The 62,557-nt window shown below is 37.7% G+C and overlaps 1 protein-coding gene across 1 annotated transcript; it reads left to right on the top strand.

Annotated features, from left to right (window-relative positions):
* Positions 1 to 4,177: 4,177 nt before the first annotated feature.
* Positions 4,178 to 57,449, top strand: NOL10 (nucleolar protein 10). The gene is made up of 21 exons (XM_074820061.1): positions 4,178 to 4,313; positions 4,769 to 4,814; positions 5,568 to 5,666; positions 6,469 to 6,546; positions 8,386 to 8,423; positions 12,220 to 12,356; positions 13,072 to 13,137; positions 14,567 to 14,627; positions 15,147 to 15,232; positions 15,582 to 15,660; positions 16,881 to 17,030; positions 19,309 to 19,375; positions 25,572 to 25,624; positions 43,024 to 43,150; positions 44,783 to 44,862; positions 45,019 to 45,117; positions 45,755 to 45,841; positions 47,585 to 47,758; positions 48,139 to 48,386; positions 53,632 to 53,734; positions 57,004 to 57,449. The coding sequence occupies exons 1-21, from the start codon at positions 4,248 to 4,250 to the stop codon at positions 57,121 to 57,123; spliced, it is 2,064 nt and encodes a 687-aa protein (XP_074676162.1). The 5' UTR covers positions 4,178 to 4,247; the 3' UTR covers positions 57,124 to 57,449.
* The last annotated feature ends 5,108 nt before the right edge of the window (positions 57,450 to 62,557 follow it).

Raw genomic sequence — 62,557 nt, 5'->3', positions numbered from 1 at the left:
TCTTGGACTTGGACTGTTCCATCTAAATCATGCTTTAGGTAGGGAATGTGCAGGTCAAGGTCTTAGACTCTAATATAGACTCTTTAGATCAGCCAAGGTTTCATCTTCCTTTGCTTCTCTTTAACATTTTTAGTGATATATAAAAAAGCAATACATGTGTGGAGGAGGAGAGTCTCTTCTGAAAGCTATCCAGAAAAAGACAGAGAAGATTTGTAGCTGAAATAACCACTCTATGAGGCTTTTTTGCTCGCCTTTTTTTTTTTTGGTCTATTCTTTTTCCTTTCTGGGCTAATTAAACATTCAGTGCTCATAACTCTGAGTATTCTAGCTCTTTTCAATCATTGTGTCCCCTAGGGCACAACAAAGGACTTTCCAGAAGTTATGCCAAAAACCTAACATTGATGTGTGTGATGACATTCATAGAAATAATGGTTATTTTCTAATCTTGCAATTTTTGTTTCTTTAGATTATATGCTTTAATAATGAAAACAGGATTAGCTGATGCTCAAGTATGTACATCATATATTTCTACCCACAGACTAAAAGGTATAGTAACCCTCATCACCTAGATAAGGCAGTTCTTTCCCATCTCAAACCAAGTACAGTTTTCACTGGATCCTTGCTGCAGTCTCAAGCCATGGAAATGCTTACTATGATTAATTTTAGAAATGTTACATTCTCATAAGCTTCATGAATTTAGAATTCTGTCAGTTGATGAGAAATGTTAGTTGCTGCAGTGGCGCTAGCTGTTGGGGATGCTTCTGTATGCATGGATATTATAGTGAATAAGGTAAAATTCAAGCTGGAGGGTTGTCGGACTTCTAGATTCTACAATATATGCTGTTTCTTTCCTAAATGTTTTTACTGCAGCAATGTCACTTTTCTTATTTTTTCATATGGAACCATTTGCTTTGGTTGCTATTATTAAAGTGGAAAATATTATGCTACTTAATGTATTGTTTTACTAGAAAATTATCAAGGAAACATGATGTTAATGCCTAAGCAATGTCCTACTGAATGTTTTCTATTATCACATTTTCTGGTTTTACTCTGACTTTTTAATCTTTTTTCCCCAGTTATACTTTTTTTTTTAGGCTGGATGAAGCAGCAGTGAAGGTGGTGGAGGGAAGGAGCATGCAGCACCACATGCCATGGGATATGGAGAGTGGGCTGCACACTCTGGTGGTAACGCAGCTATGACAGCTCATGTCTCCCCTGTCATTTCCCTGGCTGGTGCTGCGTGTGGTGCCATCTGATCTCAAAGCTAATTCCCTCATGATCATCACGTGTCTTTCTGTTCCCTTTGATCCATCAAGGCAATGAACCTTTCCGTGACTTTGTCTCTCTCTCTGTTTATGAGTACTTCTTCAGATGTCCCACTAAGGAGCAAAACTCTGTCTCCAAACAGTCATTAAAAGTACTGAAATATCCTACTTGAAGTATCTCCCAAGGCAAATTTGTCTAGCAGATAACCAAAATTAATTACCTAGACAATTGACATTGATATTAGTGGGAAAGCTTATGTTTTAAGCTTGCAAAATAGCAGCCATAGAGCTGTAGTTCTCTATAAAACAGTTTATAAATCTATTACGCACATTATCTGTTTAGTCTTCTAGTAATGTGGGGGGGGTGTTTTCCCTCTGCTTAGAAAGAGTCTTTTAAATCCTATCCCCTAGTCCTGTGTGATTTATTATTATGGTAGCATTTTATTTAAAATTATAGTCTAAAATATTTCAGTGAAAGAACTCCTAAATAACTTGATAATGGATAATAAAATATTTAAATAAAAATATTTTTCTGTGTACTTTTAAGATTAGTGCACAAACTACATCTTGATCATAATTCCTTAGCTGTTTATCTATTTCTTAATTATGTTAAAGAATACTGGAATATTGGTTATTCACTCTCTCTGTACTGTGAAGTGCAGCAGAACCTTTCTGATGAATTGCTTTTATACACTGAATGTGAAATGCTGTTTCAGTGTGAATGTACCTGACAGCTCGTACTTAACACAATTATATGTATGTACGTACTGAAGGGGCACTGTCTAATTGTCCTTAAAATCAGTAAAGGTAACATATTTTTTCAGAACACTGCACCACCATGTCTGTCACCAGGTAATGCACACAGCAAATTCTGACACTAGAAAAAGAAAGAAAAAGCAAGCAAAATGATTTGCTCTTGGTTGAAAGCATCCTATATCACACCTATCTGCAGTGAGTACACCTACCTGCTCATCTAGATTTGTTGGAATGGAAAATCTAAAATATATCATTACTACATGCAACAAAGATTCGTTATATGCAGGAAGCAAGATGCTTTGTCAAAGCTTCTCCTGCATCATTCAGATCATGACTTTTTTTAACTCTATAGTAAGTGTAACAGGCAGATTTGTCTGCTCTTAAATTATTTGGATTGAAATTTTAATAGTCCACATTCTAGTTGATCTTTCCGCTTTTGATTTTCTAAGAAGTCTTAAAAGTATCACTGACCAGGCTTGGATTTATCAACTTTGCCTGAAAACTAAACGTGACTGAAAAGAACAAAAAATTGATCTCAAGCAGTTTGAAATACAACACTGTTTCCTGCTGTGCAGCTAGAACCTCTGAGTTCTACCCCTCTTCATTTGCACTGTAGCCAGTTAAATGCTTCTAGAGAATGGATGAGAGGGTCAGGAATCCTTGGGCAGTCTCACCTAAAGTAAGTCACATAATTCTCCAGTCTGTAAGACTCTCCAGTGTTTCACACCTCTAGGAATTCTTTGTAGGTTCCCTGCCTAATGTCTTTTGAGGTGCATTCTGGAGCATCCTGTTGGGCCTTCAGCTACTGTTCCATGATGACACTGGTCTTCTGCATATCTTACATCACACCAACCAACCCCATGCAGACGTCTGGGATTCCTCAGGGCATCCCGAATAGCACAAGACCTCTATGTGTGGACAAGTGAACTCAACTTTAAATGTCTATTAATAGCTAGTGGTTGTCTAAGTAATTAAACAGTGGAACCTAGAAATGATTGCTCTCTCTCCGAAGGCGGCACCTAGTGGCTACTGCGCTACATTGCTCCTCAGGCTTCGTGAACTGCATTTCCTAGGGATGAGATTCAGCTGCCCGAGTTTCTAGTGCCACTTGAGATGTCTTTGCACATCCCGCCTGGCCTCCAGCTCACGCTGCAGGTCTTGTGTCAGCCCCATCTAGGTGTCCTGGATTCTGTTCGGCATCTCAAATGCCACTAGACAACCTACATTTAAGCAAGTGAAGCCTTAGCTCTCTGAAATGAGAGCTTTGACATCCAGTACCCGCACAGGCACCTATATTCAGGTGTGTTGATCTCCCATGAATCTCAGCTATAATACCCGCTAATACAAACTAGAATACAGTCCTTTCTAGTCACGGTATTGGTATCATCACTGTCGAGATACATCATCCAGGGAATACCATACGTAAGACTTAATCTGCAACAGCTTCCGTTAGCATCTTTACCAGAGGTATGCATTGTTGCGGTAAGAATTTAATCGTGATTTTCATTGTTTCTTGAAGATGTATCTAGATTGGATATACATTATTTCAGTCCTTGTTGCTACTCTTGTAAGATAGAATAGGAATGGTCAGAATTTTGCATGTCTGTTGTTTCTTAAAGAGTGATGCTACAAAGCAATAAAAATGGGTCTTTTCACATTTGCTGGCAAGGTTCTGATCAACCAAATCCTGGACTCGTTGTTTTCCATAAATAACGGACATGGTTTGCTGGAGCGCGAGAAGATTAACCTCCTCCACCAAGCCTGCAAAGGCAAGTGCTGCCTTCGTGCTGTAACCTTAACGCCGCCCGGAGCACCACCGCAGCCTGCCCCGGGCCAGGCCCCGGCCCCCCGCGGGGTGCTGGGCCGGGGGTCCCGCCGGCCGAGCGGGGGCCCACGGGCAGTGCGCGCACACGGCCGCCCCTCGCTGCCGGCCCGGGATGTCGACGCCCGGCAGCGTCCCGCGCAGACACGAACGCCTGGGGACACCGGTGGCAGCTGAGGCGTGTCGCTATGAGCGGCGCGCTGCCACAGCTCGCTCTCCCATGGATTTGCCATGAGCGGAGGCCGCCAGAGCCGCCACCCCCCGCGCTGCCCCCGCGTTGAGCGCGGCCTGGCGGGCCAGGCCCGGCCCGGCCCGGCCCCGCCGCCGGGTGCAGGGCAGCGGCCCGGAAGCGGGCCGCCTTCCGCTTCCCCTCTGCCCGGGAAGAGGCGGGCAGGGCCGCGGCCATGCAGGTTTCCAGCCTCAACGAGGTGAAGATCTACAGCCTGAGCGCCGGCAGGAGCCTCCCGGAGGTGAGGGGGCGGCGCGGGGAGGGCCGCCGCGACGGGACGAGGGGCCGCGCCGCCGCCGGGCCCCGGCTCCTGCCGCAGGAGGAGCCAGACGCGTGTTGTGCGCCTCGGCCTGAGCCCCGGCCCGGGGCGGGGCGGCACCGGCGCTGCCCCTTCCCCGTGTGCGCGTGTGTGGAGCGTGGGGATCCTTAAGCACAACCAGCCCTGGGTCTTTGTTAAACTAAAACTGCAGTTTGAATGCGGGCGTCTCTGTAGCTGTGTTATTCTGCAGACCTTTAAAAACCACCACTCTGTAAGTTTTCTTGGTGTGGAATGGTTTAGCTTACCGGTGGAAATCCTAAAATAGGAAAAAATTAACGGCCTGAATGTCTTACACTTCCAGTTGGATAAACTTCAAGCGATTCTCTGGTTCCTTTATGAATAGTGAGCTCAAGACTGATTTATATATTTTCTTACAGTGGCTCTCAGACAGAAAGAAGAGAGCTTTACAGAAGAAAGATGTGGGTGAGTTTTCCCATTACGGGGTCCTCAGTAATACTCAGCTCCACATCTACAACATGCAAGTCCGGCGGGAGACACTTTACTGACTCATACAAGGAAGCTATGCGTAGCTCATATTTTAAAAACTACTAAATTAAAGCTATAAATAGTTTTTTCAACTTCCTGTGTAGCTTTATGTGAACAGAATATTACCAATATTGGTTTAAATTTAAGGCATTTAACATAGGAGTTGTAGATTGTACAGAAACATGATGGATGAATTCCATGTATAGCTTATGATTGATAAAGTCCAACTATAAACTCCTCGGTGGTATTATGCTAATCTTAGAGTTCAGGAACATCATCATTTTAGGCCAGACTTGTTACACAAAATAAAAATGGCTATTTGCATACCATAGGAAGTGTTGGATAAGAAACTCAACCAACAAGAAAATACATAGAGTTGACAGGGGAATGGAATACATTATACAACATCTTAGTTGTGTAAAATGTATGATCACTATTTGCTGCTACATTATATAATTGTTACATAGTTACCTCTGAAAAGACATTTATTTTGCATGGCAGTAGCTTGCTTCTCAAGAGTTAACAGACTGTGATAATCTGCATATAACATGTTAATTATACTTAAAAGATCTTTATATTTAAAAGATATTCCCTATATTCAATTAACTCAACATGCTTCCATAAGAAACCATTAGTTTTTTGGACTGATACAATTGTGCTACCTGTATAACTTTTTTTTTTTCTTCATAGATATCCGTAGAAGAATTGAACTTATTCAGGACTTTGAAATGCCCACAGTTTGCACAAAGATTAAGGTATCAAGAGATGGACAGTATATTATGGCAGTTGGTGAGTTAACAAAGTGTCTCTCTGTTGCAGAGGCCAAAAGTGCTAGAAAATCTTGATTGCAGAATGGTTTAGTAATTCAGGTAGAGCTGGGAAGAGTTCATTTTTAAATGTAGCTTTGAACAGAGGTTTGGAAGCTTACTCTTAAGATGTGATAGAGTGGCGGTTGTGGTAGTGATATTGTGAAACACCTCTTTTTAGAATACAGATCTTCTTAGAATCACAGAATCATAGAATGATTTGGGTAGGAAAGGGCCTTTGAAGATCATCTAGTCCAACCCCCCTGCCACTAGGGGTTTATAATACAATTAAAAACTAAACTGTTTATAATACAGTTAAAAATTAAGTTCTTAATTATTTTTATCATATGTATGTAAATTTGCTTTAAATTACTTCCGAACATCATTATTTGAGTATTGGTTTTAAAAGATGGAGGACAATGCTACATTTTGTAACTGTCAAAGCAGGATCCAAACATGAATACTTTAGTAGGCATTAATGGTATAAGGAGACTTGGTCTTTGAGACTTACTGGAAGGTATTGTTAAGTTCTGTATGATGTATCTGGTAATCAGAAGAACCTACACAGAAGGAGGGTGCTTTCAGTCACCAAAGGCAAAAAGCAGGCCATAAGGTTATGTTACTAAGAGACATGTTTTTCCAGTCACAGAGACTTTGGTAAGATCAGAATATTTATAGTTGAAATGCAGTAAAGCCGGTATATGTAAGACATTATATTTTTTAAAAAATGCTTTAATATTATCTTTTTGTTTAATTTTTTATTAAAGATCAAATTTTTCTTTCAGGAACTTACAAGCCAAGGATCCGATGTTTTGATACTTATCAGTTATCCCAGAAATTTGAAAGATGCTTAGATTCTGAAGGTTAGTATAAGGTATGGCTGTTAGTACAAGACATTTTTCATACATAATTCAAGTTGGACTTGAGTAGAAATTTCCCTTCCTGTGCTGGAGGGACAGAATGTACTTTGAAGGAACAGAAGAATCTAGAGTAAAATATCACCTAGTCTTTATCCCTGTATTTTTCACTTTTCCCTCTCCTTCAAAATTTTTTACTCTCTTGGAGTGGTGTGATGAGTGTAGTATTTACCTTGAGCCAGTAAGTGATGGGCTCAGAGAATGAATATGGCTGAAGTCCATGCTCTGTCTGGGGAATGCGATGTGGGTGCAATGGCTGGGTAGTGGCCAGATTTCCCTTCTTTACCTTTCTGTGAAGCAGTAAGGCAGGAGAGTGCACTGTGGTTGCACTACTGTTACTGAAATGAGTTCTTACTGTTTTCTCACTGAAGCCCGAGCTCAGCAGGTGAGTTACAGGGTAAAGTGAATTCCCTGAGAGTGGTTTGTTTGGTTTGATTTTTTGTTTGTTTTCTTGGAAACAAGGTGCTTAGGGATAGATGGTAGCACGGCCAAGACCCTAAGCACACCTTGTTTTCTACTAATTTGGAGGGAGAACAACTATGGTGAGGAAAGCAAGGAGCCATCTAGACAGTGGGAAAGGGAGAATCTGCTGACAGTTAGGCTAGGGGAGGAGATCAGAGCTGCTGTGGCAGAGTTTTAGGGCGCACAGATTTGGGCAATGGTGTTTGGATTTTTTGTTTGGTTTGGTTTGTTTTTTGTTAGAAGACTAGGGTGTCAGAAGACTGACTAGGGTACAGGGTTGATGAAAGCCATGAGGGAATGAGCATAGAGTGGTGGAAGCCCTAAATCATTATGGAAGAATGAAACTGGTCTAACTGTGATGTGTGTGAAAGTGATGTGAAAAAATTTGAGAACTACTGATTTAGGTGAGGAAAAGGAGAGTAGAGCATGGTGGTATTTCTTTACGCTGTGCCTCAGGACTACAAGGAGCCACGCAGGGTGAAGAAACAGTGCTACAACATAGTAAGAGGGGAGGTGGTAGGGGCAGGGGTTCGGAAGCTATGGCAAGAGTGAGACCCGCTTTAAAAGAGCAGGAGTCATAATAGTAAATGCTTGCTGGTAATTAAGAGCTTAAAGTAACTTTTTTTGAACTGGCATCTTACTAGACTGCAAAAGTAGGTTTAATTTGAAATGTAACAGAGTCACTTCAGGTAACTTTAAATGAGCTACCTCATTTAAATGGAACCAATTTAGCTGAGGCAGCTACTCCCTAATGTTCCCAACCCAGCTCATTTAAAACTAGGCAAAGTTCAATACGTTGCAGTGTTCAGCATGGATAGTAGCTTTCAAATTTGTGATTTTTTTTTTTTTTTTTTTGAGCCTTAAAACTTTTTCTGTGGAAGTGCTGACCCTTTAGAAGGATTGCATGTGCAGATTTGTGCACAGTATGTGTGAACTCATGTAATTTTTTATCATCTTTGACGGATTACCAAAGGTCCATGGACCACACACTCACTGAAAACCATTTGATTAGACCTTCCCCGAGCCAATAAATACATGGTTGAGCATCGTGTTGAGGAACGTGTCAAGTATACAAGAACGATAAAAAGATTACAAGATGCTTCATATGTTTCTAAAGTTTTAGAAAACTACTTACTATTTTGCAAATAAAGTTATATAATTAAAGATTTTATCACAATGCCTGCATTATGCATTGACACCTGTGGGGAATACTTATATGACTAAAGGTTAGCATGAGTGTAAATGTTTTCAGGATTTATGCCAATGCTTGCAAATAAGTTTGCTTTCTTAGTTGACTTAAAATTCTCTTGCTCTCTCCTCTAGTGGTTACGTTTGAGATTTTATCAGATGATTACTCAAAGGTATGTTTAATGTTTTCAATATATAAATGAAAAAATTGTTTAATATGTATATTAAAATGCATTTTCATATATAGTAAAGGCAATCAATCAACACAACTTTCGGAACAGAAAAGGTTTTTTAAAAAAGCAGACAGGATGAACATTTTTGTACCTTCAAAATGTTGTTTTCTTTGTCTCTTTGTATTATAATTTGCCTTACCGTTTTTGAAGTCTTTTGTCTGTAATAGAGGAAAACTTCAAATAACGATCTATCCTACAAACAAAATAATGTAGAAAATTGAATTGGTTATTTTTTCTAGGATAACATTTAGTCACAATCCCTTGTGACAAGGGATACACAGATGCACCATTTTTGAGAGGTGGGATAGATATAGGTAAGTTAATAGCCTGAATTGTCAGCATGGCTGTAGCCATAATGATTATAAGCATATAAATAAGGCAAAGATTGTGGAGAGAAGTAATGTCTTTTTTTTTTTTTTTTGATGAAGCTGTACCTGGAGGAAATAATTGAGCTCTTAGGACCATCAGCCCTTTTTTCAGGCCCAATACAGTTACTGCTTCTAATTCTGTTTAACACCTGGCTGTTTTCTTCAGCTGCAGCAGTTGGTGTAATAAAAGATGTTACCTCTTCCTGCAAACTTTGCTTTGCTGAATCATTAAGGTGTTACATTCCAAATTAAATATGAAATTTAAGCATAAAATTTTGCTGATTTCAGTAGGACAATCCCTTTTTTTTAAGTGAAGTGTTTATTTTAATACTTTTTTTCTGAGAAGAGACCTTAGCATTTTCAGTACAGATTTGTTTTAATAAATATTTCTGTTTGATCAGGGACATTATTATCTAGCCTTCTAGCTTTAGTCTTTTCAAAATTTTTCCCCTGTGAGATTTCCAAGAATGTGCATGAATTCAAGTAGCAGAAGAAGGCGACTGATACAGTACAGTAGCCTCCCACTTGTCTGTCTGTGGGAGAATGTTTCTAGTTGTACAAATCAGTTATTTGGGAGACTAAGGAACACGTTGTGTTTGCAAGTGTGTTTCTGACTGGTTATGAACAGTAAGGCTTCTGTGTGTTTTCAGCTGAAGCAGGTACTATATTTCAGACTGAAGCCCTACTTTCACAACTTAATACAACATTATTTTGGATTTTATTTTCCTAAAACTTACCAAATCATTAGAAAGAAAACTAATTTCAGGAAGCTGTCATGTTTTGAACATGTTAGAAAGAGGGAACAATATTTGAGAAATTACACTTGAAAAGCTTAGAATCATAAAAATGTTGATTGGAAGGGGACCATCAGACATCATTTAATGCTCGAACAGGACTGTCAAAAACTGCAAGCATGGCAGTTCCACAAATTCACTGAAGAAATCGTTGCAAGGCTGCACTACCTCATCGTAAAGAATTTTTCCTTCCTGTCCAACCTGCCCAGGAAAATCTCAAATTTTCACTGTTGCTACTGCAGAGAGTTTGACTCTTGTCACTTTGGTAACTGCACTTCAGTTGCAAGCTGCTGTCAGGTTGTCCAGTGGGGTGCTCTTTGCCTGGCTAAACAAGATTCTTCCAACCTTTCTTTGTGCATTTTGTGTTCTGCCCCTTGTCTGTCTTGGTAGCCCTCTTGATGCTCTCAACATCCCTCTTGAACTGGGGGGCCCAACACTAGACACACTGCCTCATACTTAAGTAGCGCAGGGAAAATAGCTTCTCACCAGTCTGCTTCTGCTGTCCTCCTAAGGTCGCCTTTTGAGGCTTATTTGCATTTTCACAGTGAGAGCACACTGTTGGCTTTCATTCATATTGGTATCCATAAAACCAGTTACACTTCTTTGCTCTCCTAAGTTTTAGACTTAAAAGTTCTAGACTTGGACTAAGTATCAGATTTAAGAGTGAGTGATACCTTTTTTTTTCTACAGCCTTTTACAAAAAGACGTGTATTTCTGCTTAGTAGTTTTGCCACACACCGGTGGCTATGCTTTTGCTACCCTGAGGTTGTAGTTTTCTGATAGTGACCAAATTTAATTTTGTATGAGGGAAAGACAAACATGATTTACACCGAGTTGTATCCACTGCTAATAAAAGAGGACACAAATACCTTCAAGTTCAATACTGTAGAAATTTATCCTAATATAGCAAACTTTTTGGCAATCATTAGCAGAATATTGGCTGCTTTTGGCATCTATAAAACTTTCTTAAATCTTTTTGGAAGTAGAGTGGGTGAGAAGAAAATTCACTTTTCTCATAGAAAGCAAACTTCATCGTCTCTCTTCCTGGTAAAAGGTTTTTGATGGCTAACTGGTAGTGAATTAAGAGAGTGTGATATTGATATTTTAAAATTAAATACAGTTTAATTTTCTGTTCTTCTCATAGTTTATTTAGCTTCTGTACTGCATGAAGATGCAGACATTTCTTCTTTTGCAATGATGATAGAGAAAAGACTTGATCTGGGCATTGTTTCAAACAGATAAGTAAAGAGCTTTGCTTGTTGTAAACCTCCAGTTAAAAGCATGAAGGCATTAGGCACACAAAGGATTGATTGGGATGTATATGAAAAACATCATTGTATAACATCAACTGTGCAGCTGCATCTGTAATCTTGTATGAAATTGTAGTTACGCTTCTGAAAGATGATACTCTGCTTGGTCTTGGACCAAGACAAGCGAATCCATGAATAAAACCTGAAATGTTAGGGTTTCTGATATCAGAAAAAGTGTAAGTAAGGGGGGGACTTAATGGTAAATAGGCAGGAAGTACTAGCCCAAGTCAGTACTTTCTCCGTCTCATAAGGAAGAATGTACAGACGCATAAATACAGACGACAGATTCAAAATAACTTGTACCTCGTCATTCCTAAGCCTCTCATCCTTATTTGCAATGCTAACAATGTAGTCCAGCAGCAGGAAATTTAAAATCTTCATTATCACTACTTTTAGAAGATCATGGACTATACGTATTCTAAACTAAACTACCACTTTTCTAATCTAAGCTAAATAGGGATGAGGCTCAGAGTCGAGAGTTAGCCTGTGATTATCCATACAATATAATTGTTTGCATGCATTGTTGCATGAGTTTGGGCCAGGCCAACTCTTCCTCCATCACACAGTGCCTGGGCATGTTTTGAGGTACAGCATGAGTGTAACGAATGGTGTGGATGATGCTGTCTCTGTTTGGAGTGGGAAGAATTCCTTCATATGGTTATGAGCTGTGCCATGTTAACTTGCCATCAGGACTAGAGGGGCAGGTTCTGGCCTATATTATTTACTAGTATAGATCTAGCCTTCTAGTAATGCCTCCCTGTGGGCTCTTCCAGGTCTGAGATGTTTGTCTAAGTTTCAGAAAAAAAGCAATATGCTTATTAAATTGGCAAACAATAAAAAAATGCACAAAGGTCGTTGGTGTCATTTATTGGAATGCTGCCATGCATCAGGATGTACAGCTCATGTGCTTGGTACCTATGAGCGTACTGGTGTTTGCGTGGCATTGTACCTGGAAGAAATTATTAACTCTGGCGTCTGAAAGAAGTACAGATGTTAAATTTTGGTGCAGCACAACGATGATTATACTGCTTCTAGTTGCAGAGTCACTTTCAGGATGTGAATATTTAATGTTTATTTATAAAGCTCTTTGGCTAGTGAGAGTGATGAAGCACTAGTTGATTCTATAATTTTCATAGAAATGGTTTAAATGAGTTGTGATAAACCTGTGAGCTTGAAAAAAGTCACTGAAGTTTGTGCTGTAAGACAAGTTGAGGACACTGTAGTCTGCTTCTGTCTATTTCAGTGCTTTCTATTTTATTTTCAGATTGTCTTCTTGCAGTGTGGCAGGTTTGTGGAGTTTCATTCACAACACGGCCATTACTACAGGACAAGAATCCCAAAATTTGGTAGAGATTTCTCTTATCACTATCCATCGTGTGACCTGTATTTTGTAGGAGCAAGGTATTAATTAAGCAGATTATTTTGTTTCACTTTTGTTAGCAATGTTTTCCAAGAATAAAATGAACTTTAAAATACCAGAAAAGTTAAAAATTGGAAGAAGTGGCAATTCCTTCCAAATTAATAATGTTTGTGAAGAATGGAAAATGTGGGAAGACTGATACTAATTCAGTTTCCTGTACTGTACCAGGTACATCATGTATTTGCAAATTTGTTATAAAAATTGTAATTCAGTGTCCTGTTTTAAAAAGTGATTAGCATCTAAGTAAGGAAAATTAAGTAACTTTCTATCCTGGGTGCTGTTTTGTTCCTGTCAAAGTGTGAGTGAAATCATAAAATAATTAATTGAGTTTGTGAGAAGACATAGTAAAAATAAAATCTTTAGGGTTTCAAACAAAATAAGTAGCAATTCAAGATGTAACATAAATCATAGGAAATTAAAACAACTTAAGGAATTAATACATCTTTTCCCTGTAAAAAAGAATAATTGGTAGGATATTGCAGTGTAATAAATATCTTTGGTGAACATGCACGTTTTTCTCTGTATTTTTAACACCAAGGAATAGATTTGTCTTATGTTCTAGCTTGTGAAGTCTGAAAATTTTGTATATGGTAAAATTTGGCTGTCAGCAAAAATTTCTATGACTCCTCCTAACTTACAACAGTATTTTTCTGTATTCATAAGAAAAAGAAGTAATTTTGGATTTTTCCTTTGTAGTTCTGAAGTGTACAGGCTAAATCTGGAACAAGGAAGGTTTCTGAACTCCCTGCAAACTGATGCTTCGTAAGTAATCTGTAATGCGTGATGTCTGTCTGTCTTTCTTCCAGCAGGTGGAAGCAAACTACTAGCATGCTCACCATAAGTACTGTATCTGAATACTGCCCAAACGCACTGTAGAATTCAAAAGGAACATATGCCGAGCCTGGGCCTCATTTTATTTTATGTTCTGTAATTCTTTGTTCTAGTTTTTATGTTTTAATTGAGTTTTCTTTTGTGGATGTTTTAAAATTGCTTAATATAGACTTGTAATAAGTATTATATAACTTGATCTTAAGAGCGTTTCATTAAAACTTTGCCATTATTGCTCAATTTAGCCATCATATAGAGATCTACCCACAGGGTATGTACTTTCCCAGACATGTCTTTGTCCTTCTGCTCTTGGAGTAGCCCAAAGAGAATTTTTATATCTCCAGCATGTGTCTGATTCTTTTGAAAACCCTACCAGAGCAGGAGCTGGGCTTCTTTCATGCAGGGAGAGGCAGATGAGAAGAACAGACTTGACTAGATAAAGTGGCCACTTGGTGGGCGACAGCTGGTGCTCAGTGGGTAGTATAGCTTAATGGACGAAGCAGTATTTGGGAAACCACAATACAGAAACTGAGCAGCAGAAAAAAAAAAAAACGGGAATCCTGGAGCGGGAGAGCTAAGGGTGCAGTATAAAATCTGAATTAGAGAGATGAGAGTTGAAATTGTGAGGAGGTTGTGAGGTGGGGGAGTTGGATGAGTTATAGAATTAGAGATGGAGGGCTTTGAATGGAAGAAGTTGGAAAGTGTCAGGATGAGTGGTGTAAAGAGGAGTATTTGTGCTTTGGAAGAACTGTTGTAGAAATACAAGGCTCTTGGGTGCTGTGTTGAGAAATAGGGCACTTGGGTGAGGGAAAGAAAGACAGGCCATTCATCATAATATGTTGGACGTGATCAGGAAGACCTTTTGACATAATTGAGTTGTTTAAGAATATAGTGGAGCAGAGCGATACAGCAAGGCTTGGTGGTAGGTTGTGGTATGGGCAGAGAAACACAATCATTCAGGTTGGATTGAACCTCAGAGCTCAGCCTCCTGCTGAAGGCATGGTCACACTGAATTCAGATAAATTTTCCCAGGGGGTCTTGAAGACTCCAGGGATGGAAATTCCACAGCCTCTGTGGGCAAACCTGTTCCAGTGCTTAATTATCTGCATAGTGTAAAAATATTATCCTTGCACCCAATTGGAACCTTACCTGTTTCAAGTGATCAGCACTGTCTTTGATGGCTCCAAACTCTTGGTAAGCTCCTCTTAAGTACAGGAAGCTGCTATTAAGTGGTCATCTGTCCCTCTCTCCAGCTTTTGCTTTTCCAGGCTGAGCAATAGTGTACATGATTACAGAAATTTTTTAGTTGTTCATGTGTTAAATTATTCTGAGGTCATTAAACTTGCTTCTTTTTCTGTTTTAGAGAGAGTAATGTCTGTGACATAAATCCTGTACACTTCTTGTTTGCTATGGGGACGGCTGAGGTAAACGTTTGCATTCCTTTTATAAAAAGGGCAGTAGCGTTTGTTTCTTTTTTATATTAGTTTGCATGAGGATAAGAAGAAATCCTGACAGGAAGCTAGTTAATTAATTTGATCTCATTTGCTGTGTTAAGTACAGATCTGTTAAACAAGATGACTTTTTAGAGCATAGTGCAGATACAATTTCTGAGCTACCTTGGTTGTTGAGATCCTCGAGATTTGCAGATGGGAGAGAAAATAATGTTATCTTGTTTTACATTATAGCCATCTGCAGAAATTCGCTAGCATGTGTGCCCTATTAATCTTCAGAATTTAGAGTTAATGATTTTGATTCAGATCACATTTTTAAAAAACATAAATGAAATGTGTGCAGCTTGTGTGCCGTTATTAGAACAACTCATGTCAACCTAGGAAATTTGATTAATTATTCATAGATTAAATAGTTCATAATTTTATCTAAACATTTTCAGAATACCATACATCTGTTGCATAATCTTGAAACATATTTTCTAAACTGTTTAGGGTAAAGTGGAATGCTGGGATCCTAGAACTAGAAATCGAGTTGGGCTGTTGGACTGTGCTTTAAGCAGTGTGACAGCAGACACGGAGTGAGTAAAGGCTACCTTTTCAAAGTTTGTTTTTTCAGAAGTTTTGCTTTTAGAAATAAATCCCACTTTGCATTAAAATGACCTGCCCATGGTCTTCTCATTGCTGGTGTGAATAAAGGGTTTTCTGTAGTTATAAAGGAGTCTCTTAGTTATTGATCTGAGTAGTAGTGGCCAATTTTCTATACAACCACAAGTTGTGAATGTAAACAATGCAGCTTTTTGAAATAGTATTTCTGAGTGATATCTGTAAATTAATTTACATTCATTATCTTAGCTATTTTTAACATTTTAAAAATTATTGGCGGCCTTTATTGAAAGAATGTCTAACTGTAAGCATTGTGCTTTGCAGGATAGATGGTTTACCATCCATTTCAGCACTGAAATTTGATGGAGCTTTGAATATGGCTGTTGGAACATCTACTGGGCAGGTAAACTTAACTTCATCTACAACAGTTCTTAGGAGAGCCTGTTCTTGCAGTTGCCAGTCCAAGTCTATCATACATTGAGTGCACTTACTGTAATGTAAATATATATTAATACAGGTATTTATAAGAGCATAAATTGCATGTATAGCGTAGTAATTGTCATTCTTAAACTGCAAATTAATTTTGTCATATCGTCTTGCTCTTTGGAATACTGTAGGGACCACTTAAAATCATCGCAAACTGCATGCTATATAACTTAAAATCTGCAGTTTTCTTATGACGTAAGAGTCAAGTATGTGGGGAAGTTGCTGCTTTTTGAGACTGTCAGTACTATCTCAGTGCAACATATATGCTCTTCCTTATCTTGGTGGTGGCTAAAGAAGCAGAAGTGATTGTCTTTCAACTACTGTTTTTACTATCTTGTCTTTCTATAAGGGATCATTTCAATTCATTTAGTCATCATTGCTATCGTATTTGTAAAGTGGAGCATGGGAATTTTTTGCCATCTTCATCAGTTTTTTCATGTGTTTAGAAAACTAGCTTGTTCAAGAGCAGATACGTATGTAAGAGCTGTGTTTGTGATAGTATACATGTCAGGCAAGTTTTATTGGAGATTGTATTTTTTTATTAAACAAACTGATAATGTTTTGTCCCCCAAATTATTAGTATTCACGCTTTGGGTGTGAAAGATTTAAGGCCTTTCTGCAGTTCCATAGGAAACTTTGGAGATAAAAATGCAGGATTTTGGAAGACAAGGCCTGTACTCTCTACTTTCCTTAATACAGAAAATTACATTCCATGGTGTTTCACTGAGTGAAAGGGATACTCAATGAATGTGGAAGGATCTGAAATTTTAAATATTTTAAGAACAGCCCAAGAATTTGAACATGAAATAATAGTAATTAAGAAATACTAAGAGCCTTGAAAATGGTTTATTTTTTCAGTAGAAATTAAAAAGACTTCAGAAAGATGGTGAGCTCTTAAATTTGTTCTTAATTTTTCTAGACCGAAGCATTCTGAGGTTAAAATATATTGCCAGAATAAACTGGGCTCACTTAATAAGCTGTTTTCAGAATTTAAAATGATTTCTTTTACATAAATCCTGTCGTGTATTTAAGTAAAAAAATCTCAAGTTTAGTTAAATCTTTAGTGATGATCTGGTGTGTGTGACTTTCTCTTGATCTTACAATATTGTAAGTTTAATCTGTCTCTTATTCTTCAAGGTTTTATTATATGATCTCCGGTCTAGTAATCCATTAATAGTCAAAGATCACCACTATGGCCTGCCTATTAAGTCAATTCAGTTTCAGCGTCAGTTGGATTTAATTATCTCTGCAGATTCTCGAATCATAAAAATGTGGAACAAAGATACAGTAAGTGTTTTTATGTTGCTGCATTCAGATTTTTTAATTTTTACTTTCTTTTTGTTTTTTTTCATGCAGCTTGAATAATAAAGCTGACATTCAGTGTAGTAAATTGGGTTTTTAATGTGTCCTAATTTACATAGCGTTTTGTCCCATCTGACTAAAACCAGCATCTGGGAAGTTGCTCAACAGCCTGTCAGGTACAAAGATAAAGTCTTTGGTATTTTTTTTAGCTGTTTGTACATGTCTGCCTAAGATGCTTCTTTCAGTAGAAGGATTTACACCTAAAAAGTAGTATCTTAGCCATTGCCCTGGTTTTTGTATTTTTCACAGTGTGCTTGAACACATCCAGTTATGATTTTTTCATCAGAGAAAACATGGTTATTCCAATTCCCTGCCTAAAGAAGGGCTAACTTCAAAGGTACATCAGTTAGTTTATGACCTATTGAAATCAGGTGCTGCTTATTTTCACCGAAACCTATTTGGCCATTGAAGCAGATACTATGCAAGATCCAAATAACAATTGTGTATTATGCTGTATTAATGGATTATGTTGCAGCAGGCAACGCCTTTATCCCTGCCTTTTGCACATGTAAGTGAAATTGTAATCTCTAATTTTCATAACACTTTCATTATATTACGTTGTTCTTTTTCTTATCTTTTTGTCAGTGAAGCTTGCACAAAATGTTACCCCGTAGATTCATAGTAATACTACTGTAACTTGGTTTGGTTTGAGGGGCTTCTTTAGTCATCATATTCCTTCTAAAAGACATGCTCCATCTATGCTTTTCTGGCTTTATAGTGAAACATATCAAGAGCAGTTGTAGTTTAGAGGCACTTTTTTCTGACTATTTCAGGCAGTCATTTCTCTATTGTTGTGCTTCTTCATGAACTTTCAACAGCCTCTCTTATTTTTTCTGTGATCGCAAGCAGTTTTTTGTAAGCTGCTCTGCAGTTATTTTTTATTGTTTAAAAGAGAAAATAGATTATTGGATATTATTTAAAACATCTGCAGTGGCCTCTCTCCATTTTTCCTAGGTATATATATTTCCATCATTGAGAATGAAACACTAAGGTTTGTCAGGTGGCCTCTGCAGTGGGAAAAGGGAGGGTTTCTTACTGCTGGAAGGCAAAGATAGCTTTGGACTCTTTCCTAGAGTATGTTCCAGCTGGCTCCACCTCTCCCAGATGTTGGTTCCTGACTATCTCTGGCAGGGAACCAACTGCAGAGGCAGACTGTGGGGTGGAGAGCATATGGCTTTGATACCAGAATAGCCCCATGCTGAGACGTGCCTTGGGGTGGGGAGCATGAGGCTTTTGTCTGCTAAGACCAGGGTGGGGGAGGACTCTTATTAATCATCGGGGAGAGACCAGAGGTGGGTGGGGTAACAGCATGTAACTGGGAGGGAAAGGAAGGGCCCAGAAAGGTAGGTGGGATTGCTGCAGGGAAAGAAGAAAGAGGAATAGGATCAAAATTTGCTCTGTTCCTGTCCCTCATTTAGAACCGTGTAGGCATGTACTCTCATGCTTCAGATTCTGTGGCCCAGTTCTTAGAGACTCTTCCTTTACTGGCTGTCTTGCGTGTTGGCTTATAAGAGCACCTGTATTTTGTCTGGGTTTTTCAGACTCTGTTCCAATTCTTACTTTTTTGAGAATGTTGTTTCCTGCTTTTACCTCTTTCTTAAATAACATTTATAACTTCAATTCGGATCTAAGCTAGATACCGCTGGATGCTTTTACTACTTTTATATTTAGACCTCTTCAATTTTATAAGTTTATAAATTATAAATAAAGTGCTGAGCTACTTTTCCTTTCATGTAGACATGAGCAGAGTGGAAGAACCAAGCTCCAGAATCAAATTCCACTCCCAATCCATCATTTCAGCTAATGATACTTAACAAAATAAAATTATTTAAAACTACCACATTCAGAGTTGAACAAAATGAGGGTTACACTGACAATGTGCCAGGAATTTATGGACCTCACCCTGCCTTTTGTATAAAATAAAGTAAATCTGACACATATATTTTCAACACAGAAGTGTGAGCTGAGAAATTAGAGGTGCTACTGTACATTGCTGTGTCTTCAGTAACCAGTAGAGTTCACTTCCTTGAAGGAGATCAGTTCAGATATTTTAATAACATTTTATTGTTTTACAATATCTGTTCCATCTTTATTCCATCATATTTCTTAGCTTCTATAATGGCTATTCTTAATGTTTAAATTTACTAAATTTAATTATATTGTTTGGAGTTCTTTATAATATATTTTGTTCCTACAATTTCAGGGGAAGATATTTACTTCAATGGAGCCAGAATATGATATCAATGATGTCTGCCTGTATCCAGATTCAGGTACATTAGATATATTAATGTCTTACTAAGTTCAAGAGGGAAACCTTGTGTTAACCCAAGCTGTGATCTTTTTTTCTGTTTAGGTGATAGGAATTAGGTCTACTTTCCTCCTCATGACAGAGCTAGGAAAAAATGATTACTTCTCAGTGTCATTTCTTCCTCTGCATCTGTATTAAATTGGAGCCTCTTTGTAGTTAGAAGCTGCTGTGCTGTCAATTGAGTGATTGACCTCTTTTGCTCTTTCAAGTATCTGTTTAATTTCATAAGAATAGGAATTTTGGCCTTTTGTCTCAAGCTAAGATGAGTTAGAGCTTGCTTTCTAGAGCTAGGAAAAAATCTCTTTACAGCAAACTTACAAATTTTTACAAGTGTTTACAGCTATTTGATCTTTCCTTGTTTTGGATATAGCACTTACTGTGCCCTCCCCTTAGATTGAATACTTTGGTTTTAAGTGTAGATTCCTAAATGCACAGATTTGCATGCCTTTTGTGACTGTTTTCAAATTTGTGGCATCTCATAACATATTTAGAAGTCAAAACTGAGGGTCACTTTTAACCAAAGTTTCCAGATCCTACCTTATGAGTAAAGATACTTGACAAAATGGTGATTTTGTGTGCACATGTGCTTTGGTTGTACCTCAGATTGCAACTGGCCTTAATTTTCCCTGCTTGATCTGGGTTGCTTAGTTCTTTACTACTATGTGACACCTACTTCCTTTTTAGAAAGCAGTATTGAAAAGATGAGATAAAAATTAGAGCCACTAGGATGGCACAGGACAAAATTCTTGATCCAGAGAATGCCTGTGTTGCAAACTCTGCTATTATCTTAATTTTAGAGAGAGGTAGCAGCAAAGACAGAGCAACTTAACTTTGATTCATACTAGCAGCTCAAATTCAAGATTGTAGATAAGTGAGTTTGAGATTTCTAACGAGTTAAAACTTATCTTGTCTTTTCTGCCAACTTCAGTTAAGAATGTGTCCTTTTTTTTTTTTTTTAAGATGAGCACTTAAATACTGATTGCTGCTGAGATGGTGGGCATTTTTTACCTTATGCAGCAGCAAAACTGTAATGGTCTGCAGGACCTTGCTGATGAAAATACTCACTTCCATGCTGCTCAAGTTTAGCCCCCTCTGAAACAGTGTTTCACTACTTAGGAATTGCGCTAGATTTTTCTGAGGCCTCAAAAAGACATTGATGCCATTTTGTGTTCCATATATATATAAATATATTTGTCTTTCCCAGATCCTAAAATGCCAGAAATAATGTAAGCAAAGAATTGAAGCCTGCCAAAACCAGAACTTTATGGCACAGGGCTGAGGGCACATCTCGTGTGCCCTGGTTGTATGTATGAGTTCACTTGGGTGTATTTGAGAGTAACTGTGTGGTAACAGTGTAGACTGTGCAACATGGATGTAGACAAACCTGATTTTCTCTCATCCGTAGTGGCTACAGAGATCGATCATTGGAGTGAATTTTATCTTTAGCATTTCATCCAGGTTTCACCTTTGATGAGCTTATTAATTTGATCCAAAAGAGAACCCAGGAGTGAATGAACATCCATGCAGCATTGGTAGTGAAGGGCTCATGACAGGGAGTGAAACAGAAGTCAGTTATTTGACAATGTAGGATCTTAGCGTAATTTAGGTTGGAAGGGACCTCTGGGGGTCATATATTTCATGATCAAAGCAGGGCCAAACTTGAAGTTAGATCCAACAGCAAAGTCTGATGAGGTTGCTCAGGTGATAACCAGTCAAGTTTGAATATCTACAAGGATGGATGTTACTCAGCTATGGATGCTCTGTAGCCTCTGTGGTATGTAGACAGGCCTCAAGTGCTTTTGCAGAAATTATTTCCATGAGAGACTGCAGGAGGAATCTTGTGCACAAAGAACTGAATCCACGTATCTCCCTGATGTTGCTTATTGGATGTTACTTCTTCGTGTGTCTGTGTTCTAGATCTAGATTAGTGATCTAGATTGTGCATTCCAGTCCTGTGTCCCATGTCTCCTCCTTGAGTCAGTTCTGCTTTTCTTATTGTTCTTTCTTCAACTGTGTCTGTAGGGGACAGGTGGAAGTCTTTTGGTAAGAACTGTTGTGGGATGAAAATTAGGTTGTATTTTATAATTATATGGAGACAGAGGGGAAAAACCAGAACATGTTGCAGTGGAAAATAAGAGATTTAAGGTAAGAGGTGGTGCACTGCATGTTTGTCATAAATACTGTTGCTCTAGAATTTAAGATGCCTAGCCACCACCTCATGCTCATTCAGAATTCAAAGAATAATAATGATTGAACATCTGAAAATAAGGAAATATTTTCAGTAATACAAGCTTGCAATTGTGGAAAGCTGGAAATATAATATTACCTAAGTACCAGTATGGCTAGGGCACAGTACTCTCATTGGTGCCCCCAGCATTCTCAGAGCACTGCTGGATATTCCTGAAGCCAGCATGGCACAGGAAACCCAAGAGATTGTTGCCTAGCTTGTGTTTTAACACTTCATGTGAAACTGCTGCTCAGAAAGCCCGTACCCTAACCTCACCCTTATGAAATAGTTTTAACACTGCATTGTCGTAACTATAAACAAAATTTTAAAAAGAATTGGAAAAGTGAAACTATATTGTAACATAAAACATCTGCTGACTATTTCAGAAATATTTCAGGATAAGAGAAGACCTAAGGATGTCATCTGTCTGGACTTTGACACAGTCCCTCACAACATCCTCCTCTCTAAATTGGAGAGATATGGATTTGATGGGTGGACTGTTCAGTGGATGAGAAATTGGTTGGATGGTCGCATCCAGTGGGTAGTGGTCAATGGCTCAATGTCCAGATGGAGATCGGTGACAAGTGGTGGTCCTCAAGGGTCCATATTGGTTCCAGTACTGTTTAATATCTTCATCAGTGACATAGACAGTGGGATTGAGTGCACCCTTAGCAAGTTTGCAGATGACGCCAAGCTGAGTGGTGCAGTTGACGCACCTGAGGGATGGGATGCCATCCAGAGGGACCTGGACAAGTTGAAGAAGGGGGCCCATGTGAACCTCATGAGGTTCAACAAGGTGAAGTACAAGGTCCTGCACCTGGGTGGGGGCAACCCCTGGTGTCAACACAGGCTGAGGGATGAAGGGATTGAGAGCAGCCTTGCTGAGAAGGACTTGGGGGTACTGGTGGATGAAAAGCTGGACATAACCCAGCAATGTGCATTTGCAACCCAGAAAGCCAACCACATCCTGGGCTGCATCAAAAGAAGCGTAGCCAGTAGGTCAAGGGAGGAGATTCTACCCCTCTACTCCACTCTCATGAGACCCCGCCTGCAGTACTGCATCGAGGTCTGGAGTCCTCAGCACAGGACAGAGATGGACCTGTTGGAGTGGATCCAGAGGAGGCCACAAAAATGGTCAGGGGGATCGAACACCTCTTGTGAGGAAAGGCTGAGAGCTGGGGTTATTCAGTCTGGAGAAGAGAAGGCTCTGGGGAGACCTTATTGCAGCCTTTCTTAAAGGGGACTTATAGAAAGATGGAGACAAACTTGTTAGTAGGGCCTGTTGCAACAGGATGAGGTGTAATGGTTTTAAACTGAAAAAGAGTAGATTTAGACTAGATATGAGGAAGGAATTTTTTACAATGAGGGTGATGAAACACTGGAACAGGCTGCCCAGAGAGGTGGTAGATGCCCCCTCCCTGGAAGTGTTCAAGGCCAGGTTGGACGGGGCTTTGAGCAACCTGGTCTAGTGGAAGGTGTCCCTGCCCATGGCAGGGGGGTTGGACTAGATGGTCTTTTAAGGTCCCTTCCAACCTGAACTATTCTATGATATATGGTAAAGTGTGAATCAATATAATGTGAATTATTCGTTTTCGATAGTTTTGTGGGAGTTTTGTTGTAGTTTGAGGTTTTTTAATTAAATGATTTTACCAGCCAGCTTCAGTATTGCTACCTTTCATGGGAAGCAAACCCTTGCATATCTTTGACCAAACTACATGATGACAAGCTTTAGTGGATCTTTTAAACTAGTTATGAATCTTTTTTCTCTGATCACACGTGCACAGAATGGGGTTAGGGGAAAAAATGTTTACCACTTACTGGAATAGCCTTGACTCAGCTTCAGTTAAGTTACAGAATATAAATGAAACTTAACAGCATCTTCAGTGTGTAGAAATCTGTGCCTCATTTGTTTCAATTATTGTAAAAAATTTTAAGTTAAAAATGTGCATTTTCTAAAGCTGCTTCTCCCATTTACTACCGCTTCATACTCCTGTTTTCATTCCTTTAAATTGATGATACTGTATTGCAGACCACTTTCCAAAGATGGTCTTATTAAAACCTCTTATCTGAAAAAGTATTCTCATTTATTTCCCTTTTAGAGTGATCAAACTAGGCTGCTGTGTAGTTTGTTAGGGTGTGGTCTCTCTTCCCATAAAAATTGGTTAAAACTGACAAGCTGAAACAATGAAAATGCATGGAGTAGACTTCTCCTCTCACAGAGTTGTTCAATTTTTTTTTATTCTTCTTTTTCCCTTGTAGTTTATGCCTGCCCATGTACTGTTCTGAAGTCTGTTCTTCCCTCTTTTAATTATTGGTGGAGGACTCTTAATGAGGAGGTTTTGCCTTTGCTGTCATCTTTGAAGCACCTGCAGAATTTATTTCTGCCCTTTTATCTGTAGTGATTCATATTCAGTCAGTGGAGAAGTACTTTGTCTCCTGTAATAGTAGTGAGCGTGCTGATACATTAAGGGAGTGTGTAATCTATATACTATGACTATAGTACATTTTGTGTGTGTGTGTATATATATCTTTATACTACAAATTTTTGCTTTTTCCTTAAATTGCATGCAAACCTTTCCAAGTATGGTTTTTAGCCTCAGTTTGCTGACTAAGCTTTCATAAATTTCTTGCTTTGCCAGGAAAGTAAGCCCACTTTTTTCTGATATTGTAAGTCCAGCTGCATTGTATATTTTTAATAAAAGGATTAGGTAGGAAGGATTACTCCACCCATGTTAATTGCGTTCCTCTAGTTGGGTGTAAATTATATTTCTACCCTCTGGGTGTGTAGTAATTGACCCAATTATTCATAGTCTCAGTGGCATATGTTACAGTACTTATAGATCAGAATGTTATCTAACTTGATTGCTCTTTTCTTCTTCATATTCCATCTCTTGTATTACCTGGTGATCAGCTACGTTGGAGAGAAAAAATTGAGATAAACTTTAAAAAGTATATGCCAAATGTTCTTGTTACTCTTTTTTGTAGAAGGAAGCTGAGAGTATTTCTCATTTTGAATTTACATGAAGGGCAGTTGGAGATTTTCTATGGATTTTAATATTTCTACAGTAGTTTTTTATATTCAGAATATTTACAAGCCTTATTCATGGTGTTTCTTAGGTATATTCATAGATATTTCAAATTTTACATTTGCCCCAGTTCACTAATATCACTAATATTACTTGATTTGAAGCCACCACATCCCGTCTCTCATTCTGTGTTGAGAAGCCACTATTGTGTTGATTTCCCAAGGTGAAATATGAATAAAGGTATAAACCATGTTACAATTATGACTGTTTAAACTATAAGGGTGTGTTTAAAAAACAAAACAAAAAACCAAAACCCCCCTTGTATTAATAATACAGTTTTATGCCCAAGGTAGTTTTTAAGTGCAATACTAATTGGATTTGTTCTGAACAGTATTACGGGATAAACTATTTAAATTGGTTATGAAAATCGGCAGTCCACAGTTGTGAGGACTTAGTGTTGCTTGAAGTGGTGCTGAACAGTTAAGATAGAGGTCAAAAGGGGACAAATATGTAGGAAACGAAGTTTTGTTAATTGTGCTGCTATCAGACCTTGCTTTCCTTAGCATTTGATGCAACAATTTATTATGGGTCCCAATTATCTGTTTGATTGCAGGCTACAAATATGTACCATAATGTGATTGCACCCCTCCTCCCCTAACCCACGAAGGTTTCTTTCCCTACAAATACTCAGGTTGTCATTCTAATGTTATTTTATTTTTGGTGCCAGCGAATTTTCCATTTTTTTCCGTTTCACTTCCTGGAAAGTCCTATGTACATACAAATCTACTTCATGTGAATTAAATGCCTCAAGTGTGTGTATATATATATATATATTTTTTTTTTTTTTTAAAAGTAGTGTTATCCTCTTGTGACCAATATATTTAAATGTGGAAATCTCTTTTTAGGAATGCTAATGACTGCCAATGAAGCCCCTAAAATGAATATCTATTATATACCAGTAAGTAATACATATTGTTGCTGATAACTGCTCTTTTAAAACTCAGTTGTTTGGTGCCATTCAGGTATTCATGTTGGAAAATGACTTCTGCAAATTCACGTCTACTTTCTCTGACTTTTCATGATAAAGTAAATTTAAGTTAACCATAATTTATTAGTGTAACATATTGAATTGCTAGAAGAACAGCCTGTGATTTGCCATTTGCTACCAGTTCTAAAACTGGCTAATAGCAGTAGGAAATTCAAATGGAACTTTGCCAGAAAAAGTAGTTTTTTGATAGCTGATCAGAAGAGAATTCCTAAATAGGGGCTACATAGCTTACTTTCAAGATAATAATTTTGCTTGGTTGTGAAATATTTCGTTACTCTCTTTAATATGTGTTATATAGTGACATAGTCATGGCAGTAAATATACTCTGTTCTGACAAAGAGGTGTTATTGTGTGACTTCAAGTATGGCTCTTGGCTGTAGCTTCTGCTCAATGCCTTACTTGAATTGTAGCTTTTCACTTGAGAAGCTCTTCACTTGAAAGGCTTAACTGTAGGTTAACTGTATGTTATATCTCTACAGGTTGGTTTTAGGGAGACTTAACAGCAAGCCTTCTTATGTTAGGGGATGGTACAGAAAACTATACCTGGGTTTCACTCTTGTTTTGGTTTTGATTCTGCAGTGCATTCCGTAGGGGTTTTTCTTGCCTGGTAGGAGATAAATAGTAGGATATATATGCAAATGTTACATGCAGAATAGCTGACCACGTTCTAAAAATACGTACACTTCTTCTTAAGTAATTTTATTCACATTCTGGACAAACTATAAAATTTGTTAATTTTGAAATATATTTTTAACTGTTGTTTTGTTTTTGTTTTTTTTTTAATCAGCCAAGAAGTCTTCATTCAAATAATTTTAAATTAATTTAAATTTAATTTTCTTTAGTTTATTTCTGGGTCATCCTCCCACCCCGTATGATCTTGATTGTACACTTAAGATGGAGATTCATCAGTTTACATTTTTCTTTGTGGAATAGGCACTATATACTTATTGTATGTACATGTCTAAACACAACAGTATACCCCTCTAAACAATTCTATAGTCTGGTTATATTTACTTGTATTATTAGATTTTTGCATTTAAAGAAAGGCGAAATTCTGTACATGAGTTCTTTGTGTCGTTTATGTCACGTTGTTCTTTGGATGTAAATTATCTATTTCTCTAATTCAGCTGTGACCAACTTACATTTTGCTAACTGGAGTTGTTCCATGCTTTGGATAACAAAGAGGACAACAAATATTTTTGTATTTAAGAAAAAATATTAGGTGTAGTTAGAAGCTGAACACTTTGTTTCTATTTACCTTGTCCTTTGTAAGGTTTAGAGAGTAGCTCTCCAAGCATTTTTTCATCTGTCATCTTTTAATTAATGGGTTGGGGAAGACAAGCTCCTGTATTTTCAAAGTCTGATGAGTTTTTAAAACTTGAATGAACTAGTTACTCGATTTAAGTAATTCAGATGGAAAAAGCATTCCTTCTGTCACTGAGGGTAAGGTTCAGCTTCTCTCTGAAAATTGTGCACTGAGATTTTTTTAAGCAGGTGTGCATGATATATGAACTTTACAGCTATAGTACATTAGAGATGCATATTCAACATTGCCACTTAGCCAAAAAATTAATTCCTTGTCTTGATTGTCACCAGCAATTAATGTTTGTTAGAACTTGTTCTAGCCAGTATTATTTTGAGTATTCTTGCACATATTGTAAATCAAAATGAAAAATACTTTTTTTTTTACTCGCTCAAAAATCTCACTCTCGTAGAATCCTCTGTGAATACTGAATTCATGTTTATGAAGTCAGATAGTAATTTATAGGTAAGAAATATAAGTATGTCTAGATTAGATCTCAGATCATATTTAATAGACCTTATCGCTAACCTAAATACTGACTAATACTATCTAGTATTTTTGCAGCATGCAGGCTATTCCAATGAAAATTAACACAAATCTTTCCTTAAACCATGTTCCTTTTGTCACTGTTCTCTGATTACTGCTACCTGAGTCTGCCTGAACTTGTTTGGATCATACCTTTTCATGGGTTTTGCATTCACAGTGACACATGAGTATACAAATGATGAGTTATGAGTTATGTTAAAGCATAAATCCAAATATGAGTTCTACTTTTGAAATACTGCTGTGTATAAGAAAATTATTAAATTTGCTTTTTGAATAAGGTAAATTTCTTCAGTTCACATCAGTGGCTTTGAGTTTGGAGGCTGCTAAAAATATCTTAAATACTGGCATGACTTTTTTTAGTCAACAATCTGTAGTTCATTTCAAAACATGGAATGCATATTTTAGACAACAGAAAAGTTAAAGGTAGTGAGAAGTTACTCTGAAATAGAGACAGAAGTCTCACACTCTAGTAACTGGCTTTTTTACCCTGTCTGCCTTTTCATGGGCAAGACTGAAGGGGCTGGCACAGATAGTGTTGTATAATTGAAGGGTTTCTTACTGCATTTCCTAAAAATCAAGTATATAGCTCACTAAATCTGTTTTGGTGGGCTGTTTTGAGTTTTTTTTAATCTCCTTTTTAAATCAAGAAAATACAAAATGGAGAAGTCATGTCAGCCTTAAACTGCTCCAGGGCATTTGTTATTAAGGAAAACTCAATATTATTAACGTGTTCATGTTACAGTTTTATTCCTTGATCTTTTGGGCTAGTTATTTGAGCTCAGAGATGCACACCTGTCCTTTGGTTTTTGTGTCAGTAAATTGTTAAGACATGGGTTTTTTCCACCCTTGGAACACTGAGTAATTTCCTTGCACTGGCAAAGATGAGTTTAGTTGCATGTGTCTTTGGAGCAAAACTTTAAAGAACTAGTGATTTGCTGTATTACCTGATCTCTTTTCACAGTCTCGTTTTCTGGCTTTTTCTAAGATGTCAGATTCATTGTTTTTCCAATTAATAGCTTAATCTTCTATTTGTTTGTTTACTTCGAGGTAGATGTGAATACTACTTAAAATGTGTCCTCTGTTTTTAAGATGTTGACAAGAACTGAGTTATAATTTTTGAATTCCACAACAGAATAAATGCCTGGGGGAAATTCTTCTACTATAAAGGACAGTTGTGTTTCAGAGCTCTTGGAAGTACTTTTGTGTAAATAGAATCCATTCGATTACCCTAGCCCCTCATTGCCCTGTAGTGCCAGTAGTTACTCTCAGCTACAAGGAATTACCATGGCTATGGTCAAGGAGGATACTTAAAATCTCATCTGTATGGTGCTATGCTCTAGCCCTCTAGTTTACAACATTAGAAAAAAATTATCTTGAGGAGAAGAGATGCACAGAAGAAGTCAGAGTCTTGCAGAGCCAGGAGTGCATATATACGTGGATGGGTGCAGACAGACCCAGCATCCTCTGTCCTTGATTGAAGTTGGCCAGACAGTGTAGGACTCTGCCCAGCCCAATATACCCTGCCTCTCAGCAGGTTTTATTAGTGTGGGCACAGTGCTGTGCTAACACAGCTACATGACTTGTGAACTAGAGCTGGCTCGTGTCCGGCCAGCTTGGAGTACGGTCTGACTGAGCTCATGTCTGACTGAATTATCTGTGTACATGTGCCCATTCTCTCCATTGTTAATGCCAAAGCTAAATTTCCATTGCAAAACCAAAAAATGACTGTCTCTTGAATTTCAGGATTATAAAAGAGTTGACAACAGGTATCATAATATTGTCTGTAAATGAAATGGCATGCATCAGCTTTTCCTGCAGAATTTTCAACAAGATAGGTATGACATTTGAGACTAGGAATGTCTGAGAGAGCTATGTGTTTCTTAAAAAAAAAATAAAATAAATCACTGCAGCTGTTTCTTTTGTGTGCAAAGCTGTTAGTAGAGGGAAAAGAAGGTGATTTCTGGTTTACTAGAAAGGACAGGCAGGTTTGCTTTTAAATGGCAAGAAGATTCCTTATGCAGGTACACAGTGCAGAGAGTGAGTAAAAGCCAAATTGAATCTGACCGTTAAAATGAAATGTTTGTTTTACATAGGTAACATCTTGAGTGGCTTAGCTTAGAGACTTTGTTTTTGTTTTATTTTGTTGGGCTTTAATGAGGGTAAGTGTCTCTGACTGGAATTGGGCTGTTTGCCAATAGTTTAATAGTTAACTTGCAGTTTATGCAAACATTTGGAACCTACTTCTTGCCAGCTGGCTTCCTGGTATATTACTTTGATGTGTGCCTCGGGAAGGTTGAAATGAAAGTTGTGTGTGCCTTGGGATACTTTTCAGACTATTGACTCAGAAATGTAAGTTGAGTCAATAGTGCAACCAGGTCCTGGCCAAAGAAGTGAAGAGAGGAAGAAGCTTCACTGACACATGGTGGTCCACTGGCCTGGGATCTAAGATGAGCTGGATTCTCTTAAGTTTAATTGAGGCTGTCAGCTTCCATGACATACAATGCTTTCTTTCCAGGTTGTACAGAAAACCCCCTATTAGCTCCTGAATGCTCTGGGTGGAAAGCAAGGGGCATAGGTGTTATTTATTCTGAGTGTTTACTACTGGTTTTATGAACATGTCTGATCCTAGCACAGACATTTCAAATCAGTCCTGTCTCCTTTATTGGACTTGAAACTTTGGGCTACATATACATACTGAAACTGAAACTTGCTCTATTCATTAGGCTGTTAAAAGAAGAGAGCAATTAAGCGTGTAATTAATTGAGTGTAATATTCTGTGTTCTTGAATTTTTTTTTTTTTTTTTTTTTTTACTTTCCTGCAGTCTTGGCAGAAATCTCCCTGTTGAGGCTAGAAGCAATGTACTTTTGGTGTAGAGAAGATATTAAGCTCTTTTAGAAAAAATAAATCCTGGAGCGTCTCTGGCTTCTTTTCAGGTGGTTTTGGAAAATCATTTGATATCCTAGCACTCTCCTAGTTTAGGGTTGTTGAAGTTAAAAACTGGAGATATTTCAAGGGCAAGTATTTCTTGCCTACTCAATGATTCAGTTTCTCCAAGAATATCTTTGTAATGGGTCTAGTTTCTAATACAATAGCCACTTTGGATATGTGGAACTCTTTATTGCCAGAAATATTTATGAATTTTGTCCTCTTCAAATCGGGTGGCTTTTCAACTAAACCAGCCATTGCTGGTACTTCATTCCTTCTATACATGCTATTTTTAATTATTTCTTCTTTTTTTAGGTTCTCTACTTGCCTGGTTTAATTACTCTTTATCACCATCTTTTTGTTTTGAATATGCCTCAAAAATGCTCATTCTTAAAAAAAAAAAATTCCTTAGATTTAGAAAAAGTTTTAGAAAAACTGTAGAAAAAGCTAGTTTTTCCTTAGTAGTTAACCCTGAAATAACATAATCACAGATTAAGGCACCAAATTCTACTAGCTTGTATGTTTTCATTTAATATACTGGATATTTGATGAAACAAATCTGTAGAGGGAATTTATACTGAAGGAAATACAAGTGAAGGCAGATTTTTTTAATACCTTGGTTCACCCTCTTTATTTCTTTCTTGATACTAGTTTGGAACAGTTCTGGATTGTAAATTAAAGATGAGCATGCTTTGGTTTGATTGTAGGCTTCCAGGTTAGCTTCTTCTAAACCTACTTCTGACTGAATTGACCGAAGAGTTGTGTTCAGTTCACTCACAGACTCACTAGTTCTGTACAAGGGGTTATGATCATCAGATATCTATACTTATAGTCTGTAATTTTTCACTTTCAAAGATGTGGGAGGTTTCTCATGAGTGGCACTCTCCACACCTCTACAGGCATAGCCTTTCAGAACAATTTTATCACTCTAAGACTTACTTTCTCATCCTTTCATTATTTTGGGATCTACTAATTGTCTTTTTTTTTTTTTTCTCTTGGGTCTTTATACGGTGGGGATACAATTGGAGAAAAACACCTACGCATACCTTGCACTTCATGTCCTTAAGACCAATGTTCTGTATAGTCAGCTGTTGTTCAAATGGTTTATGGGTGCTGTTAAGAGTTACAGCAAGATCTTCTGAACTGATTTTGGCTTCTGCATGGGAAGAGCTGTGAAACAAATGATGCAATTCTTTTTATATTTGTGACTGTCATTTTGACATTAGTAGAACAGGACTAGAGTGTGAGATTTTGATTTCTTTTAGGATGTTTTCATGTCTTCTGATTGGCAGTATTAGGTCATTCTGGATTAATGCTGCCTCAGCTGTCATCTTAAAGATTGTACGATGACACTATTTTTTAGAAGATGGTTGTTCATCTTCAATACAGCCCTTACCTAAGAAGTTTTAGGTAAAGTGGAAAGCAACTGAAGCATGAAACTGAATTGTGCTAAGAGATTTTTTTTTTCTGTCCTGAAACAATATATAGTGTAGAAAAATGTTTCATTTACTGGGAAAAAAATGTTGTAAAATAAAAATACAGTACTTATGATGTAGAATGGGACATGTTGGTCTTAACCTTAGTTTGCTCATTTTGAGAACTGTGAAATGACTGGAAAGCAGTTACAAAGTAGCATATTACAGTTGTACTTTGGGGCAAAATAAAAGACTTTCCATTAATAAAAAGCCACTTGGATGCATCTTTGGCCTTTGAGCTAATTCTGAGTTTTGGCATATCAGTCTTTTAGAACTGTGTTTTTCATCCAGAACAGTCTAATCCTTTACACAGAAAACTGTGCAAACAATACAAAAAGAATGTCTGGTGAATGATACATTACCTATCTCACAGTATTTACAAGCATAGGAAAAAAGTTGTTTATCTTCACAAACAGAAATGTGAGCTTCCTACTTTTAACCTAAACACTTTCAAACTGAAAAATAACACGCTGAGCTTATTCCCAACAAAGGATATCCTCCATTTCCCATGCACTGGCTGAGAGACACTGTACCACTTATCACACATACATAGAAAGAAAACACCAACATGTGATAATCGGGAAACAATTTCTGATCTTCCTTTAAAACTTGTTTTAGATGTTTTTCAGTGCTGCTGATGTAGTAGTTCAACATGTATAGATTATGAAGGTGTATGAACCCTGTTTATGCTGTTGTGGATGATAGTATGATAGGCAGCACTTCATTATTTTTTTAATAGATAGCAGCATGGTGTCTTAAGACCATATTTCTTTACAGTTTACATCATACCCTTCATAAAGCAGAGGAGAAAACTCTTAAAAGCAGAAGTTTTACTGAATTCCAGGTGATTGCTCTGACAGTTGAGAGACTCACATGGTTCTTAGTGTTATGACTGTTTCTTAAGCAATTGGTAGTATGGGACCCTCTGTTCTTGAGTTCCTATTTTAAGAAAACAGGTTTTGATTGAGGAGTGTGCTACCCTTTTTAAGTGGTAGAAAATTTAAGCATTGAGTATCTGAAAGATAATTTTTTTTATTTCTCAAGTTGCACTTGTTCCTTTCTTCGGGCCATGTATTCTTCACCTAGTTTCTGAAAATTTAGAGATTCAGTTGCTCAGCTTCAGTCAGGGAAGAGAGCAGCAGTCAGATAATGAAAAGATGTAATTGCTGAAAGGAAGTTTTGTACAATACTGTGGTCTATCAGCATGTAATAAGAATTAGTTTCTTTTTCAGCTTTTGGATCTGAAAAGACAAAGCATGTGAGAATTTTCTCTATGTGATAATTTCAGCTAAGTATTCCATTATGTTTGAAAGCAGAGCAAGTGACTTTTGTGGCTTATCTGTATTGTCATCCCCTGTTCCACACTCAGTAATGAACCAAGTATGTCGTGAGTTATGACTATTTTATACAAAAACAGTAACAAAGTTGTGAGGATTTAAGATTTCTGTCATACAAACCTGTAAGAGAAATAAAACCATCAAATATGTAAAAGCTTTCAAATATATATTTGAAAGATGTTCCCTACTCAAAGAAAATTTTTTATAAGTTATATAAAATTTCTTCTCTCTAGCTTTATGCCCTGTAAAGAGTAGGTTGGTTTATGCTGAGGTTATCTTCATTATCTGTCTGGAGGAGTTGCACGTTCCCAAGAGGTAGTTGCCTTCCCTTCCCTTTGTGTTGTCTGGCAGTAGTTGTATAAACTCACAGAGCAGTCTTCCTCCCAGGTTTGCAAAGAGCAATTAAGCTGCCATGGTAGGGAGTTATTAGAAGCTCACATGTTCCTAGATTTCCAGTAGTATGTCAGTTATGTAAGGTAGATGTACAGCTGGATTTGCCATTACCTTTATATCTGTAGCATCCCTCAAATCTCCCTAAAATGCAGCTCATGCTCTGAACTCCAATACAGTAAGTAAGGTTTTTTTTTCATGACTGTAAAGATATTTACACTGTAACATTCCTTAGCACCTGGCTTGTACTGTGAGAGCCCTGTTGTTCCCGGCCACTTAAAAACACAAGAGGCAAGTCCCCACAGAGTGTGACAGTTGGGAATTTTCCTGTCCTGTTGGACAAAGAGAGAAGGGAACTTGCCAGGATTTTGCATTTCTGGCTTATGCCAGTTCTTCTGACTTGTTAATTTAGACTGCAATCAGAGGCTATTATGTACATACTAAAATCAATCATGTGTTACTCTCACCTCTATTAGTAGTGGAAGTTTTGTCCATTGATGCCCTTAGTATTACAAGAAATGCTATTGTATTTTGAGAAACAGATTTCTGACCGCGTTGGAACAGGTAGAAGCTGTGTAGAAGTTCTCTCCTTGTGTAAGAAAAAGGCCAAGGCAGTTATGAAGTCTCCCACTTGCCATTCATTGCCTTGACTGTCTCCCCTGCAGTCACAATTGTAAATGCAGGGGGAGAGCTTTGCTAGTGATTTATTCTTTGAAGATTATAGTATTAGGGTGGGGGTTTTTTTGTTAGATCTCATGTAAAATGTAGAGGTGTTGTGTTTGTGAGGGGGGTTGTGCTGGTTTGGTGGCGCTGAGTCACTGAACAGTAAATTGGCTTTGTGAAGGGTCTGATGAATACCAGAACCTATGTAAAGGAATTAAGAGCATGTGGTCAGATGTGGTAGGGAATGGGAGGTGTGCATAGCCAAAGTAAAATGTGGTTGCTGCCCTTTATTGTCAGCAAGGCATTAGATCAGCTGACCATACCTGATCTGCACCTTTTTTTCCATGGCTAAAAAAACAGATGTTCACAGGTAAATAAATCCTGTGAAGTGAGTCTCAGATCTCAGTGTTCAAGTAATTTACTTAAGTGCATCTGTTGTTAGAGCAGATATGCTATAGAAGCTGCTAGATTAGAATAAGAACAGACTTTTTGGAACTTTTTAATTCATTTCAAGGTGATATGGGAAAGTGCTTGAAGCAGGTCATGCTTGTAACACATACTTTGAGAAGCCACTCTTTTCTTACCTCTTGAGCTTCATTTGATTAGTTGACTTACTGTGAAGGTAGTGGGTTCTTGTACTTCAAGTTTCTATCTATTTTTCTGACCTCAAATTGTCTCAGCTCAATTTGTCTAAAGACCTGAAACATGCAGGGAGTCTCATAAATAAAAAGATTCATAGCAAGAGTGACAAGTATTTATCTTTTATGTATGCTGGCATGTTAGAACATGTTGATGAAAGCATCAGACTCCTCAGACTCCTTACTCTTAGTGCCACAGCTGGTAAGTTACATATGACATGAGAACTGTCCCTTTTTCTTCCTGTCTTGTGAAGAAGAGAACTATTTTGCTAATCTTATTTGCAATTTTAAGGAGTAACTTTCTTTGCTGAAAAATTATTTTCTGTTTATGTCTCGGAGGGCTATCTTTTCTTCCCAACATTTTATAATGATTATTTCCCTCCTATCTTTTTTTTTCCCAAATGTTATGAGCAGCAGGACCATTGCCTCATTCGAAAGATGGTGGCTTCGCCAAGAAGACAGTCACAGTGAGAACAGACCTGTGACTGATTAACTGACTGTAATACCTGTCAGATCAGAGAATATGAGAATTTAAAAAAAAAACCCACCACTGTAAAGCCAAACTGCTTAGGATTAGAAAAGTACTTACTATCTGATAACTACCACAGCAGAAAGATTTAGTATCTCATTCCTAGATGTATGCAAGTTCCTGCAGCAGTTTTTGTTTAACACTGGGAAGATCTTAAAAGCAATGTTTCCTTTAACATGCTCTCTAAGGAGTAAAACCTTCAAATTGTTGATTTGGCAGCTTCTGTAGCATAGTGAAAGGTAGGAAAACCAGCCTCTCTGATTAATGAATCTGCCAAAAATGTCTGGATGTGGTGGAGTTAGGATGAGAGAAAGAGCCAATTAGTTGTATAGTTCAGTGAAATTTATGAGTGTGTGGGCTTAAAACCAAACGCAATGCTGTTGTCAGTAGTGTGCTGAAAAGGAAAAATGTGCTTTTCAGCCTCTCTTGGTCAAGCTACTTGATGGCTGTAAAAGCATCAAATCTACACCATATAATGTAGGGTGAATGAAAGCACGAAATTATGAAAAATGAAAATACATGGGAGATTTGTTCGGAGTTTATTCCCAAAACCCATTTGATTTAGAGACTTGAAGAATTTTACTCAGTACATTAAATGGAATTACTCATAAGATTAACAGGGCACAATTGGAGTCGATTGTAGAGCGTTCATAGGGAGAAAGTAGATTAGAAAGGAATGACAGAATGAGATTCAAAATCTCAAATTGTTTGGAGCATGTTGGTTGCTAAGGGAAATACTGTATATGGAAACATAGTAGATAGAAACATAACAAGGTAACATGGTCCCAGAGCTCCTTTCCAACACGAGCTAATCTCCTGGGCTCTCTGAAGCTCTTGGGCATGGCTATGACCGAAGCCCAAAAGCATAGAAACAAAAATGGAGAGCTGCAGTTTTTCATGTCTATAAGCTAGAAATAATCCATCTGATTTTTGAGAGTTACCAATTGCAATTGATGTAACCTTGACTGTTAACGAGGTACAACAAGGTGTTCTTTCTTCTCTTGCCTTTTCAATGCATATAGATGGAAACTTTTCAAAGTTATTACATATTGAGATCTCTGTAATTCTTAAAATTAGAGAACAAAACATTGAAAACAGTACTTTTAAAATGAATAGTAATTAATTACTCATGTAATTGCATTAATTAAACTTGGCTATGCAATTAGGGAGCTAATTATGTTTAAAATGCAATTGCACATTTCAATCACTGCCCACACCCTGGGGATCACCCATTTTTTTCTTCTCCCTCATTAGGCCTTCTGTAATCTCCTTCTCCTGTTAGATGGCATGATTGAAGCTGAGAATATGCATGCATAGAGGTGCGTTTGCTTTCTCCAGCAAATATGTCCTGTCAAAAGTTTAAGTGCAAAACACCAAAATTAAGACTTTATTATAGAAAAGAATCTCTCTTTATTAAAGTGCTTTAAGTTTGGGTTGTTTTATTTTTTAAATGAGAACAGAGGAATGAAGGAACTTCCTTGGATCAAGGAGTCCAGTCCCATGGTATCACAGGCAATCAGATATCTTTTCCATAAATGTGTCAGATTTAATCTGAAAATGAGTTGCTTCTTCATTGTTATCTCCATTAAAAGGCTGTTCAAGAGTCACATTCCTTTGATGCTTAGCTAACGTTTCCCATTTATAGTGTCATTGTGACAACTTTGCATGTTATTCTTATGCAGGCATTACTGTTTCAGAAATTATTTTAGCAGCCTTTCACCATACTTGCTACAGTTTGCATTCATGTATCCTGAACATTATTGCCTGGAGCTATACAAGATGTCTCCACTGAGTCATTATTCCTATCCTATACTAATACAATGGCCTTATATTAGTATTTTATTGTCTTGTGATCAGTTGGTATAATTTTTTCCTATTCTGTTCTTTACAGCTGATAGTGATTGGCTATACATCTCATGCAATTTCCAGCATCTTCGTTTCCAGGGTAGATTTTTTTACCTGAGAGATTTTGACCCTTCTTGTGTGACAGTTTGTCATCAGCAGATTTTATTGGCATGTTCCTACAATGAGGCAGTCATTACTGAAATTATTTGATAGTCCTTGGAGCTTCCCTTGTAACCTACTTTCAGTGCAGTAACACCTCTTTCAGCATAAACCGTTTCTCGTTAGCCAGTTCCTATCTTGGCTTACAGTTACTAAAATTATTATCTTAGTAATATACACAATACACTGTATCCAGAGCTCTGTTGAAGGCCTTAAAAATATGCTAATTTTGTTGTAATTGACATTATTCAAATAGTATGACAGTGAATGATTTAACTAGTACATTTTTGCTACCTGGTAAAGGTCTTACAGTCTAACTTAAAATCCATCGAAGGTACCACAGCAAACAATTTGAAGGTTTTTGAAAAAAGGTTTTACTTCCAAAATACATTATGAAAGAACAGTGATATGATGTATTTTCATACTTATTTGTCATTAACTGTATTACTATGGTATGGCATGATATGGCATTACAGTGTTAATTGTTGTGAAGCTATGAAGTTTCTGCGAAACTGCATGCTGGTTTTGTACAGCCACGGCATCTAATATTTCTGCTTTCCAAAGCCTCTGGAAGTGTTTTATTGAATGATGTCCACATACGTTAAGTTAGTCTTCTAGAGGGAATTCAGTCAGTGTAAACTTTGGAAACTCTTGTCAATTATTTTCAAATCTGATCTATGTTGGCTGTGAACATTCTGCATATTTTTGATTGCTAAAATGCATCAATGAATGTTGGGAGGAGTTTCTGCTGGTTGAGTCTTAATATGTTTTGACATCTTATTTACAGCTGAAGAGTTTATCACTGCCCTGTATCAAATCTTCCAGGGACTTACTATTTAACATCCCGAAAAATAGATTTTGGAACCTGATTTGAATCCCTGAGAAGAAAAGAGCAACTGTTCAGTCATGTAGAATTGGTCCCTGAAACCTTCAAACAGATACTTGACAATACTTGTTTGTATGTGCATTCAAAGTAATTTAATTTAAATCTCATGACATCTGACTCTGGAAGCTTCTACACATTCTGGGCTTCTTTTAAATTGTTAAACATGTTTAATACTAGTTAGGATTAGACCCAGTTTTTCTGTGGCTCTAAGGGTTCTGTGAAGATGTCTGTCAAATTGTTGAGTGGCATTTAAAAGTCTAAAAGTGCTGTCTGGTGTTCTAGGTTGAAGATAAGGAACATCTGTTGTGGATTGGGAATAACACCTACTCTCTCCTAGGGTTCTTTAATTTCAGAGGAATTACAGACTGATGACAGGATGATATTTTCTACAGAAGTGTCCAGGAATTAGGCACGGCTATAAGCACAAGGCATTTTAGAGCTGTACCATGTAAGATTTGTGGTGGTACAAGACTATTAAGTTAAATATTTTGTAAAATAGAATACAAAGAACTGTGTTTTTTTGGAATTATTCTACAATATTTTAAAAGTATTTTTCTGTCAACATTTATCTCTTCTTGAACAGTTTAATACTGCCCAGGGCAGTGGTGGAGTCCCCATCCCTAGAGGTGTTTAAGAGTTGGGTTGACATAGTGCTTAGGGGTATGGTGTAGTTGAGAACAGTCAGTGTTAGGTTAATGGTTGGACTAGATGATCTTCAAGGTCTTTTCCAGCCTAGATGATTCTGTGATTCTGTTTGGCCTTGCACTTTTTATCTCTGCTCACTTGCATGCTAGATTACTCATCATATTTTGTGTTTTCTGTGTCTAAAGTTAAAAAAAAGAGACATTCTAAAGTGTACTAACAAAAATTTGGTATTAGATGACACAATATTAATAATTATAAAGTCCGCATCTTCACTTCTTGTGGCTTGGTGTATAAGACATGAAAGGCAGTGGTGTGATGTCTGTATTACCTGTGTATCACAGGGGAAGACCCCCAATGGTAAGCCCAGCCGCATGGATCACCCGTGGGGAGGAGAGGGCCACGCTGCTCCTTGGCTCCTGCCTGGCATGACCCAGCTGCCACTCTGTCTTGCAGCGTGGTGGCGGGACATGATGTGGGATAACTGCGTTCTGGTCGCCTCAGGGGTGCTACTTCCAGTCGGTTAAGGAGAAGAGCATGGGGAGGGCAGGAGAGCAGGGAACTGCCCACCCAGCTTGCTGCCGGCGGGGCCCAGTCTGCAGGTGAGGCTCCTCTGCTGATAGGCAAAAATGTTTGCAAAGACAGTCTTCTTGACTTTCACCAACAATTGGTGGAAATTGTCTCAAGAAGCAGTTATCCTACGGAAAACAGAATAATAATTAAAATAGCAAAAATATTGGTTCAGTCATTGTTGGTGATGATGTCTGGTTTTCCTGTCTGAAGAAATATTTGAGTAAAAGTCGATTTTAGATGTGCACTCATTTAATAATGATTTTCCCATTAGCTGTGTGCAGCTTTTCTAAACCTTGTGGAGAGACCTATTTGGTATATCATAAATATTGTAAAAACGAGACCTGTCAGGTTAGTTGCATGAGATTACCTACCTCAATAATATTTGCTTATTCTTGCTGTGAATTCCAGAGCATTTTTCTGCCTTAGATGTGGTAGAATTGAACGCTCCCAATCTAAATTGACACGTACATTAATTAGCCTACCCAAACTCCACAGCTTCATGGCTGTTTTGCTGGTTTTGGCAGGGACTGCACACCAGGCTGAGGTGGTGCCAGTGCTGGGTGGCAGGAGCTCTGAAGGGTCCCGCCTGTGCTGCTGGGCGCCTGCTGTATGGAAACCTGTGAACTGGGGGGGACAGACAGGTTTCATTTATCCACCTCATCCTTGGTGGCCCAGTGCAGACCAGCCCTCTGTTGCATTTTTACCTGGGCACAGGAGTGGTGGAGCCTGATATTTCAGAGTGCACTCAGCACCGTCCTGGGATGTCTGTTGGTTGACAGTGGATGACAGAGGAACATTAAACTCTGCTGTTAAAATGCAGTGGCAATTAAATTCTGTGAAGAATTGCTATTCCAAGAGAAGGACATTCCTTGTTTAGGTGTTTGTCATTGTGGCTGGTATTGTTTGTCTTTTCTATTTTTAGATTTCTTCTTAAGCTTTAAAAAATGTTGCATTATAGAATACAAAGTAAAGCTCCTAAGGTATCCTAGAATAGGTGGGCAAGTGGTTTCAGTAGGGTGGAAGAGAGGGAAGTAAGGCAATAAAACATACACAGACATCTCTGTAGGGTTTTCCTTTTTGTCAGTTTACATGTGAAATTTAAATAATGGTTGGACTTTCTATTTTTTCCTGGTATTCTGCCACTGCTTTTTTCCGTTAATTATCTCATTTCCCTGCCTTGTTTTCTATGATCTGATAGTCCTACTCCCTCCACAGATTATAATGAATAATCAGGTCTTTTGGCTTTCTGTGTTTCATGGCACAGATTACATGCCATGAAAGGTTTTACTCTCAGTGTCAGGTTTTGAGTACAGGGATACTTGGAACAGTGAGTGGAGCTACAACTGAAGAGTAGATAAACTGTTTCCACTTATTTGTGAGATTTCTGCGTTAGTTATTTGTTCAAAGATTTACACCAGTCAGAATCCCATCAGGGGATTACCATAACTGGTTGGAGTGGCCTGAGTTCTCATGAGTAACATGTGCTTTGTAGGGCTTGAGCAGATACTGTCATAGACATGGAAGTGATGAAAAAGTTTTATTGAAGTGATAGAGATCTTTACATGATGTGTCAGCAAGATGAAATGAAGGGGAACTTTCTGTTTAATGGGAATGGATGCGAGTCAAGGATTCCCTATTCTCATTTCTAATAATCTTCAGCAGAGGAACTTGTACTTAAATTTTATTACAAGAGAAGTTTTGTTTAGTTAGTAAGCAACTTATTTTTTATAAGAAGGACAAACAGTTTCATCCGAAAGAAAACTATAGGTAAACTTTAGAGAAGACTCCTTCACCCCAGTCATGCTTTGATGGTCTGGTAATGAAGCATAGATAACTGATTTCTTGCATGGCATGAAAGCTGGTGGTACATTTAATGTATCTAGACTACTTTCTTATTAATATAAAAATTTGGGGGTCAGATTTGAAGAAGTGGGCTTGGGGGAAATAACTGAAAAAATTGAAATCTGGATGGAGACAAGATGGAGACAAAAGCTTCTGCAATGTTGGCAAGAAATCAATCTGAATGTTATGTAGTGTTTAAGCTGAGTATTACTGGAGTAGACACGGGTATTTGGTTAATTCATTAAGTAGGTAAAGTCTTTCCTGTTAGTGACATCTTAGGTCTTTCCTCAGAAGCTCTTACTAATTGGAATCAAATATGCAGCACTGTTAAAAAAAAAAAAAAAAATTGGAATTTTTCATTTGGCATGTTATGGTTCTCACCTAGGGCTGAAATCTTACGAAGATAAATCATACTTGATACAGAGACAGTAGTGGTCTAGAATAGAATATTATTGTATAGAATATTAGTAGAATATTATAGTCTAGAATACAATTTTACAAGTTTTTGTGTATAGTTGTCTTCAAAAGAAGACTTGAATGAGTAGTCACACACTTTTTAAATGAACAGCATTATCTTATACTGTTACCACACTCCTGTTAAAACAAACTATATGTATTTTATGTATATAAAATCACTTCTACTTGTTTTCTTAAAATATTTTTTTGAATCACAACCATTCTTGTGGTCATGTTGACTGGAGTTTTTAATGTGAATTTTTAGCAAACAAATCAGAGCATCGTTAAAAATCCCACTCTAGGAGTTAACTGGCCACTTCACGTTCTAAAGTGTCAACTGATTTGCTCTAGAGAAAAATGTAGTGTTAGGTTTTTCCATTCAGCTAACTCACCTACTAAATAGTACTGGAACAGTTGAGTATGGCTGCATGCATCAGGATAGAGAAGAATTTTGATCAGAACAGCAGAAGGGAAAAGTGAAGGGAGCTAACTGTTTACTTGGGAAATTGGAGGAAGCTTATATTGAAAAGTACATTGGTAGTGCAACATAATATTGTTCAAATAAATCCTTTACCTCATGGTGGAAATATGCAAGTTTTTTAGTATTTCCCATTATCTGTTCATACAGTCTGTGTTTATCCTTGAATAAAAATACATTAAATATGCCTGTGGTGTTTTAGTTAAAATATATATGGCAGAATAGGATTTAACATGATTGTGTAGTGAACCTAATGAGTTCAAGATCCAGTCATGCTTAGTTGCTATCTAGTCCCACTAGTTCATAATTTTATCTATAATGTTTGGCTCTGAGCTTTTAATAAATTAATCAGACTAGGACCACTTGAAACAGATAAACTTGACACCTCTAGATTGATGGGTTCAAATAAATCACCTAAATTAAAATAATGCTTACATAATCTATAGTACTCATTGGTAATGCAAGCAATAGATTTGTGTTCTCTAACTGCTGTTGCTCTTAAGGTCTGTTTGATGTCAGAGGAATTCATTTGTTACTCCATTACAGCACAGTAGCCAAGAGCCTAACTGTAGGATTTTTCTGTAAGAATATACAGTTTTTAACTTTTTATAATATCCACAGGTTTTAGGACCTGCCCCAAAATGGTGTTCCTTCTTAGACAACTTGACTGAAGAACTGGAAGAGAATCCAGAGAGCACAGTTTATGACGATTACAAATTCGTAACCAGAAAAGACCTTGAAAATTTAGGTAAAACAGTTGAATATCCTTTTTAGCTGACTTCTTTGTTCGGTTTTTGATCATTTACACATGTAAGTTTTGTAATTCCAATGTGACATATGGGGACTGTTAGAAATTCACTGGCAATAGTTTCTTCCAGTCTTCTTGGTTATTAATGTACCAGACTGATGGCTTTATGTTCTTTGGTTCCCAACCAGTGCAACACTAGATATTTGTGTTTCTGAGATATTTATCCCAAGAAGATTGATATTTGCTGATTAATATGTCTAGGAATCTGTTGTGTGTGCTTTCAGACACTAAACGGGAAGATATAGGAAGAGAGTTTGGTTTAGTTTTCAAAATATTTTTGAGGTGCTCAAACAGTATGTTGGAACTCACAGCAAAGTCTGCCAAAGGCTACCCTATTTGAATGTAGTAATTTCCAGAAAATACAAGTCATTCAAGGGCTAATAGAAACACAGTTTCAGGGAATTGGAATGCTGAAAATTATATAGCAGAGAAGGTAAAAATGCTTCTCCCAAGGTAGTTAGTCCTTTTTCTGTCTGTTACATGTTTTGATTGCAATGTTTTGCTCCAGTTTATTTTACCTCTCAGTATGGGAGTTGGGTTTGGCCTGGCAGGAGGCCATACAAGGAGGAGGTCATCCAAAGCACCTGCATCTTCAGTGTTAAGAGTTCTAGAGTAGATGGTCTGAATGTAACCTGCCAATGCCTATCCCAGTTGTAAGGGAAGAAGGCAATGTAGTATTATCTACACAGAGACTTGACTGAGAATACTTATTCTGCTTTAAATTCACTATACTTAGTCAAATTCTTTTCCCCATAAATGCAAGCTTTCAAATGAAGAAACTGCTTAAGGGGTATTTTGTATTTCATATGTCAAGGTTTCTTTGTATTACTAGCCATTAGCTGGAGTACTCTTATTTTGGAATATGCAGGAAGATTGTTTGCTGGAAACAGTTAATTTTTTTTGCTTTCTGAGATGCGCAGTAGTTTTTTACTTTTTTTTGCCATTTAGTTCTAGAAGTAGTTTGTGAATTCTTAATTTTTAAAGATTTGGGGTCTATAGAGGATATTTTACCATAAAAAGCTTTTTATTTTATCAGTCTTGGAATTTTATGAAGGAAAATCAGAGAACTCTTAAGTATTTTTATTCTTACTTAGGTTAGGGCCTAGGGTGACAGTTTTATGACCTGATGTGGTACTGTATTTTTTTTCATCATATTGATTCTTCAAAGATAGTGACCCAAGGCAAAACTCTTTAATTAAAAACATCTCTATACCACACTAAAAAAGTGATTGTCAAACATCTGTGGACTTTCAAAAAAATCCTCTCAAATTTTTCTTTGTAAACTTTTATGGAGCATAGTGCACGTGGGCATTTTTTAAAAATGCACAGTAACATGTATTATGACAAGAAGAATGGATTTTGTTGCTCTGAAGAAGCTCAAATTCCTTGCTGGACAAACTGATTTTTTTCGCGGTTTTACTTAGTCTTGATGTAATGGATGTGACTCTTAGATTCATGTGTTGCATTGGCAGTGCTTGTTTGTCTTGAATCGGTTAAGTGAAGGGTCTGGCTTGGAATAGGAGTTCTTTATATATGAAAGCTCTTTGAAATCCTCTGTAACTTTTTTCCCAGGCCTTGCTCATCTCATTGGATCATCATTGCTCAGAGCATATATGCATGGCTTTTTTATGGACATAAGACTTTATCATAAGGTAAATAAGGCTGATCCTTGTCAATTTTTACTCTTAACAATAAAATGTGTGTGTTGAGCTTTTGTTGTTTTTTTGATTTGGTTAGTTTTTTCCAAATAACTGACCGTGTCCCATATTAATGGTATTTTCTTTTTACTTCCTCTTGCTTGTTCAAAGGCAAAAATGATGGCCAACCCCTTTGCCTATGAAGAATACAGAAGAGAGAAAATAAGGCAAAAGATAGAAGAAACACGTGCACAGAGAGTTCAACTAAAGGTAAATCCTGTCAACAATGAGTATACTTCTGGGAAAACTATTTATAAAGAGTAATATATTCTTAAGTGTATCTCAGAGATGTAATGAGTTAGTCTTTAATTCTGTTTATCATCAGAGAACCAAAGTGATTTATAGAACTTTTTGAATGGAACCATAAAATTCCCATGCATGATTCCCACAGCTGAGAAAAACTCATACCAAACTGTAAAAGAGCAGCTCTCATCACATTTGCCACTTGAGCAGATAACTCACTGGTAAAACTTGCAGTTTCTACTTCTCTCATTAAACTAAATTACTTAAGCCATTAAAGCATAATATTATGGAAAGAGATATTATTGTTATAACCAGTAGCTTTCTAGATTGAATTTGCTCAACATACAAGGAGAAATAATTGCTTTTAAAGTACTAAAGCTGGTGCATTACAAGGAAAAAATAATACAGAAGTTCTGCTCAAATTTTCTTCAAGCTCTATTGCTTTAGCAGTACCTAGAAATATTTGGAACCAGTCAAGGAGCTTTTCAGCAAGAGTTATAAGAATGAATAAGAATTCTGTCTTCACCACACTTAGAAATGTAAAGCATGCAGGTTTTTGCATGATTAAGAGTAATTTACTGATAAATTGCTTTCCTCTCTTTAGAAACTTCCAAAAGTCAATAAAGAGCTTGCACTCAAACTGATTGAAGAAGAAGAGGAGCAACAGGTTACCAGAAAAAGAAAACAGAAGGTGAGCTTTTGTTTTGGAGGCTTCTCTGACTGGGAGCACAGAAATAGTAATGCTTACAGTATTGATTTTTTTGTTCTTGGGAGTCGGGAGGGTGGGTGTTATCTGGCTGAACAGACTCAAAATTCCATTGTTTCTGTTTCTCATAAATAACTTATTCTAGTAAGTGGCTTTAAGGTGGACTTCACTGTAGCTACAGCACCAAAAAGGCCATGTAGTAACTTAAAGCTTAAAATTATGAAATCCTCATTTTGAAGGTGATAGGGGCTTCATAGGACTCTGGAAGCTAGCTAAATGCAGAATCAATATCAAAGTTGTTCGAAAAGGACCTGTTGTTTGCATTTGTTGATATTTTGGTGGTGACCATGACAAGATAGATGTTATCTGTAAAACTGAAAATGCAGTTCTCTATCTTTGTGTACACAGTTAACTACATTTTATAAAACAGCCAAAATGGTTTGCTCTTATGCAACAGGAATTCTTCCTGATGTTGACAATAATCCCATTTTTATCCTAAGTGAAGTCCAAAGGAAAAAATGAGTTCATGTTTAATATCCAGTGGGAGGGGGATGCTTTCTATAGGCAGCACTTCATAGGTGCTCATTCTCACAGGAATATAATGTTCATGAAAGGCAGGCAAGTAGCTTCATGTGACATCTAATGAAATCCTGTGTGTTACAGTTAGAAGGAAACATGAACTACTGAAAGAGTAGGTGGTGGTAAAATTTTAATACAGACTAAGTCAGTGTTATGATGCAAGTATGAGTTCAATAAATGGGGACTGCTTTGTCTAGGAGTACATATAGATTGTGCTGTTAAGTGAACTAAAAAGAGTATACATAAATATGCGTGTTCTGGTTAATTTCCTGAAATGGCATGACAGTCTTATGAAGAGCAATTTTCTTTAGGTTTTGGGATTTAATTTTTGGCAACAGTTTCTGTGTGTAAAACTTACGCTTGGTTGTTTTCTGTATCTTTTTTTTTTTCCCCCACTTCTTAGGTAACAATGAAAATTTAATGCTGGGGTGGGATGAATGTGCTGGTATGAGTTTGGCAATGTTGAAACATCAGCTTTTTATAATAAAAGCTATGTATTCAATGATTTTAAAATGATGACAAGAGGTATTCACATAAGCTGAAATTGTAGCTTGAACTGTTCCTAATTCAATAGTAGCATAACTTACACTGAGGTCGTTTTACTTCGATGTGAATGAAACTGCTTTTTCCATTCTGTATGCTAGGGCAGTGAAGAAAAAGTGTTATAAGATGTATAGAAAGACTTACTCTTATGTATTTACAGTAAAACAGTAGTAACATTACATAAAGACATGTTTACCCTGATAATTTGTTGTACATGTTGTAGAATCATCCCCGTCAGGCAGGGTATTTGCCTTGGAGGTACTGCTGATTAGTCAATAGATACCAACACGTCTCCAGACTAGCTGGCTGAATTTATGAGAAACGCTATTATTAATATTTTTGAATTAATGTCTTCAAGGTGTCTATAGTGTGCATAAAAAAAACCTGTCTTGCTTATAGGTAGCTTAGAATGATACTTATTTGATTCTTGTGGAAGTAATAACATATAATAGGCATGAATCTTGATTTTTATATGACCTGGAAGGATAAAGCAACTGGCATTTCACACACTGGTTTTGAGTTTTGTTTAATTAAAAAGGTAGTACTTAGTTTACCAATGTCTGTTTCAGAATTTTATAACTCACTCATGTTTTGCTTCTTTTCCAGAATCTGCCTAGCCTTCTCAAAGATGATCGTTTTAAGGTCATGTTTGAGAATCCAGACTTCCAGGTGGATGAGCAGAGTGAAGAATTTAGGCTACTTAACCCACTTGTTTCTAAAATAAGTGAGAAAAGAAAGAGGAAACTAAAGATCTTAGAGGAACTGGAAGCACAGGAACAGGTAAAATATTTTCCATTTGGATTAGGAAAAATCCTTTTTTTTTTCCTTTGTTTCAAGCATTCAGATTTTTCATGCTAGAAAGAGGGAAAGATGGAAGCAATGCAAGAATGTCTTATCAGCTACAGTAATTAAGTGTGATTTATAATGTTACCCTAGTTTTTAGATGCAAACAATATTGTGTCAACGTGAATATAGGTTGGAAAAGATAAAATATGTAGGTGGAAACAATTTTATAATACATTTGCTGTTACGGCTTTTGTTCAAATTTTAGTTGTCTTCAAATATATCTATGTAAAAGCTGTCACGTACTCTAATTGCAGAAATGGTTTGAAAAGAAAATTAGTTGATGATTTCTTATTTTATACTATTTTTGTCTGCAGGAAGAGGAAGAAGAACCAGAAGGAAAAGCAAGTGATGCAGAAAGTTCTGAGAGTTCAGATGATGAAAAAGGCTGGGTCGAAGAGGTCAGGAAACAGCGCAAGCTTCTACGCCAAGAGGAAAAAGTAAAACGGCAGGAAAGGTTCAAGGAGGATCAGCAAACATTACTGAAACCTCAGTTTTTTGAGATTAAAGAAGGAGAGGAATTCAGAAGCTTCAAAGACTCTGCCAAAAAACAAAAATTAATGAAGTAAGACTCATGTTCCTATTTTAATAGCTGGGGGTAGACGATTCTCAAGGACTACAATGCAGGCCAGTGGCATTTTGGAAGCACTTACTAGTAAAGCCACATCTGGCAATTCAGGGATATAACTTAAAGCGACATAGTTGTTGAAAGCTTTGTTTTGTAGTTAAACAAATACAATGTTTAAAGTATGGCAGAGAGACAACACAAATGAGATGAGTAAGAGATTAATATTCTGAGCCGGATTTGGGGATGCATTACCCAGTGTTGGTGAACTGCTCTCACAAATAACAACACTGATGTCTGTGAGACTGGTTATATTTCTCCAGCAGTGTCAGTATGAGGTTGACAGGCTGGATGTTTTTCATCTGACCCTCAAAAAAAGGATGTAGAATACTGCGTGACTAGTCACTATTTTGGGGGTAGGATCAAGGTGGTAAAACAAAAGTGTTTTGTCTTGGTGTTTTTATGGCATCCAGAACCTTTCAAAAAAACTATGCTGTCCCTATATTGTCAGGTCTTACTATTTCTGGTTTTGCAATACAAAAAATAAGACTTTTTTTAAAAACTTGATTTCCTTAAATCAGTGATCAACTGAAGTAATTGGGTACTGTATAAAGAGCATGTCAGACTAAAGGATTTGGCTTTGAGGGGGTTAATGCCTGCATATCTTGTTGATTTTTTTTTTTTTTTTTTCAGAGGTGAGCCCTTCAGAAAATGAGATTTAATAGCCTTTTATTATTTGGAGCGCAGACATTGGTATTAAAACCTTGAAAGACAGTAGCACACTGCAGTGCAGAATTTTGACTAATGTTGAGTTTGTTCAGCCTTGAGGAAAGAAGGCTTAGGGGAGACCTTATCACCATGTTCCAGTATTTAAAGGGTGGCTACAAAGAAGATGGAGACTGCCTTTTTACAAGGAGTCACATGGAAAAGATGAGGGGCAATGGGTGTAAGTTACTCCTGGGGAGATTCCAATTGAATGCAAAAAGAAATTTTTTCACAATGAGGACAATCAACCATTGGAATAATCTCCCCAGAGAAGTGGTGGATTCCTCAATATTGGACACTTTTAAAGATTCAGCCAGACAGGGTGCTGGGCCATCTTGTCTAGACCATGCTTTTGCCCAGAAAGGTTGCAGCAGATGATCCTTGAGGTCTCTTCCAACCTAGTATTCTATGATTCTGTGATTTATATTGAATATACCCATTTATACCAGACTCTAACTTTCTTTGATTTCTCCATCAACTTTCTTCTGATTTTCTTTCTTTCTGTCTTTCTGTGTTTCTCTCTTTCTCTCTCTCTGTCTTTCTGTCTGTCTTGTCTTTCTGTCTGTCTGTCTTCCAGAAGATGAATCAACTTTTTACTTTTGTCCATTTTTCTTCTTTGTCAGGAGAAAATTCCCCTCTGGAGACACTGACTGAGTATTGTAGGTTAAGGATATTTTTTACATTGTACTTGGACTTATAGTCATGTTAGCAAGTGACTTGAAAGGAGCCTGAGACAGTGGTCAAATGCCACTGTATTCTCATTGCCACTGAAATACTTCCCTAAAAGGCAGTGTTGCTGCAGCCTACTTCTTTTTACACAAATTCAGCTGCTGACCTCTAAAGGAAATTCTCAAGGACACTCAATTTGAAGTATTAAGGTTTCATTCTGTTCAAAATATGGAAGGCTTAAATGTGAACAAGGATACTGAAAGTTAAGTAAATAAGCCAAGACAGGTGTAAGGAAGAGAAACATTTAGAATAAATTAGTACAGTGTGACACAGGACAAAATAAATTCTTTTATCTGCTATATAGAAGGAGAAAAATCATTGCTTCAGCTCAGGAAAAACGAAAGCTAGTACCACAGATCTGTCTAGTGGATCGAAGAATATCAGTGATGACATAAACCATGAAAAGACTTTCAAAGACTGCTTTTAGGGAAGAGAGAATCTGTTCTAAAATTTTTGCTAATTCTCTGCAGGGAATATTTTGCAAGGTGTGGTGCATAATGAGGGTGGCTTGGGTTAGATACCCTCTGTGGTAAATGCACAGATGGGATGTAATGTAAAATGTTAAAAAAAAAAAAAAAAAAAAAAAAAAGAGAAAGTTGAGGATAGACTAGGATGACAAAAAAAATGAATGACAGCATTACATCCTTCATGTTTTTCTGAGTTGCTGTCCTTGAATTGTCTGATTTTTATTTTATTTTTTTTTTATTTTTGTCTAAGCAATTAGCTCTATACTCACTGACTATTTGTGCTTATCCAAGCATTGTTCTGTGTATGGAGTTTGATATTCCTCAAATTCTTAGAGGAAATTTAAAAATTAACAGCTAGTATCAGTTTCTTATATAGCTGATACAATTCTGTAATCATAATGACTTAGTCCATGTTATGAGTTCTTGTTTGGTTAATAAGCATTTTTACATATTAGAGTTTTATGAAGAAAATACCTAAATATGTTTTCTGCTGGCCTTATTCAGTGATAAGTAGTCAGCATAAAAATAATTAATTCAAGTAATGTACTGAAAATTGGAAAGACTGTAGTGGCATGTACAATCTGGTGAGGCTGGCATGTTTGTCTTTGAGATTTATCCAAGTAATGGAATGATGGTCTGTGACCAATATAATTAAGTACCTTAATACCTTCACTATGCATTTAATGGTTAGATGTTCTTTTTTTCTCTAATCGTATAATGTTCTACCTGAGGAAACAGTTTATGACTTATATAAAACTGGGTGTTTCTTTTGACATGTTCCTGACTCAGCACGGCTCCAAGCCCAACTTCTAAAGCAGTGGTGTGTACTATAAATTTCTTCATAGACCAACAGTCTACACGTTTCCTTGCGCAGGAAAGCTGCAAAATTTACTCATGGTTGTAAAAAACACCTTGTCTCAAATCAGTCTACATTTCATTTTCCCCTTCTGGACTCTTTTGCTTACACATGAAGACCTGCTGAACATACCAGCAAAGATGCAAAACTTTGCTTTATTTACTTACTGCATAAGTTCCTCACATAGTAACTTTAAAGGAATCCATAAAACGGAAGGGGTTTTATGAGTGTGCTAAGATCTCTTTTGATTTTCTTGATGTCCCTTTAAAAAGTTTCTTATTAATTTAGAGCATGTCAAAAGCTACAGTAGCTGTACTTTATAAAGTATGACAGTAAATGTGTGTATCTTCAGAGGTGGCCAAGAAAGTCAACAAAAGCATAGCTGACATTCCTAGGTATTGCTAAACTAAAGCAGGAAAAGTCCTGAAAACTGTTCTCTTTATAATAAGGAAACAATAAGTGCCTGGGCAATGTGTTTTGTATGTTGGTTTGGTTTTTCTACTATAGGGCAGGGGAAGTCGCTTCTAATAACACTGTTAGTGTATACCTTGAATCAATTTGTTGAGGATGATTTTAAAAACAACCCAGCTGTTGAAACTGTTTGTTTATCAGTGTGTGCAATTCACTATCATTTGAGGTCTGTACATTTTCGGATAAATATAGCCCTACCTGCAATTATTCAGTAAAATTGCAACCCCACAGCGTTTTGCTAATATCTCCTCATTTTCATTTTTCTCCTGACTGAAGCAGTATCTAGGCAGTCATGCTAAATAATTGCTGGGTAGTAGCCATATTTCTCCAGTTCACTTTCAAAGGGGAGAAAAATGGGGCTTCACTTGAATGTAGAAATCCCACCACAATGTCGGTGACTGATCTTCTGCCATAGTTAGCTCTAAGGCTTAGCTTGTCTTCCCGATTCACACAGATGGAACAAGTTTTTACATGTACTCAATGAAAAATATACTACAGAAAAAAATACAATCAAAGTACCTAGTCATGAGAAATAAAGTAATTCTTGACAGTAATTTTTCATTGTTAATCTGAAGTCTTTGTTACATAAAATGGCTCATTAACCAAAATTCAGCGGACTTCAGAGACTTCATGCATAGGCCACAATCCATGAGCCCCATAGAAATGCCATTGACTTTGGTGGCTGCTAATCGTCTGTATTTTTATGATGACTTGTTTTCCAATTTAAAACTTGTACAAAAAAATGTCTCTTAGCCCTCTTCAGAGAGCTCTAATACGGCACTCATTATTAGCAGCATCTCAAATTGCAGAAACTAATTTAGTTTCCAGTTAGGTGAATGTTTTCTAAGCTCATTGCAGAGTGAGATTGATCATACAAGCCATGCCATATTCTCAGGTGGCACTGCTTCCGTGTAGGGCCCACATCACAGAAGAAGGACTAGCTGTGTTAGGACTCACAGGTGCCTTCAGGGAGGCTGCTTGAAGCCAGCACCATCCCTGCCTGCCCACCTCACCCCTGTGCTGGAGGCTATGGGGGGACAAAGTGCATTTCCACTCCTCAGCTGTTCCAATTTACAGTCAAGCTTACTGAGGTCAGCAAGGGTGATATTAAATGTCAGCTCACAACCTGGAGCAACTGGGGCATGTCCCTGTGTCTTGATTTTTGTAGGGGCATTAACTTCCCAGTGAGGGAGAGCTAAAAGCAGTATCAGTTTTGACTACAACAGCTACCTCTTCCATAGAAATGCTAGAGTTCAGTGCCCAAGGGAGAGGCTCTATACCAGCTTGCTTACAGAAACTAACTGATGAACACCATGCGATTGAAGGCATATGCTCATGTGGAGCTCACGGTCAGGGTCTATCTTACTTATCACATTCGCTTGTTTAGAAAACTGTTTGCATTAAACTGTTACAGGCGCAGTGTCTGAACAGTCATTTGTATTTGGACTAAGTAGCTTGTCTCTATCAGCGAAGTGATTCATTCGGTGATGAATTCATTCTGATGTATAGCCAAGATTATTTCCTTCTTTCAAAAGTGTTTCCAATTCAGAAATGATAAGATTTCAAGAAAACTGTATATATCTAGCCTTACTGTTTTTTTTCATTTGTGTATGTATCTATTACTGCAGCTGAATATTCCTGGCTTTTTCAGACATTTCATAGAAAAATATAGCAATAGAAGGGTGTGGTTTCTTTCTCAACTAGAGTCCTGTTGCTTTTTTAGCAGAGAAAACAATGAACTTTACATAAATTTTAGAAGTGTTTCTACTGAGAGCAATATCTGGAGGGAATGATTTGAACTTGTCTGTCTTTTCTGTTTACTGAATGGTTTTTTTTTTTTACAGTTGTGGCATTTCAGGGTTTCAGAGAAATGGAGATTAGTTTTGACTGCATTATCAGCCTTTATTATAGTAAAAAGATGGCAAGAATGGGGACTAATGTTAATTATTCTCTGCAGGAAAACTCTTGGAGATCGTTTAAAGCTTGAAGAAAAACTTGGCACACTCAATGTGTCTGATACCACAGTAGGCAGCAAACAGGCAACATTCAAATTAAAGAAGGTGAGCTATATATATAATTTTTTAAGATAATACACAAGTAACTTTAGTTTTTGCATGAAAGAACAGGAACTTTAAAACCGTCAAACAAATGTCCCTCTTCATTTCTTTATAAGCTGCCAACTCTTCTGCTTCTTGCCAAAAGAATGAAAGCCTCCGGTAGTACACTGTGTGTTTATACCCTTATAACTCAGGCAGCACTCATAAAATCTTATGTTCCGGTGGAAAATACTGGCTTCCATCTTTTAATAGTTTATTTGCAGACATACCATCAGAAGCTTGTGACCTTACCTGACTTCTGTGCCAGGACTGATCAGATCTCAGTATGCAGGTCCGAATGCAATCAGGATGCTGTAGGTGACAGGCTTTCTCTTGGTTGATAATGTTGCTAGGTCTCAGCATGACAGAAGCAGAGCTCATAACCACCTTTGTGATTGGACTTGTGTAACACAGATCACAAGAATGAGCTCTGGTCCTGTTCATCTTGCCAAATTCCATTTGAAGTGTGTAGTTGACTGCTGCCTATCTACCTTTCTCAAAGGGTTTTGATTTCCCATCCTAAGGAATTTTGTAGATCGCAGACAGGTGATTACTTTATAGTGTGGGCAGAGTTAAATGCATGTGTGCATCTGCTACTGCTGTAGAACACTTAGGGATTTTTTGCTAGAAAATTGCTTTACAACTGAGAAAAGGACACGTTATAAAAGCTGAAGACCCGTATTAATTGATACTTAAGCTGGCAAAATGTATTTCTGGTAAAACTGGTTTTCCTCAGGTAAGCCTCTTTGCTATCATACATTTCTCCTTACCTGTGGTCAAATAACATTCTCACCAGTAAAGCTGCTGTCACAAGAATGACTAAGTAGTTATTTGATTGTCACATTGGGTATGCCTGAACAAGATTTTTAAATAACCAGATTTATTGGACTATTTCTACCTTTCTTGGTTTTACCTGATTATTGTCTGTTTGCAGATGTAATTTTTCATCTGTTTTTGATTCCTGTATTGCTGTAATTTAAAATGTGTTGACTGTGGAATAAGTCACAGATTCCTCTGCAGTGCTGTGTAGGATAACCATTCTGGGGATTTTACCAACTGCTGTAACTGATACGTTAGTGTCTTGCAGCTAATTAAATGGGATTTGCAGGGCTTCAGAAGCACAGTCTTTTTTATAGTAGCTTTAAATTAGAAAGTGCAGAGCCACAAGGTTTCTTGCAGTTGGTAGTGAACAGTGAACTGTCACCTTTTGCTAACAGTTTTCTGAAGATAGTTATGTTGCTGCTAACATATATGGATTTTTATCTGACTTAAACTGATGTTGCTTTATTGAAATATGTATGTTATGCTCATTTGCATTAGAAAGATTTTTTTAAAGTCTAATTAAAAGAAAAATCATGCATCTAGAGTGGAGATCTTTTCTCCTATCCACGGAACAGCAAAAGAAGACAAGTCTTCTCTCAAATAAACAGACCCTGTGTATATATTCTGAAGTCCCAGGAAATGTAGCAGGGAGAGCTAGGAAGAAGTCAGGCTGTGCAGTATGCTGTGTCTTGACACTCCTTTTCAGAGGATGCAGAGATGAAGTTGGCAAGCCTAAAGGGAATTTAGTGGTTTTAGTGTTAACACTGATTGTCAGCTTCTGCTTTGTAATGCCCTTTCTTTAAAGTGCAGGTATATTTAGGAGTAGGTAGAAAGATTTAGTGAGGGAGAGAATTGTGCTCCCATAGGATTGGTATCACTCGATCTCGTAAGTCAGTGAAATTGAGACTGAACTTGGCTGCTGCAGTTGTGGAATGTTAGCTGCCTCCCAAATGGCCAGCAACCACTGACAGATCCAGCAATGAAATTGTTTGTCATTGATATTTCAAAGTTTAGTTTTCAGGGAATTTTAGTATGGTTCCTACAGTGTGGCATTCAGTTTTTCAATTTCAGCATGCTTTATGATAGCAAATAGATAAAACAAAACAGCAGGGTTTCTAAAATACCTAAGTATTTACACTGCTAGGGAGGTATAGAGGACTTTTTTTTAAAAAAAAAAAAAAAAAAAAAAACAAAACACAAAGCTTCAAATGTAAATCAAGATCATTCCATTTCAGTACACTAGTAGTAAACAGTCAATATTATATTAAGATTTCTCAAGACTGTTTCAGATGAAGTCTGAAGACAGAGTGGGACTACTGTTTTCACATAGTGGGTTTCTTGTTTCCCTACTTGCAGTGGAAACAGAAGTCAATAAACTTCAACATCTAAAGACCAATAGCTTTTATTACCATGATACTGGTATGGACTTATTGCCACATTTGGTAAATTGGTTCATGTCTCACCTTGGCCAAAATGTTGTCTATGCATGCAAGTCTCTAGCTCAAGTTTAAGTGATACTTTAATGGGAGATGCAGGAAGAGATGAGCTGATGTCTGAATGCTGCTGATTACAGAATTAGATGCAGTGGGGTTACAGCTGTGTATCCAGTAATTCTGTCACACTGTTAATACACTTACCCTGTGCTGCCATTGAAAGTGCTCTAATTGCTGTAGTATTTTATAGCATGGACAGTTGCCTGAGCTTGGCTAGTTCAAGTCTGCTGGTTCCAGTTTATGCTTAGTTTGAAGACAAGCCTTAGTCTTCCAAAGAAAATAGTAATTTATGGCTGTAAGGGCCATTTCATCTATGTGGTATGTAAATGAAACCCTTTCAGCGTGTTTTTGATGAAGAGAAAAAACATTAATAAAGCATGTGCCACAGGAGCAGAGATTTTAAATTAATTTCATGTTGAAAGTTTTTCTAGAATTGCATGCAACATACCAAACACTTTCAAGAACTTCTAAGAACACTTTTTAGAAAACCTGTATGTTTCAGCAAATTTAGCTAATTGTTCTGTCCTGTTAAAATCCATTTATGCAAATTTTAAATGTGGTAATACTAGTTAACCAAAGTAGATACAAAATAGCCTCAAATTGCTCTACCTTCTTAAGGGCATTAAAACAAATTCTGGATTGTAATTTTACAGTCTGTTGTTAGACATTGGTTTTCATCTGAAATACATTGTTTTATTCACTGTTTTTTCATACCTTTGTCTTAAATGTTTGCTCTGAGTTACTTGGAATGATAATGCCTAGGGAAACCCAGAATCAGCAGGTACAGTATAAGATAGCATGACACCATTTACAGTAACATTTCCAGATTTCCCTAATGGAATTCTGACTCAATATGTAGATATATGGTGATATGTAAGTTTACAACAACCTGAATCTATTTTTGTTTTAATATTGCAGTCAGAGCAGCAAAAGAAACAGCAAGAAGCTGAGAAACAACATCGTCAAGAGAGGAAAACCCTTAGGCGTTCTGCTAGTCATCTCAAGAGCAAACGTGGAAGAGGACGACTGTTTCATTGATGTATTTTACGTTATTTTTTTAAGAGACTTTTATCTGATTTTTCATTTGAAAAAGGGACTTTTTCGAATCAGGACACAGTACCAATGTATTTGTCTCTTGATTCATTGATGAACCCAAAAAGCAGAACTTGCTAGACTCTGTGTTAATTATTCATAAGTTTATGAAAGTAAAAGTATTGACCAAAGGACACTGAGTATGGTGTGTTATAAATTCCAGTGTGAACTGTATTTGTGCAGAAATCACTAGCAACTGGTTATTGTGTAACCCTGCATGTTTTCTATGTAAGAACTTATATATACAAGGCTGTCTGTCTTATTTAACTTGAGATGTGGGTTTTTGCTTTCTGAAGTCTTTATTTGTGACTGCATATAAGATCATGGGTAAGTTATTTTTGTCTAAAAACTATTCTTTACAAGGTGTCATGGTTTGAACTCAGCCGGTAGCCAATCACCATGCAGCCTGTTGCTTACTTTTTCCCCCACCCTCCCTGGTAAAAGAGGGGAGGGACAAAAAAGGGAGAATTTGTGGGTTGAATTAAAAAAAACCAAAACCAGTTTAGTGATAGTAACAAAACAAGAGTAACAATACTAAGTCCAAACGGGTAATAGACGATGCAGTTGCTCACCACCTGGTGACCAGTACACAGCCCGCCCCCAACGGCGATCCCGACCGCACCAGAGATCCCGCTGCACTGACCAGAAAACGGAACTGAGAGAGCACATGCCTCCTTTATATACTGAGCATAACATCACATGATATGGAATACTCCAGTGACCAATCCGGGCCAGCCCTCCAGCTGTGCTGCCTCTCAGCCCAAGGAAAGTGAACTCTATCCTGGCCAAAACCAGGACACGAGGGTACAACAGATCTCTCTTTTATGCTTCTTGAAGGATGACACACAATTATGTTTATCAAAAACTGACTTTGGCTTTATATTCTTGGGTTGCCTTAGTAGCCAGGAGGAGGTACAAATGGTCATCATGAGGGCAATTGAGAATGACTGATTTAGGTTCCTCTAAGTCACTCTGTAACAAAACATCTCTTGCCACACCGATGTACAAAGGGGAATCTTGGAACGATCGTCTAAACTTAAATTTTGTGAATATTGCCTTTACTCAGAATTCTTAGCACCATATTTAATATGTTTTGGTAAGCCAGCCATGGTTCAACATAGATCAAGTGGTATATGTTCACATATAACGCACAGTGAGGCCATGCCAGTAGCCTCCTATTCTTAAAAAAGTTAGTTGAGTTAAATAACTTTAGAAACTAGAACTGATGTTACGGAAATGATTGATTCTTTTCTATGTCTTCTTTTTGATTCCCAGAAGAATGCTTGTTGCTAACCAGGATACAGCATCTCTTCTTGATTTTTATCTTACAAACCTATCATTTACATAAGTAGTTCACTACTTAAGCAAAGAGATTAATTTTTACCTTTGATCCTAAAGGAGCTTTGTTTATTGCTTTTTAAAAGGCTTTATAAATTGTCTTTTTGCTAAATCCAAGAAACTGAACTTTGGATCCAACAACAATCAGTGAATCTCCCCATCACTGTTTTAAGAGACTTGGAGGTTCTTAAGTGTTTTGCTTTATAAACCAGAGAGGTTATTAATCTGGTCAGGTCTCCTGGACAGTTTTTTCTATAGAATTTTTGCAGTTATTTCAGTAAAAACCTTGGCTTCTCACAGCCTGATGCTTTTTTCTTTGGGTTTTTTTTTTAGACGGTAGAATAATCAGTCGCATGGTTAAGTTTATTTTCTTGTCCCTGATTTAATTTTACCTGCTTTAATTCCTTGCTTCTGTTTTTAATTATATTGTTTCCTTTAATTTAAAAATGCCTTTTGCACCTGGTATTTTCATCTTGAAAATATACGTTGTAGTCATCACTGTTGTCCTTGAATTCAGCTGAAGGATGAGTCTCTCAATACCTAATTTTTACCTCTAGCTGTCAAATTTCTGCATTGTCCATAAGCTGCTCATACCTTCTATTTAATACAGAACTATCCAGTATTCAAATGTCAGTCTCACCCATGCTGTTTATCAAGGAGTATCATTATTACTTCTTTTTAGCCACTGAGAGAATGTTACGCAGTTGTGGTTGCTCCAGGGTATGTCCCTCTTTTTGGAGTCTTGTCTTTTGATAACATTCAAGCCTTTGAAATCCAAGTGCAATGACAAGTTAAAGTTTGTACTAGTGCAACATCTTTCCCCTGGAGCATTGTGTTATCTCTTAGAAATTATCTCCATGTGCTTCAGGTGTGTTCGCTTCATATGTATAGCTATACTGAATGTGGAAAGATTAATGGTGGAAACTTGCCACCATTCTGATTGATACAGGGAGAATTGGAGATTACGTGGACAGAACTGGCACTGTAAGAGCAGAAATTCAGAGGAGTTTGCTCCTTCCCATGGTAGGCCTAAATCCCATTATGTCTGATCAAGAACTAGAGGTGCATTTATGGTTTAAGGCATCCTTATTTCAGCAGTGATTTTGTTGGCTGTCAAGAACGGTAAAAAAGAATAATCTGATTCATCTGCGGGATAGTAACTGAACTGGGTTTGAAATGGTTAACTTTCAGCTTAAAAAGTGTATTTCTTCTGTTTTGAGATTCTCATGACTCGCAGTGGTTTAGGTCAGTGTATGCTTTGTTTTTCATGTACTTAGAGTGTACCTCATTGTGATAATACTGATCATGTATTTGGGTTGGAGACTGTATGATTAGAAGAATATACTTCATACTGCTAGAGAGAAGGCACATGCAAATTGTACTTAGTGCACCATTTATTTCACATAAAGGATATTTGGGATATACTTTAAACAGTGCTTAAATAGACTAAGCATAACCAGTGAGATGCCTGGAAAGATAGGACTGTGACTGTGATTAGGGCTAATTGGAGGTAAAAATGTAAGCAACATATATCACCCATTCTGGAGAATAATCCTAGAAAATTTGGAGGTTGCAGATAATATTTGTGAATGAGAACATTAGAGTTGGCTCAAGATTCTGAATATTCGTGAACAGCACACGTAACAACCGATTGTAATGTGCCCCTCCAAGGAGGGAGACTGTACTGTGTTGTAAATCTGTCTGCTTGCTGTGCCCAGGAACACCTGCCTTGTGGACAGTTCTTCATTCAACGGTTTCTTCACTTGTGGACTGGGTTGCTCAGGGCTTGCATAAGATCGTGGTGGAATAGGGCATTTGTATAAGTGAAGAAGAGGCAAAGCTCTGTGCATCTCCATCTTGGCTATGAATGAATTCATGCTCTACTAGATAACCAGCAGCTGATGTAGATTTTGAAAGACCAGAGCAAATTAACCAAAACCAGATCTGTAGTGCCAAAGGTGTTTTCCTGATGCAAGCATATTCCTGAAGGAAGGACACATCATTCTGATACAGCCAGAGGGATACCCAGCATGTCTCTAAAGCAGGAAGATACTATATACTTTAAAAATCCATAAATTAATTGAACTAGTATTTAGTCTCAGGCTACTTTTTTCCATGAGCTAGCAGCAGTTACAATCAGTGATAGCCAGAAAAGTGTATTTTGGTGTATTTTGTCATAGAAGGAGATCTGGTTTGTCAGGCAGGACCTGCCTTTCATAAACCCATGCTGACTAGGCCTGATCCCCTGGTTGTCCATTATATGACTTCTAATGGCACTCGAGATGACCTGCTCCATGACCTTCCCTGGCACTGAGGTCAGACTGACAGGTCTATAGTTTCCTGGATCCTCCTTTCTGCCTCTCTTGTAGATGTGTGTCACATTTGCCACCCCCCAGTCCAATGGGACCTCCCCAGTTAGCCATGACTTCAGGTAAATCATGGAAAGCGGCTTGGCGAGCACATCTGCCAGCTCTTTCAGCACCCTTGGGTGTAACCCAGCCGGTCCCACAGACTTGTGTGCATCCAAGTGGTGTAGCAGGTCTCTGACCACTTCCTCTTTAATTGTGCTGACCTCAATCTGCTTCCCCTCCCCATCTCCCAGCTCATGAGGCTGGGTGTGCAGGGAACAGCCAGTTCTGCTAAAGACTGAGGCAAAGTAGGCGTTGAGCACCTCAGCCTTTTCCTCATCCTTAGTTACCATGTTTCCCTCTGCATCCAGTAAAGGAGGGAGATTTTCCCTAATTCTCCTTTTGCTGTTTACGAATTTATAGAAACATTTTTTTATTATCTTTATCAGCTGTAGCCAAGTTGAGCTCTGGCTGTGCTTTGGCTCTCCTAATGTTCTCCCTGCATAACTTCACTACATCTTTATAGTCTTCATGAGAGACCTGCCCCCTCTTCCAAAGGCAATAGATTCTCCTTTTGTTCTTGAGATCCATCCAAAGGTCCCTGTTTAGCCAGGCTGGTCTCCTTCCCCGCCTGTTTGTTTTTTGATACACGGGAACAGCCTGCTCCTGTGCCTTTAAGACTTCTCTCCTGAAGTATGTCCAGCCTTCCTGGACTCCCATATCCTTCAGGGCAGCCTCCCAAGGGATTTTGTTAATCAGTCTTTTGAACAGGTCAGAGTTTGCCCTGCGGAAGTCTAAGGTGGCAGTTTTACTAACCCCTCTCTTTGTTTCTCCAAGGATTGAAAACTCAATCATCTCATGATCACTGCACCCTAAACGGCCTCCAACCTTTACTTCCCCCACAGGCTCTTCTCTGTTCACAAGAAGCAGGTCCAGGAGGGCACCTTCCCTGGTCGGCTCACTCACCAGCTGTGTGAGGAAGTTATCCTCCACACATTCCAGGAACCTCCTGGATTGTTCCCTCTCTGCTGTGCTGTGATCCCAGCAGATACCTGGGAGGTTAAAGTCCACCACAAGAACAACGGCAAGTGACCGCGAGATTTCTCCCAACTGTTTATAGAAAGCTTCATCCACCTCACTGCTTTGGTTGGGAGGTCTATAGCAGACTCCCACAGCAAGATCTGCTTTTATTGGCCCTTAACCTAATCCAAACACTCTCAACCCCGTTATCACTATACTTGATTTCTGAGCTGTCATAGCATTCTCTTACATACAGGGGCACTCCACCACCTCTCCTTCCCTGTCTATCCCTCCTGAAGAGCTTGTAGCCATCAATTGCTGCACTCCAGTCGTGTGAGGCATCCCACCACGTTTCTGTTATAGCTACTATGTCATAGTTCTCGTGCTGCATCATGGCGTCAAGCTCCCCCTGTTTGTTGCTCATACTGCGAGCATTGGTGTAGATGCACTTGAGATGAGCTGATGAATCCAACACCTTTTTGTGAGTGTGGGCCCCATTCCCTACCAGACCCTTCTCAGGTGCTTCCACGGTTCCTAAACATCTTTCCCATCTCTCAAATGAAGTGGCAGAGGGAGACCCTTCACCAGTCCACCATACTTCAAGCTTTGGCATGCTTCCCTTGAGCTTATTCCTAGCAGGCCCAGTTATCACCCCCTCCCCCCTCATATCTAGT

The sequence above is a fragment of the Strix aluco genome, chromosome 3 (genome assembly GCF_031877795.1).
Source record: "Strix aluco isolate bStrAlu1 chromosome 3, bStrAlu1.hap1, whole genome shotgun sequence".
In the NCBI taxonomy this organism is placed as follows: Eukaryota; Metazoa; Chordata; class Aves; order Strigiformes; family Strigidae; genus Strix; species Strix aluco.
The sequence above is the reverse complement of the archived record's forward strand: the minus strand, read 5'-3'. Positions and strand labels throughout refer to the sequence as shown.

What these genes read in the sequence shown, in the direction of transcription:
- NOL10 (XM_074820061.1), top strand. Translation starts at nt 4,248, where the DNA reads ATGCAGGTTTCCAGCCTCAACGAGGTGAAGATCTACAGCCTGAGCGCC. An exon ending in CCGGCAGGAGCCTCCCGGAG is followed by an intron (nt 4,314 to 4,768) that starts GTGAGGGGGCGG and finishes ATTTTCTTACAG; the next exon opens with TGGCTCTCAGACAGAAAGAA. An exon ending in CAACATTCAAATTAAAGAAG is followed by an intron (nt 53,735 to 57,003) that starts GTGAGCTATATA and finishes TTAATATTGCAG; the next exon opens with TCAGAGCAGCAAAAGAAACA.